General features: G+C 39.1%; 4 protein-coding genes and 1 long non-coding RNA gene across 9 annotated transcripts in view; 2 read left to right on the plus strand and 3 right to left on the minus strand.

The window, feature by feature from the left end:
- Positions 1–1,060: 1,060 nt before the first annotated feature.
- On the minus strand, positions 1,061–20,445 carry PRMT7 (protein arginine methyltransferase 7). 4 transcript variants are annotated; one of them, XM_041400974.1, is made up of 18 exons: positions 20,029–20,445; positions 19,004–19,169; positions 18,212–18,248; positions 16,769–16,918; positions 16,103–16,211; positions 15,263–15,375; positions 13,856–14,097; positions 13,520–13,697; positions 12,329–12,456; positions 11,380–11,539; positions 10,813–10,896; positions 9,724–9,771; positions 8,746–8,835; positions 7,988–8,149; positions 5,602–5,676; positions 5,033–5,193; positions 3,730–3,826; positions 1,061–3,174 (listed from the first exon to the last, which is right to left on the minus strand). In XM_041400974.1, exons 2-18 carry the CDS (start codon positions 19,096–19,098, stop codon positions 3,019–3,021), a joined length of 2,085 nt encoding a protein of 694 aa, XP_041256908.1. In that variant the 5' UTR covers positions 19,099–19,169; positions 20,029–20,445; the 3' UTR covers positions 1,061–3,018. The 4 variants fall into 4 exon arrangements, with proteins under 4 accessions (XP_041256908.1, XP_041256905.1, XP_041256906.1 ...); XM_041400971.1 differs by lacking the exon at positions 20,029–20,445 and adding an exon at positions 19,755–19,887; XM_041400972.1 differs by lacking the exon at positions 20,029–20,445 and adding an exon at positions 19,709–19,838.
- On the plus strand, positions 19,835–23,783 carry SLC7A6OS (solute carrier family 7 member 6 opposite strand). The gene is made up of 5 exons (XM_041400978.1): positions 19,835–20,061; positions 20,758–21,135; positions 21,478–21,675; positions 22,517–22,640; positions 23,107–23,783. The coding sequence occupies exons 1-5, from the start codon at positions 19,918–19,920 to the stop codon at positions 23,226–23,228; spliced, it is 966 nt and encodes a 321-aa protein (XP_041256912.1). The 5' UTR covers positions 19,835–19,917; the 3' UTR covers positions 23,229–23,783.
- Positions 23,784–23,924: 141 nt separating this feature from the next.
- SLC7A6 (solute carrier family 7 member 6) lies at positions 23,925–51,273 on the minus strand. Of its 2 annotated transcripts, XM_041400976.1 has the most exons (10): positions 51,205–51,273; positions 46,148–46,711; positions 42,026–42,151; positions 40,116–40,260; positions 37,423–37,546; positions 29,445–29,548; positions 28,314–28,410; positions 27,502–27,651; positions 26,639–26,822; positions 23,925–25,493 (listed from the first exon to the last, which is right to left on the minus strand). In XM_041400976.1, the coding sequence occupies exons 2-10, from the start codon at positions 46,668–46,670 to the stop codon at positions 25,399–25,401; spliced, it is 1,548 nt and encodes a 515-aa protein (XP_041256910.1). In that variant the 5' UTR covers positions 46,671–46,711; positions 51,205–51,273; the 3' UTR covers positions 23,925–25,398. The 2 variants fall into 2 exon arrangements, with proteins under 2 accessions (XP_041256910.1, XP_041256911.1); XM_041400977.1 differs by lacking the exons at positions 28,314–28,410; positions 29,445–29,548.
- A 101-nt stretch (positions 51,274–51,374) lies between these two features.
- Positions 51,375–56,734, plus strand: LOC121334079. The gene is made up of 3 exons (XR_005952396.1): positions 51,375–51,668; positions 53,765–53,813; positions 56,181–56,734. It is a non-coding gene; the product is annotated as an uncharacterized LOC121334079 (long non-coding RNA).
- Positions 56,735–65,640: 8,906 nt separating this feature from the next.
- Positions 65,641–71,252, minus strand: part of LOC121333980 (receptor-interacting serine/threonine-protein kinase 2-like) — a 12,314-nt gene continuing 6,702 nt past the window's right edge. The window contains exons 7-12 of the mRNA XM_041400827.1: positions 70,786–70,947; positions 70,354–70,439; positions 68,790–68,858; positions 68,335–68,500; positions 67,283–67,435; positions 65,641–65,991 (exon numbers count right to left, since the gene is read on the minus strand). Coding sequence (XP_041256761.1) covers positions 65,687–65,991; positions 67,283–67,435; positions 68,335–68,500; positions 68,790–68,858; positions 70,354–70,439; positions 70,786–70,947 — 941 coding nt within the window. The 3' untranslated portion in view covers positions 65,641–65,686. The remainder of the gene's footprint in view (positions 65,992–67,282; positions 67,436–68,334; positions 68,501–68,789; positions 68,859–70,353; positions 70,440–70,785; positions 70,948–71,252) is intronic.

A 71,252-nucleotide genomic window follows, 5' to 3' on the forward strand; every position in this document is an offset into this window, starting at 1 on the left:
CCAACTCAGAACATCACTGCAATGCTTCTGTCAGGTCTGGGAACAAATGGGAGGCTGACTGCTGCTCCTGGGCAATGTGTTTGTTTGATAAAGTGGCTTTCCTCCCCCAGGTGTGTGCCTGCAGTAAAATGCCCCGTGGAAGAGGACAGAGATAGAAACAGTCTCTTATTTTGTTCTTGCACACATAAGTAAGAAATGGCCAGTGTCCCTCTGTAAGCAGCTGTTTTCCACACTATTGACAGATCACATCAGGTTTTTAAGCCTAACCTGAAGAATTCACACAAGTCAAGAATGACTGTTACATACAATAAATAGTCCTAATTAAACAAACTTGTGCTAAGGGTTTGCCTCAACTTAACAGCTCCCAGCAATTTTAACAATTTTAATTTTAAATCCTTAAAGCACTTGCCACACATTTGTGCTAAGGGTTTGCCTCAACAGCTCCCAGCAATTTTAACAATTTTAATTTTAAATCCTTAAAGCACTTGCAGTGCCTGTCTAAATGCACAAGCCAGAACAGCAAGCATTAGTGGTGTTGGTAACACTCACAGTGAAGTAGAACATGCACAAGGTTTCTCGAGCATATCCATCAGATTCTGCTCTTCTAAGGAACTCACAGACGCTGAAATATGCTCAGCATTCCATCTTTCCAGTGCTAGGGGGTTTTTTTTGGATAGCAGCAATGTAATTTCTGCTCCAGGTGTACTGAAATTCAGCATTCCATCCTTCCAGTGCTAGGGGTTTTTTTTTTGGATAGCAGCAATGTAATTTCTGCTCCAGGTGTACTGAAATTTAAGATGTTCTTCCTCATATGCACACAGCACACAGCTCAGCCCTGGGAACACAGTTCTGCAGGTGGCTGCTCCTGCATCCAGCCTCTGCCCTTCCCTTTCACTGCACCCCTGAGAACCTCTACAATCCCAGGTCTCCTAACACAAAAAGGGTTTAGCAAGGATGCCCCTCAGTCACCACCCCTAATACCCACTGCAGGGATCAGGTGATAACCAGGTAATAACACTGATAACAAAACACAAATTCCCATCAGTGTGGATTTCTTCCCTTTGGCTTTTGAACAAATTTATGTTTTATTTTTATTTAGGAAGTACAACTCAAGCACATCGACACACAGTTATCTTTCAGAAAGTTAATACTGCACAATAAAATACTGTGAATTTGGTTGTGGGTTTTTCTGTCTTATTTTTTCAAACATATAAATTCTAACACATTGCTATTAGTTTTGTGTTACTGATGGAACACTGTACTCTTTTGCTAGATCCAGAATGACTTGTGCAGTTAAATGCCCTTTCAGAAGTTATTCCTACTGCAGAGCAAGAACAGCAGCTCATGCTTTCTGTGTCAGGCCAGACACAGGAGTTACAGGGCACAGTCAGAAGAGCAGCTGTAAAATGCCAGCAGCCTTTTTCAGCCATGCACAACTGTGCCTGTGCCTTTAAAAAAAAACATAAAGGGCCAAGCCTCTATTTTAAAGGCATGGCCATATTACTGTTCCCTTTAAAACTCTATTGTGTGCAACACATAACAGATTTGCTACCATACTTTCTGTGGGCTAGGCACAGTGTATCAAAACTAAAACAATTGTTTCATGAACAGCACCCTACACATTCCAGAAAAGTATGAAAGCGATGAAAAGTCTGAAAAGACTAATGTTAAGCATCTTAAAAGTGCAGTTTTGAAAAGTGAAATTCACAGACCTCATCAGCAGCTGCAGGGTTTCTGTTCATTAGGAAAATGGATCTAAAAATTTGGGAATATTTCAGATGGCTTGTGGGTCATAAATATGATCACAGCATTAGGGGAAAAAAAAGGAAGAATTTTTACTCACAAGAATGATGTATCATGGTGACTAGCAAAGCAGAGTAGGGGAGGCTCCTGCTGCCACGAGGATCTTATGATATTCCTTTCACTTTGCTAAAGCTGCTGCTCAGAGAAATAGGAGTAGCTTTGGTAACTGTCATCCCTGTGGATGGCTGACATAATTTGGGACTGGCAGGACATTGATTTTCTATCAAAACTTCAATAGATCGCACATACAAAACAGATACACCAATTGATTCTTCATAAAGCAGAACTCATTTCACACAATGCCACTGCAGCCAATGTGATCTGGAGAGCAACTAAGAAAACCTCAGTAGTGGACATGTGCTACTGCAGAGCACCTCACAACTTAGCCAAACTGGCAGGTTTTATTTACACCTCTGATGGAATGAGTCATCTTCAATCATATATTGAATATTACATATCTCAGAAAGATTTGCTTTTTGCCCACAACCCTTTTTTTTTGTTTCTGGTCAGACTACCATCAGTTTGTCACTTCCAATAATTTGAATATATACTTCCTAAGTTCCAGTCACAGCTTTCCAGATGTTGGTCACATTTTGGCAAAGGACTCTTCAGAAATGCAGCATCTCAGATCATCAGCTGCAGCAGAACATCAGTCACCACCATTTAATTCCCTGGCCATTTCAGCTTAGAACCAGCCACAACTCAGACAAGTCTGAGAGCAGCTAAGCTGTTTCTTTCTCCCTATTAAATGTACTAATATACATATATGGCTTGAGCTGGGATTTCTTTTTGTGCAGTCTGGAGATTATCTCATTTTACAGTGACAAGAGCACAGCCTAGAAATAGATGTGTTTAACTCACTTTTCTCTAATGTCAGTGTATGGTGTCCTCATCCAATGATATGCCATGCAATAACCAGCTGCTACTGTCAAATCAACTGTTTTGTACCTCCTTAACACTATGTAAAACCCTGAAAAAGATGATAAAAAGCATATGTGTATATATGTATATAAACCCTGACAAGAATACCTGCCCCTAAGAAATGGGTCCTCTCTACCTCACTAATTGTATTTTGAAAACAAACCCAAAAAGGTTAGAAGTATGTTAAAGAAAAGTTTGCTCTCTGAACACAATGAAAGAAACCCTCTGCTGTACAAAAAAGGGGAAATACTGTATGTTTATTATAATTTAGGAATATGAGCAGGAGGAAGTATTTTATAATAGCTGAAAATCCATGGCAACCTCTCCTGTCTTTGTGTCAAAATTTATAGCATATGTGACAGCAGTAGGGTCTGACAAAATTTCTGATTCAATAACAGGGCTGAAGAAATAAACAGCTTGCTTGCAGTGGGGATTCCATTCACAGTTTCCCTATAGGAGAGAGTTAGAAGTGAAAGAAGTCAAAATCTACAATATTATTATTATACAGTAACAGCGCAGTAAGAGTTCTTGTTCTCAGCTGAGATCAGTGAACAACAGTTATAATTTATACTGCCATCCACTCCACTATGGAACACATAACTTGAAATACCATCTGCTACACCACACACTGAAGTCACTGACTTAAAAATGGATTTGGTCAAAGAATACTGAGATAGACTACTAAAAATATTTACTCCTTCCCCTCCAAATTTTTGCTTTTGTTAAACTGAGGTTATTTGTATGAAAAATTCTGCTTTGACCTAGCATCCCATTTAAATTCTGAATTTGATTCCAAACTAGGGAGCATTTGGATGCAAATCAGACTCTCCCATTTTAAGGTACATCCGCTGCTCCCCACAAAAACATGAACACATGTTTTTAGTAATTCTGATGACACAGTGCTCAAACAGCGTGAGAAGGGGCACTACACAACCCAAGCATGGCAAGCATAGACCCTCTGCAATCCTACAGACTTTGACATAATGAATTAAAATGAAGATATACCTTTTCATTGGACAGTTGCATCAGTCCTGTACTAACAGAGATATCAGCAGTAAGATGATATTCCATCCACAGAACTGCTCCGTGGCTCTTGCCTTTCCTGGGGAGAGATGCAGGATAAAACCTGTCACAAAAGCTTAGACACTGCACTAGTGTTTAAGTGAGAGCTGCAAAAGCAACTTCCTTCCTTGAAAGAAAGCTGAACAGCTGACTGAGTTGGTAATTGGGGGCAGAAACTTTAAAGTATTTGCAGATATGAAATCCAAAAAAAGGCAAGGAAGAGCACATATACATGTCATATATACATGTCATAACTACATCTGCTCAGCAGCACAGCCCCTTAACCAGCACTGAACAACATGGCATGAATTACACAGCATACGCTGAGAACTTCCTTTAGAGACCCCAGTTTCTACTGACTCTGAATGCAGAGGAAATATTTACCACTCACACTGTGTCACTTCAAGTGCCTGCTCCACAAGAAGCAGAGGTCATGCCACTGTGCTGCCTGTAAACACAACTGCTGCAAAGGCACAGAGACCCCACACAGATGGCTCTGCAGTCTATGAAAGCTTGGATTTTGTTTAATGAGAAACACAGCAGTGTTTGAGCTATGTAAGCTCTAGATAGCTAAAAATTAAAACTTTCTTGTTTTTAAATACTTAACAGCATTTCAAGTTTGAACAGAATTAAGTACAACCCACAGTTATAGTGGAAAGTATCTCAGATGTGGCAAAATATAAAGACTGCCAGGATTACAGTTAGAAGGAAGAATAGCATATACATTAAAAGCTATTAACATATATACAACAATTATATGCTACTAGCATATAATTTTAAAGCTATTAAACTTAATAAGTTATTCATTATGAAACACAATAAATTTGACAAGCTAAGTAGAAGCTTTTTCTGCAAGAACTCAGCAGTAAGCAACAAACAGAAACACTAAAAAACATCCAGGTAATATTTTGTTTTGTCTGAAGTATAAATTAATCTATTTAAATTTTAAATAATGGTAAAAGCAATTAAAATGTTATTTTTTAAACAGAGGCATATTATCTAATCTAATAATATCAAACATTATTGTAATATTGTTATAGCCTACTGTGAATACCCACAGGAAGCTTGTGTCAGAGCAACTTCCACAATAATCTTAGGTCACATTATTAAAAACTGCCAAGTATATTTGCACCAGTTAAGTGTAACACACTTAAAGGAGATCTAAACTCAACTCCTCTAAAGAGCTTGACTGGGAGGTAAAGAAATGGATGATGACAAGAATATTTATTGCAGTGAGAAAACTGACCTTATGAGCTTCACAGAGCCCTCTGTGCTGAGACAGTGCTGTGGCACAGTCTTTGTGAAGTCAAATGTCAAAACTTCCTGGGGCTCTGAGAGTGACTTGCAGGGATATTCCCACAGCGGGTGAGGTTCTGCTTCCTTGGATTCCCTAAAATTCAGAGAATCCTGAAAAAAGGAAGGAATAAAATTAACTGAAAATAACAGAAATGCAAGCCCAGAGTATTCAAGCAATAAAGCTGCAAGAGGGCAGGACTGCACTTAGTCACAAGGGAGAAAATGTCCTTCATGCATTAAACCAAATACTGTGACTGGGGCCCTCAGCCCTGAAACAGAAATGGCACTTTCAAAATGCAATGCATTGAAATTTTCTTTTCCCTCAACAAGAATTCCACTCTACAACTGCCTGTACTCCTCCAAATTAATCTAGAGCAAAGCTCTAGAAACTGATACAAATGAATCTCAAACAATGCTGTTCTGCCTAATACACAAGTTTTTCAACAGTCACTAAATGCTTTATTAAGCCAAACTGAATTTCTATTTTGCTAAGACTTGTGGTGAAACTAATTTTCTTACTTTAATCATATCATCCATAGTCTGGACATCAAAACCTTCACAGATGCCACATGGACTCCGGATTCTCCATAAGTCCTGTAAGAAACAACAGCATTTTGTTTGGCTTTATCAAAGGAAATGGGAATTCTTGCAATAATTTTAGCTGTAGCTTAGACATTCAATAGCAAGCCACATACTATGTATATGTTGCTAAACCATTACAACTACTGCAAGAATCAGAAGATAATTCTAGGAAAAGGTTTTTTAAAGTCAGTTAATTATTTAACCCCTATTTTCAACTCCTCTAAAGAACATTTCTTACAATTTCTGAGCTTAGTTTACTTTAGAGCAGCTATGGATTTGCCAAGATCTAACCCTTACAGCCCCTCCACTTTCACTATCCAGCACAGCTAAGTGCTCCCAGTAGTATCAAACATCTCACAGCCTACCAGAGAAACACACTTCCCTTTACCACAAAGTGGAGTAAGATCATTTTAGCCACTTCATACCATGCCTCTCACTGACTTTAGCAACCCACTGGACAGACTGACTCAGTTCAACATTTGCCTTTTCTTAGACCTCATTAATGGTCTCTTACTAGAACACTAATATTAATTAGCTGTGGATACATTCTATTACCTGTCCATTGTCACACTTAATCTCAAATGTTTCTGCTCAAATGGCAGCAGGACCACTCCACATTTAAACAAATACTGCTACAATTGGACTACAACTAGTTCATGACTACAGCATGAAGTAGAGTGAGTCTCTGGACCAAAACAGACAGGCAGCATCCTGCTCCCTAAATGCAATTATGGATGGAACAAGTTTCCTAACTTCATAACAAGTAATTCCATCAATTTTTTTCTCCTGGATCCAGGTTCTGCTAATTGCTTAACCATGATGACATATCCATTCTGAGAGGACAGAACAGCCTACAGAACAGGTTCTGCAGGAGACCTTGCAACACTGTGTCTGCTCCCTCAGTCAAAACAAGAACTGGTAAATGCAGAGGTTATTTTTAAAATCCCACAGATTCCAATCTTTGACTCTAGATTCACCACTGAAAGAAGATAATGTAAATTAAAGCAATAGCTTCAGGGTAGCCTACTGGAACAAAAGAAAAGTTAAATGTTCTACCAAAAATTTTATGTGGAATGATCTCTGAACAAACCCTGTACATGAAAATGTATAACTGAGGCTTAGGTGACATGAATGTTACTCCACATTCTGCTGACTGCTGAATAATCTTCAGGCATCATTCTGCATGCTTTGGTTTCCTCACCCAGAACATGAAGAGAATAATGCTTACTTACTTAGAAAATGTTGTGAGCTCTAGGGAAGTAAATCCTCTAGATAAGAGAGCCGGAATGAAAATTCACTACTTATTTCAATCTGATTATTGCTGATTACTCTAAATACCTGCTCCCTATTACAAGATTCAGATTTACATTATTTATTCAGTATATAGTTAAACTCTGTACACTTTTGCAGAGAACTAAAAAAAGGTCCACCACAGTTGATTAGCCCCAGAGGGGAGAAAGAACAAACCCATTATCACATGCACAAATCAAAGGCAGAAGTAAGAGAATAAGTTTAAAGAGAATTCAAATAAAGAAACTGTTAAGGGAGAGAAGGCTCAGGCACAAAAACTACAGAGCTGGTGAGCCAGAGGGGAGAAAAAACTACAAAAAAGACCTGGCATTTTTAACAGATAAACTGAAGGCTGTGTTTATTCCTGTGAAAATTCCTTCGATTATAGGTGTTTTTATTTAGAGTATGTACATTTATTTACACAATGCCAGATTACAGAGTTCCCTGACTTAAACTACTGGACTTTGCATATTAATGATGAATGTACTTAATTTCCATCTTCATGGCAGGTAAACAGTTTGTTGCAAAGTTCTCAATAAATGAAAAAAACTACGTTTATAACTTTGTACAATATCTGAAAGATTACTTTTCAAAGTATTTTTAAGATGGGCTCATATTCAGAACTGTGCACAGGCTCAGGCAGTTAAAAAAATGCACATTTTCCCAATTGGGAATCCTGCCTACAGTCTTATAAAGCCTCATTTCAAAACCGGATATGTTGCAGAATATCTACTTTATACATATATTTATATATAATATACATAATAAAATAACTAACTTTATAAATAACCACAACTGTCACATACTTCACTAATCCCTAATCTAAACATGCAGCCCTTTTATTTTAAATGGCAAAATTACTTGAGTTAATTTGCTGACAAGGGATGGCTGAAGTAGCAAAATTCACCCTTCAAGATATCAAATATTCTTTTCTCAGGTGGTAAGTACAGAACATACTGGACAGTATTAAGATGCAGTAAGTTGTAGAGTACTCAGTTTTAATGGATTTGTGTAAATATCTGAACAGTCTCACCTGGAACTCCACAATCATCATGTGCAAAGAAGCAGACTGAGGGAGGACAGTGACACTGCTGGCAAGGTGAGTGCTCACAGCTGTCCTGGCATACCAGAAATACAGGTTATGCCATGGCAACAAACTCGTTGTGAAAAACGGCTCTCCCACAAGGACAGAAATCTTGGCAAAGGAGGGAAGAGATAAAAAGCATTATAATAAAGAACAACTCACAACACAGGCTGTTTAGATCTTCCAATAGCTGCCAGTGCAATATACTAAGTGAAATCATCTGGATTGCTCCACAGGGATTTAATTACTGTACACTGCACATACAGCACACTGGACATTGCTCTGTGGCTTTAGCTACATTTTAAATTGAATTTTCCTGCAACAAAGTTTGTGAGAAAATACTGAGTTTGAGTTTGGAAGGCTTTGTAATGAGTCACAGAATTTTGAAGTTTTGAAGTATGTTATTACTTCCAAATAGACTGCAATCTTTTTGAGTGGCCTGTGAAAGAGTTACAGCCTTGTAGAACCAGTTAAACTGCCTTAACTACTGGGGCAATTATACAGCAGGGAAAGTCAGACCCTTCAAAAACAAAGCAACAACCCTCCCATATTCTTCAGTCTCCTTTAGTTTTAGTGACACATGGTGTGAACCATTTTAATTTTAGATCAATTGGGATATAACAGAATTCATTGTGGTTACAACTCATTTTTACCTTCTGCTCCCTATCAACCCCTGAAATTCAGTATAATGGACAACTGTAACATACCTTTTTATCCTCCAAATGAGAAGGCTCCAGCAACTCAGGACGAGCTTCTATTATTTTAATTTTATCTTCAAGATGATTTGCTTTAAAAAACTAAAATCAAAAAGTAACACACTGTCTTTATGAAAAGCGACAGTTGAGACCAAAATAGCAATTTTATTGAAAATAAATTAGAAAAAGTCCCAGTTTAATGAAACTGCCTGCCATAACTCATAAGGATGATACGAGTCTATTCTTGAAGGCTGCATGCACCTAGAGCCAACATGTCACCTCCAGGGAACTAAAGCACATGCCCTCAGCTACCTAAAAAGGCAGATAACACAAAAGTTGCCTCACCTTCATTCATTTGTACTTTGAAACATATGAGAAGGATAGTAAAAAAGGCAAGAACCACTTCACCTATGAATATACTGCAAATTTGGCTTTTCTTTGAGACCAGGTTCCAGTCCTCCCTTGCTTACTTTGAAGCATATGAGAAGGATAGTGAAAAAAAGCAAGAATCTCTTCACCTATGAATATAGTGCAAATTTGGCTTTTCTTTGAGACCAGGTTCCAGTCCTCCCTTGCCCACCATTCCTGGTTTTGCACTTCTGAGCCACAGGCTGAGCCAGATCTCTTTCAAATACCCAGTGCCAACTAAAGGAGCCACAGCCCAGTGATGACTCCAGGGAGCTGCTTCCAGTCACCCCTCAGGCACCAGCTGCCTGTCCTGCACTGGCAGAGCCTTTGTGCCCTTCCCCAAGGCAGAGCAAACAGCAGAAGCAGGCATTCCCACCTGTCCCACTGGGAAACAGAACTGATGGATTCTGCTTGCCAGGTGAGACTGGTGAAGCTTTGGGATGCTCTCACTAATCCTCAGAAACAAATGGCCTGGCTTTCACCACCAAGGCAATGGCAGCAGCAGAGCAGCAGCTCAAGCACACAAGCCAAGAGGCCTCTGCAAAGGAGAGATCCAGCTTTAACAGAACATGGATTACTCACTTTTTCCATGACAGAACAGGACACACCAGAGTTTTCTAAAGTAAACACCTAATGAAAATACACAGTTAGTCAAACTAGCTTTTTAGTTTTTAATTAAAATCATATGTAACTGAAGAAGGAAGCAATATTTTCATGCCCTAGTGAGCACAGTTCATAAGAACCATGCATATATTCCCACTATAATGAAGCTTTTTAACAACAAAACACCCCCCAAAAGTACAGGTTAAATACTTCTGTTTTCACAGCTATACAAGAAAAAAACCCAAAAAAATCCCCAACAGAATGCCAATACTTATTTTTCATTTTTATGTTGCACACAGCATATTAACATTTGTCCTAAGCACATATTTACTCATGAACAAATAAAAGCATATCACCAGTGTGCCAAACTGTAAATACTGCTTAATATGACCTGACTGTATCAGCTGGAAAGTGCTTAGAAACCTTTTGCAGTAAGAAAAAAATTAGTTTTTATCCAAAATTGATGAATTGTTAGGCAATATGCTACATTCCTCAGGATTATATTACATTACACATTCCCAGATATTCAGTTCAACTCTAAGAGATTTTAGTTTAAAGAGCCCCCCATCAAGTAGGGCATTTATGTGTGTGAGACAGCCAGGCAGCTCTCAGTTACACACAGACCCAGCTCTCTTATGGCCTCCTACTCGGCTCTTACAGATCTTCTGCTCCAGACTAGGTAATAAATGGAATTATGAAATTCCAAACATAAAAGAAAAATACCTTCCCACATATTTAGGTCCATAGAGTGTTAAAAAAAAAAAAAAAAAACCCAAAAAAACCCACAAGATAAAAGATGGCAAACAGGAAGCAATGGGGAATGAGGAACTGCACTTTCTCTCAAAACTACACATTGGTAAATGTCCAATCTGGTAATTATTATCTTCCTAGACTTCAGCTTGACCAGAGATGAATTTCAGCTCCCCTTCAACACAATGTGAGCCTGCTCCTCACTTGTCCCTGAAGAGGCACTGCAAATAGTTAAATAATGAGCTGGAAATGAACTACATGAGAGAAAAATACCAAGCTAAAATGCAAAGATCTGAAAAACAGGACAAAGTACTGTACCTGCTTTGCTCCAAGATAATGAGCCAGCACAGGCAGCAGACTGCCATCACTGATACAAAGGCAAACACTATCTGTTTTCAGAACCTACAGAAAACAAATAGTCATTGTTATTCTTTTTCCAGATGGAAAAGTTTTCATATCGAATAACTGTAAAAAAATTCTCATGTAATGCCCTTGGCTTAGGTCTGAAAAAGTTTGCTCAAAAATGTAATGCTTCATATCGAATAATTTTAAAAACTTCTCATGTAATGCCCTTGGCTTAGGTCTGAAAAAGTTTGCTCAAAAATGTAATGGATGTCTTTATTCAGCTACCAATATTATGTCTAACAAACACACAGAGCTACTACAAATTATATGCAAAATGGCTGCTTACCACTTAAAAATTTAATACTAAAGTTTTCGAGACAAAACTATAACTTCCATCTGCTGACGGAAGAAAAATACACTTTGTGAGCAAAGTCCTTTGCAGGGGACAAACAAATTCCGTGAATAATTACAATTCCATAAATAAACCAGGATGTGCATCCCTCAGAGAAGGCAATAAAACCTGCAGGCAGCAGCACTCACTTTCCTCAAGGCCTTGATGTACTGGCATGTCCGGTTCTGATCATTCAGCTCCCCAAAGCGGGGCCTGTTCCAAAGCAGATGGGCACGACACCTACAGACAGGACTCTCCACACAGGCATCTGCTGTATGCTCCTCTTCATCTGCTCTATTCTGCCCTTCTCTGGAAGAAATTTCAATGTAGTATCAACCACAGCATCAGTAAGATGTCTTTGCAAGCAGGCACATTGATGCATTTTGGCTGATATGCACAGTAATAATGAATACGAACTCTGCTGTCACCTTTTCAAATTTACTGGTTCTCCAGAGACATTTTTGCAACTCTGCATTTCCAAATGAAGAGAGGTCAAAAAGAGTTTTCACCTTCCTTAAAAGATAAAACCAAGAACCATCCCCCACTTTACCACTAACTGTGATGGTTAGGTACTTTAGGCTTTGCCCTTTCAGCAAACAGTCACTTGTTTGGATTTTGGATTCCTAAGTAAAAAAGGCACAGCAGATTCAGACATTTTAAAGCTAGCACTGGCTTTAAAAATGTTTGCTGCTATTGTCATTACAACCAACATGATTAAGCTCTTTTTAATCTGAGTAAAAGGCAGTAATCTCAAAAAGACAGTGCCAACCAGGAAAATAGAAAATGGAATGGCAATTATTTCACTTTATCTGATGTCACTTCACCTGTGCTGTATTTTAGGATTTCCAGGAATCAACCATGACTTTTATGCTTCTTTGTCAGAGAATGCAACCAGGTACAAGGCAGAAGCTTGCAGTCCAACTGAGTTTTTATGCATAATGTGTATTTTCCACCTGTGCATTGTCCATAAAGCAGCCTTTAACATTTTTCTACTCTTTATGTTTTAATCTTGCTCTTATACAGAGGAAGATGCTCTAAGAGCAGCAAATACTCCAGACTGGAGTAAGGGAGCAGCCTTTTCCACACACAGATTGTTACCTGGCTCTCTGCAGGTTGTACCACACAGAGTACTCGTCACGACAAGCAGTCAGGTACAACTTCTCACCCTGCAGAACTGGCTCCTCACGTGGAAGAAAATAAACACACTGCATCCAGTGATCCCTCCACTGAAAAGGGTTAATACACAAAACCTCAGGAACTCGTTCATAAATAGCAAATGGAAAGTAAACAAATAGTAGGAGATCAATTAGGAAGAATGGGCATAATTTTGAAAAAGCATTATTAATCTAAAGAACCTTGTTCAATTTAGCAAGGCTGAATAAACACCAATATCACATATTGAATAGTATTGATTTCTGGAAACAGAATAAGCCTCAGACCATTGGCTTGCTCACTGGCCAAGCTTCTATTGCAACCAAATGAAAAACAACCCCAAATTGCTCTGCATTTATTAATGCTGTTTACCCTCCACAATTAACTTGTGTTAGAAACCTGTATCAAACTTCTGACAGCCTCATGTACCCAGAATTATGCCACTTAGTGTCACTCTGATCACAGCACAACGACTTTGTGTTTCAAAAAGCTGGGTTTTGCACTGTGAATTACCTATTCTGATCAGTCACTCTAAACTGACTCCAATTCGGTAATTTCAAATTTTATTCTCAAACATGCTACAATCATTTTGTAACTTCCTTTTGACTAAGTTCATCCTACTGGTAAATTCATTCACAAAAAAACACAGGAATCTGACTTAATAGTGATAGTATTTCTGTAATTATCTATGTCAATCCAGCACTTTCCTACTCCAGCCTCTTTTTTTATGAGTAAAAGTATACTACCATGAACACAACACCTACTTGGAAATTTAACAGAAGAACTACAAGGAAGCAAACCACAGACTAACATTTAAGCAGGGATAGGGACTATTTAAGGAAACAGATATGGAAATGTTTATTTCTTGAATGTAAAAGAAATAACAATATCTGGAAGGACAGCTTCAGTCTTTAAGCTTTACATAGAAGATGACCCTTAATGTTTAACATTGAAGAAAACCTAAAATGGGCATATACCATGGCTAAAATTTCTACAATTTGCTTATTTAGCATATTCTAATACACTAAATATTAACAAAGTTCCTCAGCAATTTAAGGCAGAGCTGCTTAAACCCCCCAGTACAACAAAGAGTTGCTCAGTCATCTGACAATGGTATCTGAAGGCTCAGTATTTTACCTGCAAAGCAGAAGTGGGTTTCACCCAGTAGGGAGCCATTGTGCAATTTATCATCCCAGAGGGGTCCATGTCAATATCCCACCAGGAAAGTACAATTTGTGCCTTGCCAGATTTCACAGGCTCCAGCTGCACTTTATAGTAAGTAGAAGCACTCTGTACTGGCTTACTGAAATCCACACTGCAGGGAAGCATGAAAATTGTAAAAAGAAATATTACAAAGGAAATTGTAAAAAGAATTCTTCACAAATTCTCACCACTTTCTTAAACTCAGTACACAGCTTATATGAAAGGCATAACAGGATAACTTTGTTTTGAACAAAGCAATGTCTTCCTTACCTGAACATTTTCACCACATCACTAAGGGTACTGAAGTCATTTGAAGGCATCTGGTTCAGCTGGATATCACAAACAGAAGGAAGACCTGGACAGTTCTCCATTTCTGAAGGTGGAACAAGTATTTTTTCACCATCCTCTGCTTCAACATGAACAGGAAACAGTTTCTTCCAGGACCACATTCTTCTAGATTCCACTAACTGGACATACACTGTTGCCCTGTGAGGCACTGCCTCACATCCCTCCTGAGTGTTCAAAACAAAGAGTAAACATATTCAACAAGTTTCACTTATAAGTGAGAATTAAATAAATTGAAATGCAAACCCATTTAAAGAAAAGTTGGACCGAGAGCTTTGAAATCTAAGACACAAATTATTTTAGAGACTTTTGTAACATCAGAGCAATTTGTCTCTCTGTGAAATAGAATACACGTAGCTATCCTGTTCAGTGTAGTTCAGCAAGGCCAGATTACTTCATTAACCATGCAACATTATCAGTTTACTAGCCTCAATTAAACTTGAATTTCCATTCTTGTTCTGAAATATGAGATCTAGTCTGACCTTCTCAGGGCAGAAAACAACTAAGCTATCAAAAATACAAGAGAGTCGTAAGGAGAAAATAAGAAAAATAATGGCTCAAATAGTGGAAAACATAAAAGTTGTCCTAAAAATCCCACTATGAACTAAGAGCCATGAAGTCTAAAAACACTGCTTTTACAGAAAAAAAGACTAATTGCAATTTAGAGTTCTACATGGAGAGCAGTACAAAGTTATGGAGTGCTATTGTCTTTATATGGTGTCTTTTAAACTGGTGAATGGAAACATGGAAACCTAAATAAAGTTTTGCCATCCACATTTTAATGAAGGGAAAATATTAGAAAATGTAAAAGAGAAAGCCCCAAAATTATATCCATAGATTATAAGTCCAAAAAAAATAGGATATTATTTAAATACAGTGTTTAAAATATTTTCACATGCAAAATGCATAGGGAGTAGTAAGACCACAATAGAAAAAAAAAAACCAACAAAAATGAACCAATGCCTGGGAGATAAAGCTCATTAAATTTAGGAGAATTTTTTAAAATATCTTGAGACAAAGCTGTTATTAAGGAGAACTTCAAATCAGAACTGGATGCCTTTCTGAAAGATGTTTGTTAACCAGCAAGTTACTGGTGTCAACACAAAGCAACTAGGTGTAATTTCAGAGCCTGTGATTTACAATATGAACTCAATAGCTATATTCTAGGAATGAATCTAGTAAACTATTGACTGAATAAGAAACTAGCAGAGCTGATGGTGTATTTACCAAGGGATACAGAAGCCTAAGTTCTGTATAATGTCTATCCTACCTAAAAAAAAAGGCAGAAGAATTTTTCTAGTGATAGATGTGACACACTCCCTATTTTCTTACCTGTACAAGATATTTGTGTGCATGCTCATAGGTTGGTAAAGCTCCTTCTCCAATCAGCTCCGTATCAAATAATTCTGTTACCAGGATGTTTGCCCGACACTGCATATCTCCATCTAAAAGACACAAGTTAACACTGTAATGTTAAATCTTTACATAAGTCTTTCAAGAAGATGCTATACTGAATACACAAGTAATTAAAAAACTTACTCGTGTTTGAGAGTCTGCTGAAGACTGGAAATTATTTTCCATTCGAAATACAAATGGCTACTGAGACATTACCAGAACACTTTCTTCTGAAGTAGATTTCCAGTGTTACTTTCTAGAAAGTAAAGCATCACTGAATCCTTAAGGTTGGAGAAGATCTTTAAGATCAAGTCCAACCACTAACACAGCACCACCACCATGTTCACCACTAACCCATGTCCCCATGTGCCACATCCACACGTTTTTGAACACTTCCAGGGATACTGACTCTACCCTTTCCCTAAGCAGTCTTTTCAATGCTTTGCAACCCTTCCTGTGAAAAGAAATTTTCCTAATCTCCAGTCTAAACATCTCCTGGCACAACATGAGGCCATTTCCTGTCATCCTGTCACTTGTCACCTAGGAGAAGAGGCCAACCCTCACCTGGTTACAACCTCCTTTCAGCCAGATGTAGAGATGAACCCACCCCAGTTCCCTCAGTGTTCTTGATGCACTTGTTTTAATTAAAAAATACATAGTGTATGTAAGTAAGTGAATCTTAGAGTAAGTAAGCAAAAAATGTTAAAGAGTAAGACCTAGTCCTTCATGGTTTTCAGGTACTTGCCAATTTTTTTAAGTCCAGCCTATTTTTCTCACCTGGGCCAACTGTGATTTCAGTAGAATGCTTGTTGATTACTTTGATCTTGTCAGAAAAACCATTTTTCTCCACTATCTTCACAGCAGCATTAGCCATGGGCTTGAACACCTGTGAACACCAAGAGTGTAACAAAATGGTTCCCCACAAGTCAGCTTTCAAAAATGGAAGGGCATCAACACAAATGCAATATATTTAGTTCTGAAAAAAGATTAACATCTTATCTTTTCCTACGTTTGAAATTCACTACCGTGAAACAAGGCAATGAGCCTCACTTGAAAAATTCAGAGCTTCACAGTTAGTTATCAGCTGCCTCCAAAAGCTACTCCAATTTAACTTTTGAAACACAAGAATATACATTAATACTGTAGCATTTATGTTTAACAAATTAATTTCTTTGTAAAAATAAAGATATCTATACATGCATCAACATCAACAGAAGCCCCTAAAGACTCACATGTGCTCAAGACACTATGCCAATGAAACCAAAACACCCAGCACTGAAATACTCACTGAAGTATGCCAGAAACCTGCTTGTATTAACAGTGTAATTGTTAACAGACTTTCTGTTTCATTCAGAACAAAAATAACAGAGATAGTACATAGCCTGAAAATAACAACATCACAAAGAACATGTTGAATATGTGCAACCCCTAACCAATGCTCACCTCAATGGCATAGCAGAAATCTGCCCCAGCTGAAGCTGCCATCATGGACAGGAGTCCTGTGCCAGTCCCTATGTCCAGCACAATTGCTTTCTCACCTCTCTCTTTTACTCTGCTCACTGCAGCACGAATACCTTGGTAGTATTTCACATTCTGTGAAAAGAAAAAAATCAGCAACATTTTATCCATTTATGTTTTTAATTTGCGTGCAGAAATCTTGCATTCTTTGACTGTGAGTTTATAATCAGAAGAAGGCCTACAGACACTTCTCATGCCAAACAGTCACACCAAAGCCATCTTCAGCAATAACAACTGTACCTGGCACAATGAGCCCATTTAAAGTACATCAATATTTATCACAACATTTGTATTACCATTGGTCAATCAGCTATGTATGATTTCCAAATGTGATATATTTTCCTGAGCAAATAATAATCAGATGCATGGGAGATATTACAGGTTTTCTGATTAATTTTCCCCTGCAGAACTACTCAAATAGTCATATTTTCCCTAAGGCAGTACAAGAGCTGAAGTATCTTCGTTCAGATTCCTCTCTTCATCTACTCAAAAAGGTTCATACATGAGAATTAACCAGTGTAAACACTGGTTTTTGGTTACAGGGCAATAAATGGAGCTATAAGCACACCAGCACCAATAACAGGAAAAAAATTAATGCTGTCAGCCACAACATACAGATTGATACATATGCTTTTATTTTCTTTATAACAACCTACTGTAAGACATTCCTTTGCAAATGATTTATCAAGCCTTTCCAAGGAACACACAACCTTTGAATATTATACATTTGGAAGGCCTGCTGGACCCCCTTCTCAACAATTCTAGTCAACAACATTGATATATATAATTCCAGTAGCTGTTTTAATCACTCAGAAACAACCTGCTGCCTCTACACAGTTTATTAAATGCCTGATCCCACTGACATGTTTTAACTCAATATGAATTCCAGATTCATTGTGGAGGCACCACAAAAATCTTTCAAAACATTATTGATGGAAGGCTGACTTAATGGCTAGAGGAAAGTGAACATTTGAACTATTCACTCCAGATTTCATCATGCCTGTACATATGGTAGAAATACCACAGAAGAACACTTTACTTACACTTCTACAAAAACTAAGAAATCCAGCTTCATTTTCACTGCCTTTGAAATTTCAACTAAGGAGCTCTCTGTCAAAAATGTCAAACACAGAACAGCGAAACTGGCTACTGAAGATAAAAATGTTCTGCAGTAAACAATAGGACACTAAAGTCAGGTGTAAGAAGGTATCTGTTGATCTAAGAGCAGGTCTGGTACCTTAAGAGAGTACAAAAATGTGATCATTTAATCTTTCAGAGAAACCCATATAATCACACAGTGACAGCTATTCAGGAGAAATGCAATGGCTGTTTTCCCATCATTCAAAAGGGTTTTGCTTCTGTACTTACTCTGTCCTTATCATGAAGCATATCTGCATAGCGTGACCTGCAAGAAAAGATATTCCAGTTAAAATACTCCATTCTACAAAGCAACTGCTCCCTGTGCCCCACAAATGCAAAAAAACTGATGCACTCTTTGAGGACCTAAAGTGTTTCTCTAATATAATGGAAAATGTAGTTTCAGTGATCTGGCCATCAGCATATAAATCAACCACTGGCATCATCAACCTCATGAACCACTGGCACAAATCCTCTCCACAGCAATGGACCCAAGGCACAGACAGACCTATGGACAAGCAGCTGTGAAGTAGCACCTGAGACACACATAGAGTCATACAGAGCAATGAAAGACAGACCTTTTTTTTACTAAGACTTAAACTTCTTTGGTTCCCATTTCTTCATGGGTTGCACTACTCAAAAATACCCCAAAATATATCTTCTCACCTTCTCTGGCTATTACACTAAGCTCTTAAAAAGCAAGGACAGACAACTGGCAGTTACATGTTGCACTGGCATTTAAAAGCAATTTAGTCAATGCATTTTGTCCCAACTCAGTCAGTATCAGGATCAGCCCCACAGAAAACATTTTTAAAAAGTTAGAAGGAAACTACTTGGAGAATGACTTACAATATTCTACATTGACAGCTCTGCCCTGTACACCACTGGGCACATCTACAGTCTGTTCACCTCATGCCCTTAGAAGTTCTACAAAGACAGACCCCCAAACTGCCCTTAAAAAAATGCTGGATTTGCTCATTTTTCACTGTCCTTTAAAGCAACAAGCTACTTTTCCAAGCATACCTTGCAATCTCCTGGTGGTAGTCATAGTCCTCACTCTCTTCCAGCCACTCCATCGAGCCCGTGGTTGGATTGGCTCTTCCACAAAAGGTCTTCATGATCAATCTCAAGCTGTATTGTAATATTTATGTATTGTGTGCAGCTTTGCTTCAATATAATACACCAAATACTGTGAAAAAAAAAAAAACCAAAAAAAAAAACAACAAACCAACCACAAATTTTTAGTAAACACAAAAAGTACCACTTTAGCTTGTGTACATTTCCCCGACTACACCCGTCTTGACCATAAGTACTGGTGATAATTTTATGCTTTTTTCATAAGGACGTTTTAAGCTAAAATCTGTCACCTAACCCTACAGTGAAAGGGGACCCTGAAGATCATCTAGGTGTAACCCCTGAGAACACAACCCAGGAAAGAAACTAAGCACTAAATCCTGGTGAAGAGCATCCCGTAAGGGAGCACGTCGGGCCGGCGGCTCTCCTCTCCCGGAGTCCCCACAGCGTGCCCGAGGAGGGACGGGCACAGGCCCGGACCTTCCCCGCCTCACGAACGAGCTGCGATGGGGCACGGCCAGAGCGTTCTCCGCCATGCCCTGCCCGGAGCCAGCGCAGCGGGCCCGAGAAGCTGCGGGCTCGTCCCTCCTCAGAGCCCCAGGCCGGCAGCTCCGCAAGCCGTGTGTACCTCCCGCAGACACCGCGTGTGCCCACCTTGAGCACGGCGTGTGCGCCCGCCCCGGATGCCGCGTGTGCCTACCCCGGACACCGCGTGTGCCCGCCCCGAGCGCCGCTCGTGCCCGCCCCGGCACCGCGTGTCCCTGTCCCGGACACGGGGTCACTCCGCCTCCGCTGCCGCCGCCGCAGAGCCCGAGCCGCGGGCCCGGCGCCGTGCGGGCGCTCCGCCCCTTCCCGCGGGCGCCATGGCGGGCGCGGCCGTGCTGCGCGTGCGGCGGAAGCGCGGCGGCCCCGAGCCGGCCGAGGCGCTGCTCCTGGCCTGCAAGCGGCGCCGCGCCGAGCCCGTGGAGACCAACCTCTTCAAGCTGGTGGCGACCGTGTCCTCCAAGGTACTGGGCCGGGCCGGGCGGAGCGAGCCGGTGCTTCTGGAGGGGTTTGGAAAGCAGCGGCTCTGTCTGGCTGCTCTTCGCGGTCTTTCAGGGCTCCCCTGTGGGTGCGGTGGTCTGGAGAATAGCCCGGCCGCGGGCAGCGCCGGGCAGTGCCGGTAACCGAGGGCACGGCGGCTCCTCCCGCCCTGTGACGGCCGCGGGCAGGGCCGGAGCAGAGCCACGGCCCACAGCACGCAGTGACCCCCGTGACAAGCTGTGGCCAGCACTCGCTTTTCTACACTTAAGAGACACTTCCTCGCTTGGAAACTACAGAACAGTCAATAAGTGAAGCTTGAATTTCTGCTGTGTGAGATGCTGAAGTTCAGCCCTACAAGGATAACAACTGCCATCCAGCTTTAGGTCCGTTGCAGTCTTCCAAAGGCATGTGGTTTTGTTTGGAGAGCTATTCTGTACCACGAAGTTGTTTAAAAATCAAATTGAAACAGTCTTAGGACTTCTGTTCTATATCTTGTGCTTTTCTCCCCTCATAATAAGAGATTATTATGATTGTTATGTTGCTTAAAGTAATAGCAGAAGTTACTTGAATGTTGTGAGGATTATTGGTACTGCGGTTCTTCATCCCTTCTAAGAAGGAGTACGAATTGCTATGTTGATGTTATCGTTATGTTCCTCCTCCTTTTTGTTCTTTTCTCCCAGAACGAACCAGTTCAGAAGTATGTTAAAGATGCCATCACGCGGGACAAGGCAGCTCAAAGCCTGCGCCCCTCTTCGGGAAGCAGCCAGCGAATCCTTCAGGAGCTCCGTTGTACCAAGCAGGCGAGAAGGAAGGAGAACCGGTACCGGGTGATTTCCAGCCACCGGCCCGACTGCACCCACACAGCTGCCCCTGCCACCCATGGCCAGGCTGCGCCCCACGGGGACAGGTCTGAGTCTGAAGCACTGCAGGATGCTTCACCAGAAGAGAGTGGTGCTGTGGATAAGAGTTCAGACTGCTGTGGGAAATTCCAGCTGTTTGATATTGTACAAGAAGAGGAGACGGTGGGAGATTCCAGTGTAACCGCTGCAAACCCACAGGTCAGCTATGAACTTGGTGTGCTTGAAGTACTTTGGTATGGCTGTTGAGTGGTACGTGTGGGCAGGCTGCTGTGGGAGTTTGCCTGCCATGTCAATATTACACTATTTAATAGGAGCTTTAACTAGATTGCAAGTTGGAATGTTTCATGAGGATCCTAAGTGCACTAATGTTGAAACAGACAGTGTGCGGAGCTGCTGCTTAAGGAAGGGCTTGTACCGCCCTATTTTTTCTTTGCCCTGGTCTGATATAGAGATTCTCTTTTCATCTGAAAACTATTGGTTGTAAATAAGACTTTGCATGACTTTAGTGGAAATACTAATTTTCTTATTTTTTCTCAGCAGAAGGCTGATCCGGATGCAATTCTTTGCAATGCAGTAGAGATGATCCGTGAACGTTTAAATGTTTCTGAGGATGGTAAAAAAGAGCATGGTCACAGAGAAGAGGAGTATGTTTATGACATCTACTATAAGGAAACATCAGCCCCTGATTGGATTGAAAATATCCTTTCTGTACAGCCCTATAGAGAAGAATATGAATGGGTAAGGCTGTGGAAAAAATTATCTTTCTCAACTAGAAAAATCACAAACTGTGTTTAAAGTCCTGCTCTTAAAAGCTGTCATGCCAAGAAAAGTCCTTTAAGACAGACACTACATGTAAGCTCAGTGACTTCTGTGTTAGGCCTTTTGTAACTGCCAGTCCCATGCTCCTGCAGGTTACTGTTGATCCTGGGACATCATATGACAAATGAGAAGAATCTGTCTGGTTACAAACTGCCAGTTAAATTTTGGCACACAAAACTAGAGTAATTTATGTCTTGCTTGCGATTAGGAGGCAGCCATTAAAATGTCATTGTAAATAAGACTGAATAAAAAGAAGGGGGGGACACACAACTTTTACAGTATTGGAGGACTTGACTTTAGTCTTCATAGGAGATATTTTTTCATAATAAATTGTTCTTCAGTGACTGTGGAGTTAGGAAGTTTAATATAAGGTTTAGTCTTGTGTTGTATTGTTTCGGTGATCAACAGACTTGTATATTGGGAGCCTGAAATTACTTTCTCTCTTCCTTGATCTATTACAATTACTGCTGGAGTGAGCAGGATTAAGCTAGACATTAACATTGAAGTGCTGGAGTGGAACACACATGTATGACTTCACTGGTTGTTCACCTAAAGCAGATTTGAAGTGCTATGGTGAATACAGTGACAACTCAAATTCTTCTGCAGTGTGCCCTGTGTCACTGCAGAATTCCTTCTGCCTGCCACCAGTAAGTATTTCCTGGCTTTTTCTGAACTGTACAGCATTGCACAGGTGGATGAAAACTCACTTAACATTCATTATAAACAGACACTCAGCATTATGTTTTGTGTTGATGTGCAGGTAAATGATGATCCTGGTCCAGAGGAAGTGTATGAAGATGAAGATGATGAAAATGATGAAAATAACTGGCGTAATGATTATCCTGAAGAAGATGAATTCTTACCTGAAGAAGATGGAGAAAAAGGTACACCTGTCATAAATGCTGTTTGCTTTCCTGCTGTGCATGTATACATCTCCTCTTTTATACATGCTATCCCTAAAAAAGCAACTTAACTGAGAACTGCTGGGGTAGCATTCTGCTCTTACAATAGTGAAATGTGCGTAGAGGAGGATTATCTTTCTTGGAACTAGAAGAGAAATTAGTGTTTGTGAAAAGACAAAATTGAGAAGTCAAATTGAGGCTACTGGAATTGCAAAGGTTTGCTTGCTTAGAGAAGGAATCCATGACTTGGGTCCACATGCTTGTGAAACACTGTCTCTGCCTTCTGAAGTCCCCAGCCCAGAGTACTTCAAGCACAATTCAAGCCTCAGCTCATACAGAAGTTGTTCAGACTTTGTTAGTTTCTCAAGAAGCTTGAACTAGTCTGATTCACTTAATGTTTTAAGTAAAAATAAGGGGTAATCCAGAAGCGTTGATGCTTTCATTGCAGACTCTGAAGAGAGCTTCAGTGATGAGGACCAATGTTACAGGAGAAGAACATGGGACAAATATCGACAGGAGGTTTTGCAGGAATTTGGATACGATGAGATTGAAGATTTGGGTTCTGACTAACAGCCTGGTGTTGGAGATGAAATGCATACAGGTGAACATTTGCTGCTGTAGGAGAATGTACTGTCTGAGCAGTCAGCTTCAGCTGGTGGATATTAAACAGATGGGTGTGACTATGGCCACTTGACAACAAAAATGTTTTTCCAACCATAAGATGCTCTATGCTTTAAAATAGACTTTTCCACCCATTGCATGTGTTGAGGTTTTGAAGGGACCTTTTATTTATTTTTGTTTTCCCAAAGCTGCATGCCCAAGAGTTTGTACCTGTAGGAAATGTACAGATATGGAGGTACTGTTGGCAGCAGCCCTTCTGGTCATGTCTAATACATCAGGTTTCACAAGAAGACCCATGTGTCTGCCCTGATGGCAAATGGGAGTCCTGGAAGGCACCCTATCCTACTGCTTTCTACTTCATTTGTTCCTAAATGTCAAGTGACTTTCTTCACAAGTGTTTGAGCATATGAAATGCCTTGACCTGTCCATTACTCTCCCCAGTAGTTTTACTGCTGGAGTAGAACAATGTGCATTTAATTTGTAAATAAATTTTTTTTTGACCAAGTTTTCTTCACTCATTGAAAGATCACAGAAGTTGGTACAGCTGAACCCAGGTCACCATTTTAATTTGCATTTGTACATCTTTAAAACAATTCCATTGTACTTGTTTGGACACATGAAGTATTTCAGCACTCTCCTACTTGAGTCTGTAAAAAACAGCTGATAGGATTAGCTCTTAGCTGGTCAGTGTCATTCATGAACTGGAGGCTGCAGCAGTACTTAGGCCAGTCAGTCTTGACTGGTAATAACAAAGGAGTGGAAGCAAGGTATTTTTGTTTGCTTCAGAGAAAGGTTAACATGGCAGTGCAAAAATTCCAGTATCCTCACTATTATTCAGGTCACTGATGCAACTGTGGTGCACCCTTTGAAGTATGTATTGCTTCACCATAGTCTTGTAATTACAAGATTTAATTCAACTTAAATGCACAAAACCATACATCTGGCCAAACTCAGGTCAACTGAGATAGACAGAAGGTAAAAATCTCAGGTATGTTTTTGAAGTACATCTCACTTTGCCAGACAAACAAGCTTCTTGTTGCCTTTTTCTGCACCAAAATTCAGTATCAAAACTCTCCTGATTTAAGGCTTACAGCTTTGGAATTCCACAGACTATGAATCAGCATGTATATGCTACAGTAGCACCTTTTACTTTTGTTTTTATTTCTAGTTTTTCTCCGTGCTACTTAGCTGTCAAGATCTAGTATCTGCCACAGAAATTCTGCAATAGAAGGAAAAAAAAAAGCTCTTTCTGGGAGGTTTTAGATGGTCACTTCCTAGTGAACAGCACTGAAATTTATAACGGGAATTTTCTGACTGCTGAGGTAACTCAGCTACTGTCTTCACTGAAACAGTTCACAAACAAATGTTTACAGGCTTCAAACTGAATGTTTTAATTTTGGAAGTTTCATAAAACCTAGCAGTAATTTACAAAGTACTAACAAGTAAACAAGAAAAAAATCAACCATTAATCAAATCTTCAGTGGCAAGGTGCTTAGCTGATTAAATCCTTCCCACAGTCACATACATTTCCATGTAGCATAGAGAATAAAATCTTTAAGGGAGAAAGGTTGGTTCAGTCTATAAATAATGGAGTAGAACTTAATTTATCATTAGGGGCAGAAAAACAAATGAAGTAGTTTGTTGTGACCAGTTTTCTTCTGGGAAAAGAACTGACATAGTATAGCAAATCATTTCATGCAAGCGTCCGTCAGAATTAAGCTGGAAATGACTTCGTCTTTGGAGTCAAAGTGGGTTTCAGTCTGACGCAATAATGCATTACTTCACCACCTGGTTCTGTAGAAATCTAATTTGATCCATTAGCTCTTACCATTTTCATACCAATTCTGAAGAAGAAACAGTATTGACACACAGCTTGTGTGAGTAGGTAATGAGTAGGTAATCATTATCCAATGAAAACCTGCCCTGAAAACATGCCACAGTTTAGGAGGATGACACAAGGGCATGATCCACGTTGGAATCCATCTGCAACGAGTAAGATTTTCAGCATTTCTGAAAGACCACTGAAAACAGTTTTTCTGTGTCTTCCAGTTCCAGCTCTTCCCTTTGATTTGTGTAATTACTTTATCCTCCCTCCTGCTTCCTGTAAAGGCTTTAAACTTTACTTGGATTTGATTTCTGGTTTCTTTTCTTCATTTGGGTCCATCTCTGTTAAAACACAGTAACAGAGCAGCTGAATGTTTCGTGTGACAGCACCTGCAGAGAAATTGGAGACAAATTAGAACAACAGCCACCTATCTCAACTCTAATTACAAAACACATCTGACTAATGAAAGCTGACAGGAATGCTGTCCACTTCTCTTTAGGAAACAAAGAATAAAAGCTAGTACAATAACTGTGTCCCACTCATTTTTAACAGAATCTTAAATTGTTCCTGTTGATATCCTAGGGTGTTCTGCTTCTTAGGCAGAATCCTGCCAAGTAACTAAAGTAAAATGTTTTTTCTCTGTAATTAAGAGCGTAAAATTGGTGGAATAAAGAAAGTAAAACTAATAGCATACAGGGAAAGCTACAAGATTACTGAGTATTTCCATACATTCTACTACTGCAGCACCACATCCTGCTTTCAGGGTAAGGTTATGCTATAAACCTTCCTCACCACATCCCACATCAAGGCTGTCTCACATAGTAGCAATAACAAAAGAGCACCAATGGAGAAAAGTTTTGTGTAATTCAACTGCTGTAATACAACAGAAGGCAAAATTCCATTCTTTAGTAACATAAAATCTTTATATTTTTAAATACCTGATTCACTAAAGCTGGACAGTTTGTGCTACCAAGAATGTTCACACTTCTTACAGTCATCAATCTTGGTTCAAATAAAGACTTTTTCTTGATGTTTTGGCTATTGCTGAACAGTGTTTGCACAGTATCAAGGCTTCTTTTCTTTCCTCTTACTCCTCTCTTCCTGCAGCTGGCAGGATGGGAGAGGGCAGGAAGTCTGGCTACAGCAGCTCACCCAAACTATGCAAAGGCTATTTTGTGCTATCTGGTGTCATGCTCAGCAATAGAAACGGATTGAGCAAGAAGTGTTTGCCTGTGGGAGTGTTTTCCCATACAGCTGTTGCTTGGAGACTGGCTGCACACTGGGCTGCCTGTGAAATTGCAGCAGCAGGGCTTTTTCCCCTCTTCACTTACTAAACTATTTGACTTGACCAGCAGGTATTCCCACCTTTGTTCTTCCTGTTCTGTCCCTCGTGCTGCTGGGGGTGCTGATGAGCCAGCCCTGGGTACTCAGCTGGGTCAGCCCACCACAGCCCTTTCCATCAACAGAATAAGAGTCACCCACTTACTTTTCCTCTTTCCTAACAACATTTCCATTTCCTAACAAAGAAACTTACCCATAATCTTATTAATAAATTGAGGTCTCCTTGATGCAGGTAAATAGACTCCCAAGAAAAAGAATGGAATTCCAGATAAAGCAATAGCAATTCCAATCACTGAATTTATAAAGTCACTATAGAGTGGCACTACCACCAGAAATATTGTGCATATACAGAATATTATTGGGAAAGCCAGACTCAGCTGCAGACAGAAAAAAGAGAACACAATGTTAATGAAATAGTCACTGTCTATAGTTACAAACATTATGATACAGACTTTTCTCTCTGAAACCCTCTTTGTGGAATTTGTGCTTCCTCTCATATATCTAGCTATTTAGGACCATAAGCAAATTGCAGAATTATTCTTAATGGAATTGTTGCTAAATACTGCAAAAGAAATCAACTATGGTAACTGCTGTGCTGAAAGAAAGTGCATAGTGGTATGAAGTGTTTTTAGACAAAACCAGTAAAACTTGGGAAACAAGAATTACTGACTTTTTTGAGTAGAGTATCAAAGTATGAGGTTAGAGGATCAGATACCATTGGAGCTAAAGGTGATCCACAGAGTTACTTAACTTGAGCATTTCCAATCAGAGATTTCTGCTGCTAGATAAAAGCAGAAATGTTGGGCATTGAGACATTCTCCACTGGGCAGACAGAAGGGGTACTTATTGAACTAGCATATAATAATAGAGCATACTGACACCACAGTCTCTTGTTCTTACCTAGCAGACAAGCTAACTTTCATGGAAGAACATAAAGGGAAATCACACTTTATATCCTGATCAATCTGTAACTTTTACACTTAACATGTATGGTCCAGATTTTAGACAGTACTTTTATATTATATGGAATTTAAACAATTGTGTAATAAGTATTACCTTAAGAGGTCTTGGCCGATCTGGTTCTTTCCAGCGTAGATATAACTGCCCAGCAATAGACAGACCAACAAAAAACCAGTAACTGAAGCTGAAGTAATTAATCAGCTTGAAGACATCTTCCACAGCCAGGTAAATAAGGGTCATAAAACACTGTCAGAAAAGAACAAGAGTAAGAATTTAAACCCAAAGATTTGGAACTTACTGTTTATCCTGGTTTTTGCCTTTAAGTAACATCTTATACTCCTTGGTGTCTGGCATAATTTTATGCCTCAAAAAATTACTCTCTCAGCGAGCAGTTTGATGATAGTATATTTTATCTCTTGTGGTTTTTTTAAAGTTTTCCTTTCAATAATTCATATTCTTGTTCTGAAAAAGTTGGCCTAATTCATTGACTGGATCACAATAAAGTACATTCTGCTTCAGGAGACTGGGTTTCTCAGCTGCATTTAGATGCAATAAGGATCTGTGAGAAGCACTCTGGGCTCTAGGAATTATTTAGTCTTGAGCAGCAGAAATCTTTTATATACAATATGTCAATAATTAGTTGCAGTTTCAACTGGGTGAAAATGCAATGCATTGTAATCCATGGCATACAGAACACATTTCTAATGGCATGGCCAGCTAAACTGATGTTCTGATTTCAGCACGAAATAGAATACGTACATGGACTAGTTCTTTTATACTTTTCTCGTGTTATTTTTTATACATGTATATTTGTGTACATTTTTCTAGCCCTGTGTTGAAGCTCCATTTTGAGGGAAGCTGTGCTGTGTGTCCCATCTAATTAGTTGAAAAGAAAAGCAATAACTTGCATTGAAGAGCAGAGCTGGCACGGGTGTGAACCTCTTTATGTGGATCATAGACAACAGATCAGGAAGGTGACCTTCCCGAGATCCTACAAAAAATAGCCTGAAAAAAAGCAGTAAAACACATGTTGAGACCATAGGCAAGAGAGAATATATTACAGAAAATCAAAGAATAACACCAGTCAAAATAAATATTTACAACACTGAATTTCTGTCCTTTAAACTGGAACCTTCTTATAAAGATGTACTGTACAACAACCATTGAAAGGTAGGTAAGCTTTTAGAAACAAGCTGGTAAGAACCATTTTTTAAAAAAATCATCCTACAGGTAAAATAGACAATATCTACAGTAACTGAAACAAATTTCTATTGTTTCACAAAATTCTAAAAGCTAGCACTGAAAACATTCCAGCTTAGGGAAGAATAGTTTTCAATGCCAACCAGAAGAGTTTGCCAGGTCCCTAAAATTATGTCACTCAATCACATGCTCAAAAAACAAACAAACACAATTTTATTACCAGCTGTTCTATATTGATTGCTTCACCAAATGATCATATTTCTTGTCAACAGAGGCATTGCAAATTCATTCAATGCATAGGAAGAATATTAAAATGCCTGGATAAATCTATTTAAAACTTTTGCTAGTTACATCCACAATCAGTGCTCAAAGAAAAGGTTCTACACAGTATCCTAAGCTTTTTGATTGCAGTTTCATAGCAGTAGCAAGTTTGTTAGAGTTTTTCCAAGTACAAAGTTTTAAAATACTGATTTTAAAAGGTCAGTAAGTTTTAGATAAATACATTTGAAACCAAAAACTTGCTAGAATTATTCTATCAAGTAAAATGGAAGGTAATGCAAATGATCAGAAGACCTGAGGACTCACCACACAGACAAAATTAATTTGATCTTATAATTATGCTCTGCATACACTCAGGAATGCTTTGGGGAAACAAGGCAGTGTTGAGGGTGTATGTACAGACACACACAGAGGTTTATTTAGATCTGTGTTTTTATTGTGGCTATTCATGATAGGTTCAGTTAAAAAATTATTTTTGCCTCTCTCACAACAGTTCAGCATAACAGTAACACGTAAAAAGACTTATGAACATTTGTCAAACTGAAAGAGGTAAGCACTACCTTGATGATGCTAGAATTGAAGCATTAAGTCCACCAAAGCAAGAAAAGGCTACAGCAATGGGAATTGTCCAGCTGAACATGCCAAATATCTTGTCAGCAAATGTCTGATGAAAGGGAAAAGAAAAGGAAACATGAAAATATCTGCAAAAAAGAATATGTAAAACAGTGACATCAGAGCTTTTCTAATACACTTGTATGCAAAAATAGTAACATAGTAAGGACAGTACATAATGCAGCACAAAGAATCACACAGCTGTCTTATTTATTTATGGATTCTAAATAAGCACAAACTTTTTAGCCAAGCATCTGAAGTTCATATTTTCTGCTCATTAAGGAAAAGAAAATCTTTTGAGAATTTTCTTCCCAATCCTAATATATTTTATTATCTAACTGACCTACAGAACACAAGTGAACATTCTCTGGATTACTAAAAATATTACCTAGCCAAACAGGCAAGTGCCATATTGCAGGGAATAACCACTGCCAACATCACAGCTACTGTTCATAGATTCTATTCTAGGAATCTACTTTAATTTCCTTTTTTTGCAGTTTCCTAAGCAACATCTTTTCCTTTAGCTCCACTGGCAGGGCCTCTGGACTCTACTCTCACAACTTGGCAAATAACAGAGCAAGTGATCTTATCACTTGCTCCATCCTTGATGTTGCTAGACAATACTGCAAGAAACTGTGCTGTCCATGGTAGAGCTCTGAAACCAAGAAGTCAGGAGAATCAAAGTTTCATAGCAAGTGGTAAGTGCCACTGATTGCCAGCAATCCTGGATCTAAAACAAAAATGGGTAATAATTTGCAATATACTGTCCTGGTCTATTCTGCTCAACCTCCTGGATGGAGAAAAAAGGCAGAGAGACTTAAAGTATCAGATAACACATCTGAAACATGAAGAAATACAATTCATGCAGACTGACAGGTATTCCACCTCCTGTCTTGGTCTGAGCATTGTACATATCTGGACACCAGCATGAAGTTAGGCAGAAATGCCCTCATGCTGTGTTCAGAGGATGAGGGTGGAAGCCTTCCTATTCCTACCCATCCCACGTCTACCTACACATAACTAAATCACTTCCATCATTTCTTTTACAGAAGCAAACTAACAGTCATATAGCAAAAGAATCATGTCCACATTGGACAGCATGAAGTCACTATTTAAGAAAACAGAAAGGTACATACCCATGTATAAGGAGTATTTGTTCAAACAAAGATTTGAACATTTCACATCTTAGCAAGCAGCAGTAATCTAAATCTTTTATGAACCTTTCTCTAAATCACCTTCTTATCTCTCTGGCTTTATAAATTTCAAGATCTTCAGACATAAAAAGCATAGATAGTAATTCAGCTTTCTGCAGGTCCATCTATTATAAAAATTTTCTTCAGTTTTTAATATTTTAATATTTTTAAACACCTTGCCCTTGACCTCCCCCTCAATGCACTGGTCTTCATCATAACATTTATGAGCTAAGGAGCTCAATCAAAGGTGATAAACACTCAGAACTGGCCTTTATCTGTACCATATGAAGTAATCTCTATTTAACAGTGGTCAAATTTTGATGTAGTTACTCCAGGAACCAGATCATCAATAGCAGTCTACTACAATCTGTTTTCTTAATGTTTTTGTAGGTCAAAAAAAGCCTAAAAGACTTAATATAGTTGGTTTGGGTTTGTTTGTTTTTTTTTTTTTGTTACATCAGTACTTCATTTTCATGAGACAAAACCCTATAAATAATGTCAATGTTTAGGCCACAAGAAGCTGAGAAATTCACTGCCATAAACCAAGGCTTGGCCAGCTATAATTTCCTGTTCTTTGTCAGCATTGAAAAAATGCTTTGTCCAGCACATTATCCAGATTATGGGTCAGAATCCAACTCTGCTGTGTTCCCTCATTAACACTAAAAAGCAGAATATATTCCATCCTTTTGTGTCATTTAGTTGAGCCTTAAAAGCAGACAGGATTTCCTGCTCCTAAAGGACAATGCAAAGCCACATAATCACAAGGGAACTTTGCCTAAAGGCTCAGAGTCAATGCATCAGCTGTGTCACCCTCATTCTCAGAAAGGCACCTCTCTTCCTGAGCTATTTTAGTTTATCCATCTTAGCACAGCTTCGCTCAAAATGGAGCTTCAACACGGATGGAAAAATGCATACAGATTCCTAGAGATATTATAAAAAATAATAGGAGAAAAATATAAAAGAACTAGTCCGTGTACATACCCACTTCATGCTGAAATCAGAACATCAATTTAGCAAAAGGCCATGCCATTAGAAATGTGTTCTGTATACCATGGATTACATTTCCAGCCAACTGAAACTGCAACTAATAACTTACATTATTGTATATAAAAGATTTCTGCTGCTTAAGACTAAATAATTCCTAAAACCTGAAGTGCTTCTCCCAGATCCTTACTGCATCTAAATGCAGCTCAGAGAAACACAGTTCCCTGAAGCAGAATGTAATTTATTATGATCCAGTCAATGAATTAAGACAACTCCTCCAGAACAAGAATGATGACAAGATGAAAATTCTAATAAGCAACTGTTGTAATATTTTAAAGGAATATTTAAACCTGAACTTCTGATTTCTGAAGCCAAACAATAAGTGAAATTACCTGACACAAACCTCCTGGAGGATATTTTGTTTTAATACATGAAGTTAAGATACAGAACAAGATGTTAGAGAATTAAGATGTTTAGTAAAATTGCCTAAAGGATAAGCATTTAGATAAGTAATATTAACTGCTGAAGCTAAAGAAGAAAGAAAAAACCTATTAATGTAGTCTTATGCTGAAGGATGCAAATTAGCTAATATACCATTTGGAGAAATATTTTCCCCCCAAAGATGTTCTTTGCAAACATTTCCTATTTCCTTTTGAAACATCTGGTAATGGGCCAGTGTGAATGACAGGTGCAGGACTAACTCAAAGGCTATTTCCATCCTGTAATGTGCATCCAATTGTTCTAGGAGATGCTAATACTGTTCCACACGTATTGGAAAACAACAACCATTCATATGAACAGTAAGACCCACAAGATATATACAGACCAAAATGCTACAGATTCAATGTATTCTGGATGCAGGCTGTGTTCTACACCAACTGTTGATCCAGCTCAAAGCCTAAATAAGTGATTTCCCTAGAGCTGTACAAGTCAGACTGTTCAAAAAAGAGAGTAATGTAGTGACAACCTCTACCAAACACTGTCATTTCCAATGTACTTTCTAACGCTGTAGTTGGGATTCCTGACAGAGCAAAGGGTGGAGAAACTTCAAGAGCTAAACTTGAGGTGAGGCAATACAAATGACTGTTTTAATTGAGAATCATCTAAAAAAGTTCAGCTTGGTTTGCCAAGTAGATCTGCCTGCAAAATGATCTTTCAGCAAAACAAAGTTGAAGGTACCTGAAGTTTGCCTAATCTGTCTATTGATATTAACCAACTTAACATGAACATAAAGACCCACCTGCTTTTAGGCAGGCATTTTGTGACAGTTTCACCTTCATTTATAACAAAAATCAGCCAAGTTCATTACTACTACTCAGACACTTGAGTACAAATTTATAAATCCTTCAATACCCTCCTTTCAACGGATGCCAAGAAGTGTCTTCTTTAAAGCTCAGCTATAGTCTCTTGTGAACAAAGGTAAACCCAAAGATCTCCACAGCGTTTCTTGCTAAAAGATTTACTGAAGTCTAAGTAAATGCAGCCACAAGAAACATTCACTGCATGCATATCAGAGGATTACTTTGCATAAGAAGGCAGGGTAGAGAAAAGTACAACAGGAAATCAAGTTATCAAGTACACAAACTGAGTGCACTGCACCAAGAAGGGAAGGGGAAAAGTAGAAGAGTTAGTGGTTGCTTTCTGCTAGAACCACAACTGTACAATCATGGATCCTCCACAAATGAGCCAGACCTGGGCTCTGAGCTGAGCTCCTCGCCAATTCTGCTTTAACTGCCACTACTTCTGGGAGATGTGAAGTGCATTTATAAAAACAAACGAGCTGGCAATGGAGGAAAGAATAGAGCATTGACAAAGGTATGTGGAGGATGACAGAGGAGCCTACCTGGAGGCAGCTATAAGCAGAAACATTTAGTCCACCATAACAGGAGAAAGCCACCACTATGGGGATGGATATCATCTCAGGATTCTTCTGAGAAAGTCTAAAGAGCAAGAAGGATTAAGAGATTAAATTGTCATCTCTGCTACAGTCTGACAAATCTTGTAGTCCAGACTTGAATTATAACTGCTTCTAACAGCTTGGAAACAGAGAATTCAGAGAAGTGCTGGTGTAACACTTGCAATTACAGATACAGTTCTTTTATGCCCTCCCATCCATTGAATATGTAAGGTATACATAGATACACACACACTGTAGGACATGCACTAAGAATTGTTCCCTTTAGTTTTGATTTTTTTTTTTTCAAACCAACATCAGGTATTAATGAAGGAAAAGGCTTTCCAGCCATGCACTTCTCAGCTGAACTGCCCTTATTTAATAATGACTAAAATGTTACATTACTCCCAGAAGAATGGTCAAAAACTGAATTACAGCTTTGTTTCAAGGCATGAATGACTGAATAAACTACATCTTACTTTTGTCTTGAGTTAGTTTGATCTCATGATCATCAGCTGGTAAGTTGTGAATGGTTTGCAAGAACATTTTTTTGTCCTTTTAAAGGTCCAAACAACAGTTCTGTACAAACAGGTTGAACTAAAAGCAGCAGAAATTCCAGCATCAAGATTTGCCACAGCAAAATACACAGGATACTGCCTCACACTCAGTAATTCAGGCACACAGATGAGTAGCAGACCCACATTCATATTACAAATCACAAGATGAGAACTGTTTCATCACACTTAGCTGCACATTAGAAGTGTACTTAGAGGCACACAAGAAATGTCAGACTACACTGAGAGCATATGGAGCCACAAGCACATGTGAGGCTGGCAAAGCACCACACAGTATTGATTGGAGGGACAAATGGAGGAATGCAAAGAGAGTGTAGCCTAACATGAATAAGAAACTTATACAAAAAAATATCCAAGGATTATGAGGTGTTTCTATTAGGAAAGTTTAAAAGGCATCTACAGAGCCTCTTCATGTAACTCATTACAAGATCCTATTGCCCAGGAGCTTTTCCAGACCAAGTTCTATTAACATTCTTACATGAAAATCATACAGAGAAGTAAGGGAACATATATGAATACACACATATGTATATATATATATATATATATATATCTGACATCCATCTGACTGGTATTTTGGAAACACAATTAATTCTGCTTTGACGTTTCTCTTGAGGTGAAGTATAAATACATTCACACATTACAGGAAAATCTAGCAGTCAGAACTACAGTATGTTTTCTTAATTTTGATCTTTTGAGGACACTAAGATGCTACTGCCTACCAGAAACAAACTCTTGATTTATGGCAATCTGGAAGCTGCACATGCAAAAAAAAGCACCCAAGCAGAAGAAGTGTTCTGCCACTGCCATAGATTACATTGTCAAGATACTGTATGACATCTCTCTCCACTCCCCATCTCTCCCCAAATTAGATTTAATATCACATATATTAAAAGAAATGAATGAGTGCCCATTGACCAAACCCAGAAAATTGTAAAGGTGCAAAAGAAAACAAATTAAATGTGTCTCTTGTAATTCTTGTTTCAATTACCATGCTGTTGATCAACTCTACTCAGACATAATTCTCTTGTTGCATTATTGGCAACACTTTTACTGGGAGAAAAAGGTAGCAGAGTGCAGTAAGAAGTCCAGCATAAAATTCCCACTTCATTTTTAGGTCACTGAATACAATCTTATGGCAAGAGAACCAGCACTACTCTGCTGCATTAATACACTGCATTCCTACTTGCATGTAAGATGTCTCTTCTGTACAGTCCACATTAAAATTTCCAATGTCAGCTCCAACAGTAAAATAGCTTCATTTACATTTTCATGGAGGTGCTGAAGATATTTGATCTAAACCTTCTCAGGTGTTTATCCTCTTCTTAGCATCTCTCATAGCTAGCTGTAGAACAAGGGTTCAGTGTTTCCAAAGTCTCTTACTTATCTCATACTGAAAATATAAGATAGCATTCTCCAGTTCAGCTCAGCTTTTCAGCTTGGGCTCCAAAGCCAGAGAACTTCCATGTAGCTGCCATCAGGAGTGTTGCATTGGCAGTGAATTACAGCTAGCTCCAAGAAAGAAGGCAAATAATTTACTGAACAACTCTCCCTCAAAAAGCAACTGCCTGCCCCTAATGAAGAGTTCTTCAGTTTTAAGGTATGGAATGTGCTCTTCATCCAAGGAAACCATACTGGGAAGTGCCCGTTCAAGCAAAGAAGAGGAACATGACACTGATGGCTAAGGACAAGCAGATTTTTCTTTTCAGAAAAGAAGACAGTGAAGCCAATGAAGGAAGAGAAGTAATACCCATAAGGTCTAAGAAGAACTTTAAAATTTCTGTCTGAAATCAGTTAGAAAAAAGATACCCAACATTTATTAAACTACTCCAAAGAATAATAAAACAGCTAAAACACACAGCCTCCCACATTCCAGTTCATTGAGGGAGCATGGCAAAGCAAAGCAAGCCTGCTCTAGAATATGAGAGCACCAGGGTGAACCCATGCACCTGCACTGGTCTCACAGGATGATACTCAAAGATGCAACTGAAGTCATCCTCTTTATCCCCAGTTTGCTGACAAAGCTGTACAGCTCCAAGAAAGATGACAGCTGGCTATGCAGGACAACCAATTGTTTGCTTCAACCAGTTTTAGCTCTTCCAAGTAAAAGAAGTAAGCTGCCAAATACCACCTATTGTAGGAGCTCAATCAAGACCCACAGACGTGACCAAACACAGGAAGCAGGTACCAAGCTGTGCACTGGCAGCCAGCATGCTTCCTGTCAGGAGACAAAACAGCCCAGAAAGTGCTTGTGGAGCCAGCTGCCACTTTCAGACAAAAAACCACAACAGTAGTCTCAAACAACATAAAAAAGGTTGTTCAGTAACAGTAAAAGATGAGGTAAAATGTCAGCTCTTCTTTATTTGTGTTTGTGCAACAGAGTATTTTTCATCTGCATAAAACTTAATAGCAAAGGTTGTGATGGTTTCCATAAGGAGGTAAAACAGAAATCAACTGTAAACTCCGACAGGAATCATTGAAAAAGTGAGTGATTTGACACGATCAGCAACCATCTGAAGAGCATTTGCAGAACTTTTAAGCTGGCTGTTGCTGTATCACTTAAATTTCTTCAACAAAAAAGCTTTAAAAATCAGTTTCTTAGCCCCAACACTGGGACTATACCACATGAAGCCAATAGTGTTGTAAAAGGAGGACATTTTATCATTTCTTTTCCCATATAATCCCTTGGTGTGATTTCTTTTGCCTCACAGCCACCAAGAAAAACAGCACACAATGTGTTCTGGAAAGACCCATTCATACTTCTTTTACTCAGAACTTTCAGTCCATTCAGAAACCGGAGATAGCTTCACTCCATCCCTTTCCAGCTCAAAGCCTCTTCACTGAAAAGGAGAAAGCCACTTCACTTATTCCCAAAATAGCAACAAGGAGGCTGAAATGTAACTGCTGCTTGATTACACCAGAGACTCTAAAATGAAGCAATATTACTACCACGTTTCTTTAAAAATTCATCGATGTAATTTTCAACCTATACCAACTTCCACCAACTACATAAAGGGCAATAAGCAATCTGTATCTTGTATCACATGTAGGATATCCAAGCAGATGAAAGTGCCTCATTTTCATCAGATTTTTTTGAATACCTTAATTCTCACCTCCTTTCTTCATTCATCCACCGAATACAATGCTCTAAGTCTTCTTAAAGATTCCACTGAGGATAAAACTCTCTTCCACCACCCAGAGAATCTGGTTTTTACTCATACCCTTACAATGATTTTTTTAAGCAGGTCAAACACTCACTTGTAACACTTGGTCAACTTACCACTGCCACAGCATCACTAGAGAGGACAGAGTGAGCATCCAGCACGGTATAGTAAGCTATATTGGTCATAATATAGATAATAGTCACAATTGGCATAGACACTGCAATAGCCAGAGGCAAATTCCTGGAAGACAAAAAAAATACCAAAACTCCAAAACCCACAACTGCAGAGAAAGAAAAATTACATTAGTAACAGATTAAAGTGACTTATTTGTATCATTTACAATACAGAGAAAAGTAATGAAGCCCGCATAAAGATTTCAAAAAAGGTATCTCTGGAATCAGAGTTTGCTTTCTTTTATAACTAGAAATTCTAACATAGAAGACTGGAAAAAAACCCAGATATTTATAGTAACTTAGAACCTAAATTATGTGTAAAAAGGGATTCTCTCCAACTGCTCTTCAAACAGTCTAACTTCAAGGTTTCCACATCTGTAGTAACAAGCTTCAAACTTGCATGCTTTAAATGATTTCCTAATGTCCATGTTAATTACCACATTTAGAACCCAAAGAGGCAGAGCTCTGAGGTACTGCACTCCTTCTCCCTGGGGAATGGGGCTGTCCTTTCAGCACTTACTTCTGGAACTGATGCAGGGAGATTTATTAAAGCAAACCCCTATTCTTCATATCTGCACTCATCACCGCAGAGAACAAACTAACTGTGCTGCACAGCAGAGATGCAAATCTAAAATTGCTGAACAGCTATGAGCCCCAGCATGTGGTGTATCCTACTAGCAAGCACAGGTCTAGAAAGCTATACAAAAACAAGTCAAGAGTAACAGGAATCTGCTAACCTTTAGATGTGAGCAGGTAAGAGTTAGCTGTGAGATTAACTCACAGCCCTGAATGTGCAGCTCCACAGAAAAACATTTTTAATGTTAGCCTTTGGCTTTTCTCAGTCTCATTCTTCCCTCAAACCTCACAGGAATATTCAAACATTTCAAAAGGGGAAGCAGAATTGAGAGTGTTACTCTCACATTTGCCCAGTTTGAAATCAAACACAGCAGGGTGACATTGATGTGCATTTGCCATGAACATTGTTTTCAATAACAACAAGAAAAAAAACCTCCAAAAACAAAAGCCCAAAGCATAAAAATTATCAGTCTGACTGAAACTTTGAAAGTTTCCTCAAAAACTTCCTGAGGCCCAGAAGTCCAGCTGTTTCTGTCTGCTGCCACGGAAGCAGAAAAACAAACATGCCCCACATCCTCCATATAAATCAGTAAATTAGTAACTGGGAGTTCTGACTCTTCTTTCAGGGTGGACACTCATAGTAAGAGACCCGTGAATCCCAGCACAGAGAAGAAAAATAATCAGAAAACTGTGAATTTAATTCAGAAATATTACACAATGTAACAAAAATCTGAAATAGCATTTTAAGGACTTTGCATCATCCAAGATTAACGCCAAGGGACAATGTCAAACGTAAACTGTGGATCGCAACTTTTGGGTGGACAAGCATGAAGGCACTACCAATCAAGTGAACAGGAAAAATATGTAATTCTTGTAGCAATTTTGTAGAAGTCTGGAAATTATTCCCAAGAACTGTCAATACAAAAAGCTGAAATTTGAAGTTCACTTTACCAGCTACCATTCTACCAAAATGAAGCTTGTATGAGGCACTGATGCCTATCTAGAGCAAATGATTATGAAGAAATTTGCATCAGCTAAATATCCTGTGAGAAAAATTGTTTTTCAAAACAATGCATCTAATAGAAGAGCTATCAAAGAATACCAACTTTAAAAAGGAAAGGCAATTGCAACAATACTCAAAAAAAAGCTTTTCAGCAGAAAAAAAAACATTATTTGAAGGACCAAATGACTTATGAGAATACAATGTGTCTTCTGAATATATGTATCAAATCTTTGCAAGAGGATTTAAAGAAACAAAGTGTCAATCTGGAATTCAATCTAACTAAAAATAGCTAGGTTTTCTTTAAAGCACTTATCCACTATTTTAATAGATAGCTTTCCTGGTTAGATAAATTCCCAGCATAAAACTCAACATCCAACATAGAAGGGAATAAACTGCAAAAGTCATACTTATCCGGTATTTTAATAGATAGCTTTAATAGATAGATAGGTTAGATAAATGCCCAGCATAAAACTCAACATCCAACATAGAAGGGAATAAACTGCAAAAGTCAAAATCAGTCAGGAGAACTAAAAAAACATCTCATTCTTCTTAATCATTCAGCTATAGCAATCTGAGCTGTTGCTTATAACAGGATGCAAAAATTATCAAAGGAGATTCTATTCTAACATAAAAGTGTCTGCTTACAAACTCACAACTGGGTAAGATTAGCCAGTCATACTTTTAGAGCATAAATTAATGGAAAATATTCATATTCTTAAATATTAAATTAGAATGATTGCACAGGTAAACACAGACAACATTTAGGTACCACTGCAACAATGACACATTATAATAAATTGTAACAACATCTTGAACTGAAAGCTTATATAGCACTGAATACAGCATCCTACAACCATCTACACTTAATTGTTCTTGTGTTTTAATTTCTTTTTCACTTTTAATGGAATTTAGTAAATCTTTGCTGGTGGCCATCCACAGCCCTACCAGTAGAGCAGTTCTACTCATTTCTGCATAAAGTCAGAATTTATTAGTGAATAACAGCCATGAACCCAGCAACCTGGGAACCATCCACGTTTAGAAAGCTCAAATCATTTACCTTTCTGGGTTTTTGATTTCTTCTGTTACATAATTGAGTGTATCCCAACCAGAGTAAGAAAACAAGGCAGAATATAATGCAAGGGAGATTTCTCCAATATCAGTAGAGGATCCCTCAAAAGAGTTCTTAAAGTGCCATGTGTGTCCTGTGTGGAAAAGATGCAATGAAGGACAGGATAATAAAATACAGTAAGCAGTATTTTTCCATGTGCCACACAATTACAAAAACACCTCAGAAACCCTAATTGCTTCAAATCTGCTTATTAAGAACTCCTTTCCAATTCTACTCCATGTTTTAGCCACGAGAATAAGCATGGCATTTAAAACTACTATGAATTATTCTGTGTGTATGATACTATTCTACAATTAAACACCTGGTTTGTTCACAGCAGCACAAGAAGTTCAGAAGCATTAAGTTCAGACTAAGCTATAAACAATTGGCAATGACAGTATTCAGGTTAAGTGTGGGGGTTTATAACATATATATTTAGAAAATAACCTACTCTATTCTTTTATATCTTTTGAAATTTTCAAACATTTAGCCTATGCAGAAAAGAAAGATTACAAGTGACTTAGATAACTATGACAAGAGAACCCCACACAAATTCCCAAAGAGATGTTTAAGGTTTTGCTACTAATAATAGAAAACTGAGAAAAATTAACAGAGTATAAAGTATTCCTGTTAAGATAAAATTTTCCCAAGCTAAAAGTGTATGTGTGTTTTTTGGACCAGTATTTGTGAAAACTTGTGCCATCTATTGACTGTAAGCAAGTCAAGTTCATCAATCACAGTTTAATATTCAGACTCTATACATACATAAACACACACAAAACCATCAAAAACAGAAAGGCAAGTTATTGTGCAACTCCAAAACGTGCCCTATACTATGCATCCTGAAGTGTTTAGACTCCATTAAAACTGTAATATTTGAAGCCTCTAAAATATCTTTACTTATGTCTCTTTTCTACTTTTTATCACAATCAGACATTGCTACTCTCTTGGCACAAACACAGGTGGAGTAACTGCTGAGTTAGGAACAGCAAATGGAGACCGTGTCAAGGAAATTAGATGTGAACAAGCTTGGTATCTGTGAAACAAGGGATGGGCACATGTGCTAAGGACTAAACCTGGTGCTCACATATGCATGTTCTTCATTGGTTCACAGTAATTATCTTGCTTATGAACTTTCAACAATAACCATTTAGAGCAAAGGACATAAATTGTCAGATTGCCAGGGAAAGACAACCCTTTATGGCAGCTTTGAAAGCAGGATAATTTTCTTAAGCTAACACACCAACAAATTCTTCCCAAAGGAAGGGCTAAGAATAAAGCTAAGTTCAGAATTTCTCTTAACTTGAAGGCACAATGCCCAACCCATACACTTTCTAATTCTCTTTAACAGAACTCAGGCTTTGAGCAAAAACAGAGCTGTAGCTTCACAAATCTACCTACATATTCTTAGCACATTTGTGCCTCAAGTTCAGGCACACTTTCAGGCTGCAGATTCATTTTGTAAAAAAAATATTCAACTGATCTCACTGTAAAGTAGAGACATTCTTTAGAGAAATTTGTAACTTTCACCACTCCCACTGTATTTTGCTGTCTCTGTGTATTGCTGTTTTCACTCCCTTTTTAATTCCGTACTGCAGGCTGTAAATAACACAACATTGCTGAGCAATCAATTATCTTCTTTTGCCAAGTTCAAAGTCAACTGAGATATGATGGATATCTCATGAAGCAGTATCATGATAATGCCTAACATTGGTATTACTGGTATTTTCATGGTGGCTGTATTATACTTTTTTTACTGAGGCACTTCATAAAACACACAGAGGTAGTTTACAGTCCTTAGACCAGTCACTCAGTTTAATTGATAAGCACAAACCTTTGCTACAATTTTACAAGCTTACCCTGGCAGATTTGAACAAGTCCAGCGATGATGATGGCAATAAGAGCAGCGACTTTAGCGTAAGTAAATACATCCTGCACACGTGTGCCCCACTTAACATAGGCACAATTTACAAATGTTAAAAGACCTAGGGAAGGAAGAAAAAAGAAAAATTAAAACATTATTTGAACAATGCTCAGTTTAACTCACTTTTCAAAGCTTTTAATTGTCATCTAAATATGCACTTACTTGTTATACTAATACTTAGGTTAAACTATGCCAAACACACAGGTACTGAAAACACACTGGTTCCAACAAAACAGCAGGAAACAGATGTTTTAAACACTGTTTCAACAGACAGCAGGAAATACCTTCCTGTTCTCTGATTACATGCTCATTTTCCTGATGTTACCCCTCATCAGCTGTACTCTGCAACTACCCTGAAACTAAAGAAACTGCTACATGAAATAATTCATTTCAATGTACCAATATTCTTCTAATAAATTAAATATTATCTAGAAATTCCCTTGCGCAAACATATTAAGAGTGTTTGAAAAGGTTTCTTTATGCTTCATTGTTAGGTTGAGGATGAGATCAACATCCATGGAGTAGCTGCAGTGCCAAGTATGGTTATAGGTGATTCAACACTCTTTCCAGTACTACTGAACTGTATTATGAAGAGAGAACATATCAATTTTACAAGGGCATGTACTGAGAGGACAAGGGGTAATGGCTTTAACCAGAAAGAAGGTAGATTAGACTGGATTAGACTAGGTGTAATCAAGAAATTCTTCCATGTGAGGTCATGAAGCACTGGCACAGGTTGCTCAGAGAGGCTGGGGGTGCCCCATTCCTGGAAGTGTCCAAGGCCAGGTTAGGTGGGGCTTGGAGCAACCTGTGAGAGTGGGAGGTGTCCCTGCCCATGGCAGGGAGGTGGCACAAGATGAACCTCAAGTTCCCTTCCAACCTTAACCATTCTGTGGTTCTAAAGAGCATGTCCCTTACAGCTAATACTTCAGTAGTCTGGATTTTTACAAACTGGTAGGAAGTAATGAGTATTCTGAATGCCTTTAGTCCTCTATCCAAAAACAAATTAGTCAAACCTATTTCACAAGATGGCAATGAAACTTGAAATGAGACTTTCAGATCTCACAAATATTTTGTAGTTGCTGACGAAACTTACTCACATGATCAACTTCCCCAAGACAGTTCTCATGACTCTCAACATTTTGCTTATGCATTCATTACCTTTCTCTGAAGTGGAGAGCCAGACAACCTTTGCCTGAATTCAAGGCAAGAGCTGTACACTGAATAGGATTCAGTATCTTCAGTATTCTTTATTTAACAAAATTCTAATTTGGTACATATTTTTCTTAGCTAAATTATCACTACATAATTGAAACTTCTGAATTGGAAACAGTATTTCTCCCAAATCTCAGTTTTCTCTCTACCTAGTGAAAAAGTGTTTATATACTACTGTACTTTCTATCTCCATAGAATTTTCTAGTACTGCATATTTTAAATACGCAAATAAATAAAAACTAAACTTGATTGTTTCAGGAGTAAGGTAGCAGTAAATAAAAATTATATAAAAAGATGTGATATATTATTTCCTTTCCCATAATCCAAGAATACCATGATAGTATTGAAATAAAAATGACCTTAGCACAGCTACCAAATTGAAAACAGTAACTTTTAGAAGCTAACAAAAGAAAGGTAATTATCGGGTAAGTATGACACTCTTATGTTACACAGTCTGGACAAGCTGCATGAGGCTCAACTGAGCATGGCAAGAAGAGGGGAAAAAAAACTCAGTCATATCAAATTTCAAAAGTCAGGACTGCTGCAGCTTCCAAAGAGCCTTCAGGAAAAAAAAACAACTCTGCTCAGACTCTGCGCTTCAGTATTAGTGACTGGAATATTTGCTATATATATTTCTGCTATATATATATTTCTGCTATATTTTTTAAAGCAACTTTCATTGGGATTAATTATTATTAGTGAGTTAGGGCTTGGTCTCTACTTCAGATGAAATGATACTCTGATACCTTATAAGGGCAAAAAAAAAGAAAAATTATCAATATTCTGAATAAGCCAAATCTCTTTGTTTTACTAAAAATACTGTTTTCTTCAACTTAATTATTGTTTAGTCACTTAAAGTTTCTGAGAACTTTCAAGTTTAGTACTGTAGCACCAGGTGACACCCCACTGCCAAAATGATTGTCAAAGTAATGCTGCATAACACGAAGACTGTTCTCACACTAGCTCTAGTATTGCTATTACTAAAATTAAAAAATCCCAACAAACGAAACTAAACCTCACAACAAACCCACCCAGTCTCACATGCAATCTGTACCCGACCAATGTGCAGACTTCCACTCCCAGCAGCTTCATTATTAAAGGATTAATCATATCCAGAGCTAGGGATGTCACAAACAACATCAGCCGTGCCAAGACAGGGAGAAGTCTAAGCTTTAACAGCCAAATGAAGCTGTACAGCAGGGATGAGTCTTAGCACTGACACTCAGAGCAGGGCATAACAAGCATTTAACAACCATAAAACAGACTGTTAGCCTAAATTGTTCCACCTGCCTGAGAGCGATCCTGCTGTCATGTGTCTCCACTAAAAAAAGAGGTGCTAAATCCTCTTTACTAGCAGCATATGTAGAGGACATCACACTTTTTCTATACTTACTATATAATAATTTTAATTTAATCACTTTGTCTTAATTTATTGTTTTCTAACAAATTCCTTTTTATAAGGGCTAACTGTCCTCAGAGTGAGGGGATATCTTAAATGGAAGAGCAGATTCTCCTACAGTCTTGAATTTGTGCCAAGATACCTTGGGACAATACCTGTTTAAGGAATGTGAACATGACACTACAGGCCCTTCACTCATTTGGATGAAGGAGGGAACAGAACTGATTAAACTGACAGATTTCCTGGAAGAAGTTTGTGATTATTTTTCCCCTTACTTGGTCCTCAACCAGCATGTTAATGCTTCCACAACAGTAGAAAATAACAAAAATGAAAGGGAAAACTGCAATCACAACCAGTTACAGAGGTCAAATATCCAAAGTACGTGCTCTGTCATTTCCCTTTCCTTATCCTTTATAGACAACTTAATAAGGAACATTAGAGCTCTTCCAAAAGATGCCTCAAAAAGGAAACAACTAGAAGGAGCATGTGTCCTTGCAGCATATTGCTGGCAATAAAAGAGTCCAAAAGTTCTGTGTTAGTTTTTTGATATAAAATCATCAATACAGGTGACAGGCTCCAGAGCACATGGCTATGGATCAGTACATCAAAAAGCATTGTCCTACAGACTTGCTGAAATACAGTTTTCACTGTTTACTGGAAATGTAAAATATGTATATAAACACTTTTAATAGGAAACACCTAAAATTAATTAAGACACACACAATTCAATCATACAGTTTCATTCTTTTGATACAGCAGAACTGTCCTAGTTTGAAGTGTGTGGGCAGCTGTTCCTGTATACTAACAGAGCTGGCTATATGAATACAAATATTCCAATTTTATGTGCATACAAAATTTCCACTTTTCAAAACAGCTTTACCACACATACTGCTGTACGGATCTTACAGTTAATTCCAAGCATAAAGAATCATCTTGAATGAATGATTTTTTGAAACCACAGTAGTAATGGAAACATGTAACCATTGAGAAATTATTGCAAACCAAATGACACCAGAATTTATGGCATAAGAGCCATCCTGCAATAGCTCTTCAGACCACACCAAGAGTATCACAAGGTTTGATTTGAAATACCTCTCAGAATTTATGGCATAAGAGCCATCCTAGCTCTTCAGACCACACCAAGAGTATCACAAGGTTTGATTTGAAATACCTCTCTCAAGGGAAAACAATTTTTACCCCCATTTTTGCCAGGTTAGTAAGCCTGGATGAGTTCAACACCTTGTTCTGCTTCCAAATGAGAAAATGGTCATTCACTGACTGAACGAACACCTGCAAGTTTCTCATGCTGCAATTGTTCTTTTCCCCATTATAGCTCAAACCATTGCAGATCCAGTATGAACCAACTCTGAGTGTGGGTAAGATGTTTCAATAAAACATACCCTGGACAAAAACTTACCATAGTAAATGTCAATAAATACTTACATTCACAAGCAGCTGCTATGAGACGACAAGCCACATACGGAGGGTCACAAGAAGGGAAGAAAGGCTGAACTATGTAGTTAGCAAAGGTGATGGCAATGATTGCCTGACTGGTTGGTTCAACAATCAGGAGTGAGGTCCACAAACGAATAAAAGCAATGAAGCTCCCAAAAGACTCCAAGATATATGCATAGCTGGCTCCTGACTTTGTAATAGTGGTTCCAAGTTCAGCATAGCAGAGAGCTCCAAAGACTGAAAATATCCCTCCAACTGCCCAAATTATTAAAGACAATCCGTAAGATTTGCTGTAGATGAGAACTCCTTTGGGCGAGACAAAGATACCTGAACCAATCATGTTGCCTACTATAAGGCTTATCCCATTTATTAAAGATATTTCTTTCTTCAGTTGCAATGTATTTTGGTCTCCATCCTGTGTTCCACTTTGATCTGTCCTTTCTGATTTATTGACGGGGCTGTATTCAGCCAGTGAAATTTGTGATTTTGTATAATCTGTCCTTTCCGCCATTGTGGAAAGACTGTGAATTCTCCACGACTCCAAATCACAATCTAAAACAAAATATAGACAGCTGAAATCATTATTTTATTTTTTTATCCCAGGACTTTCTTGCAAAATCTTCTTTCCATGTTTTTACCCTATGATTTACAAATATAAATTAGGATATTTCCTTTTGTTGCTTCATGTTTGGTTCTTTTTACACAAAGTCAAATTCATGCACAGTTAAACAGCAGAACCAACCCAGACAAACCAAGAGACAAATTCCTATATAACTTGGAATGAAAGAGGAACTGCTACCATCAGGAAAACAAGCAAAACTGGAGGAAGGACAGAATTAAAGGACTCCTATCTTGAGAAGACCAGAAGAAAGACCAGAAAGAAGGACAGTGAGATGTTATAGGTAAGGAAGTACCATGAGACCAAGATGGAAGTTCTAGGCATGAACACAGATGTACTGCAATACCAAAACTACCAATCCAAGCATTGTGCCTACACAGGTAATTCATGAGTGATCTAGTAACACGTTATCAACTGCTGAGGGCCACAGGGGCAGAGGTGCTCACTCCACTGTGCCCTTGACCCAAGCCTTGACCTCTAGCTGACACCGCAGCTCTTCACTCCCTCTGCAGAAGTCTTTATCCAGACCCCACTGCCTCATCACTCAGTTATCTAGAAGTACAGACTGTACATAAAAACCCACAGTAGTTTCAATCCAAATTCCTCCATTAGCAGTTGTATTTAACAGTATCTAAGGACACAGAAATCAACTTTTTTCCTCTGCTTCAGAACTGACTGACTGGAAAAGAGCCCCCTTCTTCTGAAGTCTCCCGAAAATGCTCCCATGCCTTCCAAAAGCAAATTACTGCTAATAAAATCTCTCAGCTAAAAAAGACATTGCTCATTCTGAATAAGACCCATTAGACCCATTTTACACAAGTTTAAGATCACTAGCTTATTAGTTGCATTAAAAAAAAACAGGCCCTACATATATACCAGAATTATTTTCATAACTATTCATTTGCCCTGCCCCGATTAAAACTTTAGTGTGTACTTCAGCTAATTACTATAGAATAGAAAAAAAAGTGAAAATCTGGGTCAATTAGAATAAAGCAGATAATCTAGTGTGGGCTGGATTTTGTGCTTTTTTGGAGATAACACTAATTTTACAAATTAGTGGTTTTTTCTAACTGCAACAATAACCTTGTCAGCTGAGACAACAAAAAACCTGAATATGGGAATTTTGAAAGGTCAACAAGCAGTCACCCAAACTACCTGTGCATCTAGTAACACATGAACATTCGTTTGAAAACATGCCATGTTCATTTTCAGCCCTTCTGGCAAAAGGACAAAACTGCATAAATACGTTAAGAACTGATCACTAATGTAAAACACCGTTTTGGTGGTAACTACACAGCTTTAGGATTTCTTGCTCACATATCCTAATCATCATTTCCATTTCCTCCTGAACACTTCCAAAGTACAAATTCATCAGAAGCATACACATTACTTGGAATACTCAGGCATTTTGATGATTTAAGTCAATTGAATAATTCAAATCCCATCAAACCTGGTGTGTTAATGCAGAGCCAGTTTTCCACGAAGAGTAACCATCATTGATTTACCTCATGGGAAACCAGAGGTGCATTTAATTACCTGCAGCTACAGACTCAGTCACTGTTCAAATGCATCCGCCTCAATTAGCAGCACGTGACTGCAGTTTTATACAGTTTTGTTACCCATGACCTTGACTGTTTCTTGCCTTACTCTCTCCACCCAGGAAAGAACAATCACAGTATCTCTCAACCTAGACTATTTTGTCCCCCAATTCTCCTTCCCCTCCTGCTTTTGTTATTCCCAGTTTTGGGAATCTGCCAACAACTAGGATTTGCCTGAAGGTGTGTACAACAGCTCAATGAAGATTTGATACTTCATTCTCTTCCCTAGTCTTGTTTGTTTTATATGCCTTTTAAAGCCTTCAGGGCAGGAATTGCTTGTTTGCCTGACTCAGGTGATACATTATACCACCTCTGACAAAATCAAAACTGTTGGCAGGTTTTTTCTCTCAAGCACTTCACTTAATCTTAAGTGGAATCAGAATCTGCAGCTTTGACCAACTGGAAAAAACTTACCAAGAAAGAGGGAAAGTAGAGACTATAGAAAACTGAAGATATGTCAGAGAAAAAACACATATATCAAAATCCATTATTCTGTCCCAAGATCATTATTCCAGTGGGAACAGAAAAGAAGCTTGGAGGAGGAGAAACAGAGACAAATAGTATGCATATTCTAACACACAATAACCCTAATATACTGCAGCTAAAAATACTTTCAGAACAGTCTCTAACGCTGCCAAAGCCTGACCACAGGAGTGCTGTGGCTAACGCAGGGCTCTGCCTCCACACAAGCTAACCAACACGTGGATTTCCTCATCGCTCACCCTTGTGCAACAGTGTCTTCAACTCTTTTTTTTTGCTGATCACTGCAGCTGTGAGGAATCTTTTTGCTGATATGTGTAGATTTTTTTTTTTTTTTTTTTACTGAAATGACTCCGTTGTTGCTATAGAAAGCTGTGATATGAAACCAGCACAGAGTGACCTGAAACTAGGGCCACTTCACTGTTTCACCAAGGATGTCCCTTCTGGTGAGGCCCACCACACTGCAGCCAGGTCCAGGTACCAGCGGAGCTGATGAAGCTTAACATGTAATTAGCAGTGTACTAACACTGCATTAGAGCATGGCCCTCCTTTAAGGGGAGGGAAAGAGGAACCATCTGGCAAGATCCCCTTTCTCCCACTGAGCAGAACACTTGTCACTTGTTCGACCTGGGATGAACCTGCAAGTGATTTAATGACCAAGGTGAAGTAGAAAACTGCTAAAAGCTTACTGTGTTTGCTGTGTTTTTATACAATACCTGCTCATTAGCAAAGATTTCTGGTGCTCTTGCTTCTGTCTTCCTTAGCTCTTGATTGCATAAAACAACTCTCATTGTAACACAGCTTTACATTGGCTGTTCACATATATCAGATGTCAGACTCCTATTTCTGAAAACAATGACTGGCCCTATGAGCAATATTCAAGATTGTTCTATACAGGCAAACAGCATCAAAGTCTTCAGGGAGTTAAGCACCAACAGAGCAAATTTCTGGCTGTAAGTCCAGAAATGCTTATTCATTGCAATGTATATATTTAGGCACCTCATAGTCTGAATATTTACATGGGAAAGGCTTAGAGTTTGCCTAGGATATCCTTTTCTGGTGAGAGAAGAATCACTGCCCTACCATACATATGCTTAACAGACAGGAAGCCCGTGCAACAAAAACAATTCCCACTGTAAAGATCTGTTCAACCAAGTATTTTGTGCTTGCATATACAAACACACCATCTTTAGCACAATAAAAAAGAAATCCTACCAACAAACTTTTATCAAATAGAATTGGTTGCAACATCCATTTAAAAAAACAAGATATGTTTTATCATGTGAAAAAGTATGAAAGAGAAGTTACTATGACAATTTTTTCACTTGATAGAATAGTTTATCAGTAGTGAGTCATATTTTTGTATTTTTCATTATTTTCTTATTTCTAAGGAATAAAACATAAGTAAGCTCATAACAGGGACTTTGATCAGTCTTGATTTAGGCTGGGAGTGCACGAAGCTGCTGCAGTGAGTGGAACATCTGGTGAAATTTATACAATAAGCCCCAGGTAAAGACAGAAGGAACAACCGTAGAGTTTGTTAATGTAATTCACCTTATTTTTCATGCTGGGGCAGAAAAGTGGAAACCTCTACAAACGATGGGGGAATAACGCCTAAAGGCACGCACTACACCCATGTGTGCTCTTTAGGTGGCACTTACAACAGCACCTGATCAGACTGTAGTTAATACCCTCCACTTAAAAACATATAAAACAACCAAAATCACTGCTAAACGTCAGCAAGAAAAGGTGTGCTGGCCTGAGGGTCTCGCTCAGCCCACTCCAGCGCCCTGCCACAGCCCGCTAAGGGAGCAGTTCTGGTTATCAGCACCCACCACCAAAAGGCACGGAAGGAACACGTGGCTTCACAAAGCCACCCTCGAGTCGCCATAAGCGTGACCCCAGGGGCTGCGGCCGCCGGCCTGAGGGCTCCCGCCGCAGGAGGGGGGTCATGTCCAGAGGTGTCACTGCTACCCTCGGAGGCCGCTCCGCTCCCCACAAGCGGTGCTGACCCTCTTTATCCTCATAAAACAAGTGAGGTTCACACAGCCCCGGGAAGGAAGTAGCTGCAGGCAGCCGCCTCAGACAGGGGCTGTCAGAGTCGGGGCGCCCTTTAAAGACAATACAGAAACACACACGGCATTTATCCGGCTACCACCGCACGCTTGCGGCAGCCCCGGTCGCCAAAGCCGCCGCCGCCCCAGATGCTCCGCAGACAGGCGTTGCCGCCGCAGCCCCTGCACTGAGGCCGCTCCCTGCCCGCCTTCCCTCAAGGTGAAGGGAGCTGAAGGAAAGCGGGGAAGGAAGCCGAAACCCCACCCGGGCCGCGCCGGCCGGAACCGCGTTACCTCCGCTCCCGCGGAGCTGTCTCGGGAGCTGTCTCGGGATGCTCCCCGCCCGTTGCCACCCGACACGCGATGGCGGCCCCTCAACCCCGCCCCCCCACGCCGGCATCGCCGTCGCCGCCTTCCCGCCGCGCCGCCCCGGCACCGCCGCCTCCGTCACCGCCTCCGTCGCCTCCTCGCCCTTCCCCGGCAGAAATCCGCTACCTCCCGCGTGGTCGCCCCGAGGGAGAGGCCGGAAGGAGCCCACCAGCTCCGCGGGGGTTGCGCGGGACCCCCCGGCACCCGCTGGTGCGCCGGGAAGTGTTTGCCGGGCCGGAGCTCCCGCCTGCCCCGCGGAGTTCGCGTCGGCCCCTCCGCTACCGGTGGGTGAGGAGAGCCGGGATCGCCTCCCCCGCCGCAGCCGGAGCGGGGGACCAGCCTCCCGCTTCCCCGCAGGGGCAGGATGCAGGAGAGCCCTAGCGCTGACGGTACGGCACGGCGCCTTTGGCAGCCCGGGCCGGGGGCCCTGCCCTCACCCCGCGCTCCCTGAGGGCCTCGGGCACACGGAGCTCTCGAGGAGCCCCGGCGGACGCTGCACAAGGTTACATCCACATGAGTTACACCCGCATGGGTTACACCTCCTGAAAGACCCTCACGCTTGAGACTGAGGGGCCTGAGAGGGTGGAAACTCTACAATCTGGTGGTATTTTGGGTTTCTACTGCATAGGTCCTACGTGCCATTCATAGTGGACATGCAAATGAAAATAGAACGGTACCATTGGTGTGTTCCAGCCTCCAAGAGGGGCATAGCTACACCCAAAATTTGGTTTTGTTAAAATAGTAATGGATTTCCTAGAATCATGATTAAAAGTGACCCATGGTGCCTGATTATAATAGCAGGAATTGACCGTTCAGCAGATTTACCTGGGGTGTAATGAAAGCTTTCTTGTCTTCCACTAGCAGATTAATAGTTTTACCCAGTCTAAGCCAGTGAACCCCAGGCCACAGCCCCCTCTTAATGTTCTTTTGTTGCCTTTTTGCTGCTCCCTGTGAGGCAAAGGGATGGTTCAGTGCCTGGAAGGACAACAGCATTCAGGAGACAGGGTAGTCTCACTCTAAATAATTTAATTACTCCTCCCTGCCCTGGTCCAGGTTATTATCTACCATCTGACAGATAAGTAAGATGTGAAGTTTTTCAAGAGGGTAAAAGTCTTAGGGGCAAATAAAAATTATAAGGCTGTAAAAGAAGAGCGAAAGGGAAACTATGCACTGTAGTACCCATAAATGCACTAGTAAATGCAATAGTGGAGTCCAATTTTATTGCTACAAGGCTTACATTTCTGATTTCCACTCTGCTTCCTCCCTCAAAGTTTGTGTGTTTTATCAAGGAGTTGTTTTCCTTTGTTGTCACAGAGACAATCAGGCTACCAAGCAACTGCTGCGCTCATCTATATCTCCAGATATTCATTACACTGTCTGGATAAAAATTAATTAAGAAGTTGGGGGGTTTTTTGTTAAAAGTTGGCTTTTTAAGTGCACACAACAATAATAACATTAGACTTTATTTCTAAACTATAAAGCACAACAGCAAAACAAACTCTCATTTGCAGGAACCTGATCATCTCAGCTCTTTAATTATGTTTGTCTCAACTCTTTGGCTTTTGTCAAATACAAACTATTCTAAATCTATTACCTGCTGAAGCTACTGACAGTGTTGCAAAGCAGCAAACAAAACCAGTCTGCTGCCTTCTGGGAGCTTAACAGCCCTGATAGGCAACTTTGTTTTTAAGCCACTTATACAGCACTGACAGAAGATAAAAACATTGATGACATCCCCAGAATAGAATCACATCCTTACAGTATGAAACTGATTGTTGTTACAAAGATAATATGAACCAGAAAGCAGACATTAGATGGTAATAGCACTTAGTGATTCTACAAATGTGCTGGTGCCCTTTGTTCTGCAGTGCAGGATTTTCAGGTAGATGGGTGTTTGCAACAGTTGTCTCACACCTTAATCAAAAGGTGGATTGAGTGTGAATGTAAAAGATGCAGCTGATTTCAGTTGTTGCTAGACTGCATTTTAAGCTCTCCCATGATTGAATCTACTGTAGACAGCATTCACTCCTCAAAAAAAAAAAAAAAAAATGGACTCATAAAATGTGAGCTAATTATAAAATTGCCTTTAGAAACAAGAAATAGATGGGAACTGACAAGGCATAGAAAACAAATTATTAGGCATAGTATGGAAGTATAGAGAATGACATTTTACCTTAGAACTTTGAAAAATATTTTTTAGAAAAAGTGCCCATTTGAGGGTTTCAAAATAGAAGTTCACCACCTGGATTATGAGAACTTAAAACACTGTAGAGGTTGGCATCAGAGATCCAAGTTAGGACAGCATCATAAGGCTAGACAATGCTTTTGAAATGTTTGCATGTGAGCAGAAGCAAACCTCAGAACAAACATCCATGTAGATATTTTTGTTCTTTTGGTAAGACTCATATTTTATAAATTACTTTTTCCATTTTACTATGGAAGCAAAGTGTAAGTCTGGACTCCTTTATTTCTTCTCTTGTTACAGATTACATAAATTGTGTGGCTCTTCCCTGATGCTCCATAAATGGCCACTGGTAAGTTATGTTTATACAGGAGTGTGTATTCTCTAAGTGCCAGCAGACAAAAAACAGCTAAAAAAGATTTGTATCCACTAGGGTTTTATCTGATACTAATTTAATCAAGATCTTATCTCCTTCAGCTAATGAGAACGAAGTCAGACTGAGTTTTGGTTAAGTCTGTGGGTTTTGCCCTATCTGCTTTTTTGTATCTGACTAATATTGCCACTAGATACATCTTAAAAAATGTAATTCAACTCAAAAAGCTTGAAGAAAAACCCGATTAAATACACCTGAACCAACCAAATAGAAATAGCACCAGATGATGGGAAACCAAATCCACACTATATTCATTAAGTGGTTTTAGAACATGAAACAAAGCCAAGGTAAAAATTGCTATTAAATCTAAGTGAGTTTGGAACCTTATACATCAGCTTTGTGCTTGTTCACGAGTTCATTCTGGTGAGTTTAAGCATATCCTCACAGCATAAGTCCCCCAAGAATGTGTTGCTCATGCACTTAATTAATGGAAGAATGAGTGTGCACTGAGCTCCTTAAGGGTCAGCACTGAAGGGGTGCTGTGTAAATGTAAGCAGTACTCACTGGTGCTTGGAGCTTATGATGGAAATATTGCTTCCAGCCATGTGTTTGGTGGTTTATACTGGTTCCTTTTGAAATTCTACCATACAGAGTGAGTCCTGGGACCACTTTGATGTTCATTTTGAAATGTACATTCTGTGGACACAGGAGTTATTCACAGGGGTCATGAAATTATTCAGGACAGTAAATCTAGGAGTTTAGCCAGATGCCAGCAAATGACAATTTTTTTATAAGTACTTAAAAGCAGACATTATTTTTTGTTAGTTTTTCAACCTTAATAATTTCAAACAACAAACACAGTATCTACCATGTATTTCAGAATCAATTCAAATTTATTGAAATTTGAACAGAAATCAGAAACAGAATCAGTTCAAAAATAAATGCAAGTGAACCTGTTTCTTCTCTTTGGCTAAAGCTGAGTGACTTTGTTTATAAAAACAAATCCACTGATCCTTTTCTTTTTACCTTCATCTTTCTATCACAAAAATTTCTGCAGTAGGTGGTTTAAACAGGGTGTGACTTACAGATGAGAGTGGTTATAAGCACCAAAGTGCTATGCAATTGGAGGAAAAGGTCTAAATTTAGGCTTCTATATTTACCTTCCCCTGCTCCTAGCTGCATGTCTCCTCCTACTCCAGTGGCCTTCAGCATTTGACTGGTGCTGGCACTTGCCCAGCCCCCTCTGTAAGGCAATTCTGCTCACTAACCTGGCAGAAAACAATACTTTTATGAAGGTTGGATTTTTACTATCAAAATCACAGAAGTAAAAACATGGAGTAAGCTAGGAGCAGAGGAGGAGGTAGTAGAAAATATCCCATTAAGGAACAGAAACTGTGGGATATCTCTGTCTTGTCCAACTGCAGTTATCTAATATTCTGGAGATAAACATTAGTACTTCTTTTATGGAAAACTTAGCTTCTCTATATTGATGGGTTTTTTTTAAAAACTGATTATAAAATAAGCTTTGATATCTCATCCTTTAATTTTATTTGTCCTGTCTCATTCTGTTGCCTTTCAGGTGCCTTTTTCTTTTCACTGCCTTATCTACTATCACCAAAATTTATTATTTGCTTACACATATCTTTGTTGCACATTATTGCAAGCTGGTTTTGTTCAGTGCTGTCCATGCTGCAATGCAGAATTGGGAATAGATATCTTCTAAAACATGTACCAGTTTTCAAATATTAACTTTGCTAGGAGGGAAAAAAAAAAACACCAGCAAAAATATCTCCATCTTCAGGTAAACTTTAAAGGTCTCTAGGACTTTTTTCTCACTATATTGATTAATGTCACAAACTTTGTATTTTAATTTTACATTTATCTTGCTCATGTAATCTTCTCTATTAAAAGAGGAATGTGCAGTACATAAAGTTTTTCCCAGTCAGTTTTGGGAGTTTATTTGGAAAAAATAGTCCTTTGTACATATACTTGTTTTAAAACAGATGGTTTGACTTAATGTTTTAGACAACTAAATAATTCAGCTTTGAGACCCTACCCTTTATTATACAAATTGTCTTATCTGTGTTGAATTACTTCGTGAGCATCTGGCTATTTATTAATGAGAGTGAATGAATCACAGTCTTTGTTTTCCTGGAAAACAACATGGGAGTTAGAATCATTGTTTCACAAGTCCTATAACACTGCAGGGATTTTTAAAGATAATGCTCTTTGTCCGTGTCTAATTTGAAGGCTATTAAAAGTGATTATGTATAAAAACAAACTGAGGAGGATTTGTAGCTGTAAAAAATATCATCTTAAGGATAAGTATTTTTTTTCTTGTTTCAGGTCCCAAATTAGCATGTGGGTACTATGACTGAAGAATATGAAGTCCTTAGTTATAATGTTTGTAACCGAGTTCAACAGCATTTAAATAAATTTCTTCTGGATGAGACAGTTTAAAGACATCTGTTGGGTTGGGTTGTTCTTTTATCTTAACTCTGGCCTTCTAATACAACTGCTCAGACTTTCTTCAAAACAGTAAAGTTCCTCTCTGTTATAGATTCCTGTATTATTGTCAGTCCTTTGTTGATATACTTGTGGTACCTGTCTCTCTCTCTGATTAAAAGCAGGAGTATTCTGAGATTCTGATTCTACTCACACTAGTTGCATTGACACTGTTTGCAAGCAGCTGGTTACTAGAGGCTGAAGCCAATGTCATCATTCTGTTTGTATTATCAAGCTGAGTCCAAACTTTGCCATTTAAATACAACCAGATGTTCCTTAGCAGAGCCACTTTGAATGCAGCATATTACAGTACAACTCCATCAGTGCTGATCCCATCTTCCATCTTTGCTTTTAGTGCACTCCTGTTACTTTTTGTCTTAATTACTGAATTACCCTGAAACATTTGTACAATACAAATAAACTTGGACCTTTAATAAAAGTTCTCTGCTATTTTATTTAGGGAAGTTATAATAACACAATACAGCATTGGAACAGTTGTTGGATGAACAGAAGTAAGGGCAGCCTTTATTCTCTAAACTTTCAGACTTCTGGGGGTTCTGTAGTTGTATTTGATCCAAATTTAGGTTGCCTTTAAAAGTAAATTTTGCAAAAAACAATCTCAAAGACCTTTCTGTATGGATTCTACACAGTGTGTGCTAATCAAATATGCCAATGCATGTTGATCTCATACATTTTGCCTCTAAGGGGAACAGACTAGTGTACATGTGGTAATAGTGACAAATAAGATTTAATTAGCAAGCCTTGTAAAAGAAAGAAAACCAAGTTGTTTGTTGTTTATAAGATCAGAACACCTTTGAAGTTTTCACTCAAGTTGTTGCCCAAGACTCCATGTTCCATGAGCTACGTTTTCAGAATGTCTCACTATTTAAAAGTACTCCTTAAGAACTGAGATGTAAAATATCTTAATGCTAAAAGAACCTTTAAGAGTAGGGATTTATTGCCAGTTCATTTGCAATTTGCCATTTCATTTATCCTTTGCAGTAAATAGGATAGCCCTGTTAAAGGATTTATTAGTCTTTTGTCTGCCAGTATAGTTGTTCCAATTTCAAATCCATTCTTTGCTATTATTAGAAGGCATCCAGCCCTAAAATTAAAATTATGGTTGACTTTGCTAACTTTTCAGAAATGATTTCTCAGCAGGCTATTTGTGAGTGGTTTGCACTTTGCTCCTTTGTTCCCCATTTGGCTCTTGATCACTTGGTGTGTACAGTGTCCCACAGAGCAAATCGTAGTGGACTAATTAAGAACTACCAAGAGTTTCTCAAGTTATGCAAGATCCCCAGAACTATGAAAAGCCTTTTCAGATTCCCAGTCACATACTGTGAAGTGCCATAAATCAAACTTTTGAACACACTGAAAGCTGTGCCTCAGAGACTTACAGGTATACTTCAGTTCCAGAAGAAAGCACTTACTTTTGTTAAAGTTTACTGCTAGGTTTTTTAGTACTGTTTTTTCCTCAGTTGAAATCCCACAGGCTATGAACATTCTGAATACCAGTAACATAAATTTAATGACATGTAATCACATATTGGTGACATTAGTGACATTGTTGTCTTTTACACGAGTCTGGAAGACTAAGTGAAGTGAGAGTAAACACTTGGGCTTTAGTGTTAGAGCTTAGGCAGGAGGATAAAGGAAACTAAACCTCGTGTGTCACGTTACACTCTGGAGCTCAGGGAGTTATTTTTACCTCAGTGTCACTAGTATGGGAAAATGTGAAAGACCTCAGCTTATGTGGAAACCATAGGAGATGGCCAAGTTATTTGTTAAGTTGTGTCATCAGTGTCATCTTGTGCAACAAACCTTACGGCTGGAGTCCTGCAAGTGTCCTCACCCCACACATCGGTCACTTGGTCCCACAGGGTTGCTCAGTGTCACACTACATGAACAAGTCTGTATTTATCCTTACTACAAAGCATAAATTTTATTATTGAATTGTTGTATCTTTGGGGAAATTGTTATTTCGCTAGATATTCTATGCTAGAATGAGATACATTGTAGATAACCATGAGGCTGTGTCATTAAAACAAAACCCAAAGATTTAGGTTAGGTGGTTGTATTGAAACAATTGTGAGGCAGCTACATTGCATGCTGTTGGAGTTAAATCCATTGTATAGCATACAGTAAAGTTACATCTGTGAAATCCTGATAATTGCCTTTTATTTTCTTCCTTAAAAAGGCTTCCTTTGTCCAAGAAAAACACCTGTGATTCAATAGCCAGCTGTAAAAACAAACAAGAAAAATCCTGTCTACATGCCCAAGCATATCTCGAAGTCTCAAATGCGGAGAGCACCTTTCCCTCGGCAGCTGTGTCTGTGCACAGTGACTGGGACAGTTCCTTGGCACTGTTACAAGCAGGAGAGGCCTGGCCACAGGCCAGGTGCTCCTTCTCTTGCTTCTGAAGATGGACATAAAGAACACTGAACAAGAAATGACAGCTTTCACTGATGGGGTCTAATTTGGGTGAAGAAGTTGACAGTTACCATAAGACTTAAACCAAAATAAATAGTCTCTGACCACCTAAGAATGCAGAGGATTTGGCAGTGTTAGGTTTACAGTTAGACTCATTAATCTTAAAGGTCTTTTTAATCTAAATACTTCTCTGATTTTAAGAATTAATTAAATTGCTATATTGATATGCTAGTAAATGGAATACAGGAAAACATTCTTACTAAACACATCAAAATGCTGTGGAGCTAAACACATCAAAATCAGCTGAGGAGCTAAAATGCTATTATATATCTTACAGAAAATTAAATGTAACTTGAATTTTGAAAGACATAATACAAACCAGCATCCAAATCTCTCCTCTCTTGTTCATTTCATTAATTCTCTGTGTAAGGGAGAGTTTTCTGTAAACAAATAAATCTGCAGGTTTGAATACCAGTACATGATCGATTGCAGTGGAGAGAAAAGGTTGTAGCCAGAGTTGCCAGACTGCATTTGAACCAGCCCTGCAGGAGTCAGAGCAGAAGGGAGGAGAGCAGAGCACTGCCTTGTTTTGCAGAAAGCCTCCCTGAGTTGAAATATTTCTTTGGCTGTAAATCTTTTAGTCTCATACCGTGTTTAATAAAACCTGTCCGAGACATGCAGTCTATCAGAAAAACAATTGAATTTCTCTGTGAGGTCATACTCGTTCAGCACAGTAACAACTTATTATTTTTTCTGTTACTTTGTTTGCATTTTAACATTGTATGTCATAAGGGGTTCTTTTTTAATATTGCTGTGGTTTCATGTGAAAAGAGGGAAGAAAATACATGAATGTGAAGTAGCTCTCTCAGCAAACATTTAATGGACTGGACAGAAATCTTGCTGGATAAAGATTGTATTTTAATAAAAATGGAAACATTTTCATTGTATTTGAGAAAAGATGACCAACCATGATCTGCTGCAAAGCAAAAAATGTAGGAGACCCTTCTTTTCTTTTAAGAATTCATAACAACACTGTAAAGGGTGGAAATAATCTCCAGAGCTCTTTAATTCAAGTTATCTCTATTCCATTGTCCCAACAGCTGACTTGATAACAGACCCACTCCTTCACAGGTGGGTGTTAGTGGAATGAATAGTGATTGAGTTACAGGCAGTTATAAATATCCATGTTATTTAGCCCCAAGCAAAAACACATCAATTTTTCCCTTAACTCATTTCAAATATTTATAACTTGCATAAATAAACTGAACAGGCTGAAGGAAAATGTTTAGTGAATCACTACTGTTTGCATGAATTTCGTCAACTAAACAACACTTGATCAGGTAAAAGAAAGTTCCATGAATATTGCTAATTTCTCTGGGTAGGGGGAAGGAGCTTGTCTTCATGAAGGCCTTTAAATCTTTTTAAAGCCCCTGCTTGAAAGCCAGTCCAGAAGGACAAAGCACAAGAACAGACCAGGTACTCTATTTCCTCACTGCATGTTCAGTGCCTCTGCTCCAGACTCTTTTGTGTGCCCTTCACCTCCTGTTTGCTAGACCAATCACACACAATTTTATCAGCGTGTCCCTAACACGAGGTTTCCTCACTGCTTATCAAGCTTTCCTCTCTTCTGGGTTCTGCTCAGTCCATGCTCAGAGCTGAGCACTGTTCTCTTAGAGCCACAGCTCTCCTGCAGGGGCTGGATGGCAAGGCAGGGCTCCTGTGGCACCTGGCACACTCAGGAGAGCACACAGGCACTCGCCTTGCTGGGCTCCCCTTCCTCATCCCTGCTCTTCTGTGACACGAGCCTACCACAGCACGTGGAAGTGGCATAAAAACAACTTTCTTGGGAACATATTTTGCAGCTCTTATAAGGTCAAAATTCTCAAATAGTTAGGGTTTTTAAAAATATTTTCCAGGTGTATTCCTTAGTCACTTTTCTCATTTTTTCCCCCATAAACTGAAAAAAAAACCACCCAACCCTTTGAGCCTTTTTTGGCAAAAGGACAACAAATTTAATGTTAGTAGTCATTCTGTTAACTAACATGGCACTTTTTTCTTGGTATCTAAAGAAAGAACTAAGTGTACAGAACTTTCTAAAGTACAGCCAGGTTACTTCTGAAAGGGTAAAATTCAGGCATGATTTCTGCTTGTATGAATATTGTTTTTGCTTTGTGGAAAGTTCAGATACAGCAGATGGAAATAGGTGTTGAGATACTTTGGCATGTTATTACATTTTAAGGGGTAAGTTCTTATTCTAAATTACTGCCATTTAATTCATCCTGCTTGAAGGAGTCCAGAAGTTCTTTAACTGATGCATGTCTTCTCTGAAAGAAGAAAGGTCATTCTTAAAGCCCAGAGAAAATGGCAGTTTGAGGCTACAGATTTCTATAATGTTACTTAACATGTATTCTTGGCAAAGAGAAATAAAGGCAGGAAATAAATTACTGATCACAAATCACATCAGCACAAGAGCTGGAAATACTATGTCTAAGCTTCAGATCTACCATTTTTGCTGGGGTTAAGCAAAATGCTTGCAATTAATATGTTCTTGCAGCTGTGCTGAATTTAATGTAACCCAATTAAATCATTAAATATGTTCTCTTCAGACCTTGTCAGGTAGTTTAATTTATGGTGGACTTACCTTCAAAATTCAGGAGTTTTGTTTAACACAGCTGACATGCCATCTGTCAAGTCAACCATGTGCTTAGTTAAGGGAATGTAGTTCCAGGCAGGCAATGAAGGAATTGCTTCTCTAGAAAAGGAACAAAATCAAACTGTGCTAGGGCCTTTTGAGCACCAGTGAAGTATTTTGCAAAGGGGGAGGGCCAGGCATAGCTGTGTGGAGGAAAAGAATGAGAGGGAATATAGTGCAAGGCAAGATTTTCTGAGGCATAAAAGACCCCAGCATAATATGTATTACTGGAGGAGAGCATAGTTAATAGCTGTATAGCTCTGAAATCAATAAACAGCAATAAAGAACTCTAAATTTTCTGTGCTTGTCTTGATGATGTTTGGGTCCTTCCCTAACATACCAGGCCCACAAGTATTTATTTATGCACTTAACCTTCCTTAAAGATCTTCACATGTGATGCTCAAGTGACTAAGCCTGGGCAAGCGTGAGAATTTTACAAGGTTATGTAGGACTCAGACCTGAAAAAATAAAATAAGAACCCTTAGATTAGCATGTTTTCATTAGTGCTTTAGGTTTTGTGCATTTTAGACTACTTATGTGGTGTAAAATTCTTCTGTATATGTTAGCAGTCCATTAACACATTTTTTGAAATTTTGTAGATTAGTATTTTATGAATATGCACTTGTTATCTTCCTCTGATATTCTCTGGAACTGTTTTTAACAGGCACTGGTAACAACATTTGAGTGGTATTTATAGCTTTGTTTGCCTTGCTCTCTACTGGAAAGACTAATCTCTTGAACATTTCATTCCAGTACCTCAGATTAATTTTCCACAAATCAACTTCAAACAAATTCTAGTGCAGACATTCTTACACTGCAGAAACTATCCCGTCTGAGATAAAAGCATGGTATGGTTAGGACAAAGGACAAGGCACAGTCATCTTTTTGCAAATCAGCAAAAGATCGCTGCAACCAATTGCAATCAAGAATAAAATTACATTTCAATACATCAGAAGAATAAACATCTGCCTACTCTGCTCACCATTCCTTTAATAAATTTAAATAGTTTCACAAAATTTGTACAGCTTGTCATTTTAAATGACTATTAATTCTTTTCTGAGTAACTGCAACAGAGTTTTACTAATCAGTTTATATGATCAGTCCTGAAGTGACTTGGTTTTATTATTGTCCTTGCTGTTTTCTAGAGACACCCAGGTTTCATATTTCCTTCCTGCAACTCCAGTTGCTCTTCACATTCAAGTCTTGTTTCTTGCCATAGATACTAAAGAACAGTTTGATTCTTCTATCTTTACTTCTACTCAATGTCATTTATTCTACATTGTTTCATAATATCAAGGTAACTGCAGAAAACAGAGGTGAGGACCATAGAAATCTTAGCTAATGGACAAGCTTGGGCAGGAGCAAAATACCATAAACTTTCAGCAGTTTGATATTTCCTACCAATGATCAACATGAGACATTTTTAACAGCCCACACTACAGGCTTTATACTGCTAGTTTCACATCCCTGTATTTTAGTTTGGTAGCAAAACTTTTTGTATCAACAACAGTTTCATTTCAACAAGTGTGTACCATCCCTTGAAAAATACCACACTGGAAAAGCAGACAGCTTGTGCTCCCACTGTTTTGATGCCAGGTCTTCTACTAACAGATAAGATTGGGCTTAGGTTTGGCATCAGATTTTATTCTCAAGTAGGCAGCTGCTTCTAGAAAAGAGCCAAAACTGTTTGTGTGTCAAAACCACAATGACAAAAATTCAGCATAGCCTGCCAGCCAGCATATCTTTAACAGGAGTATAAAGTGTCCAGCAGAACAACTAAATGGAATTATTTTGAAAGCTGCTATTAAGTTTCAACAGTATTGCTAGTTTCTCTTTTAAAGTCTGTAACCATTTCTCACAGGTGAAGGTTTATGTGTTTTACTGAGTATCTTCTGCCTTCTAAAGAGGCAAAACACCATGACAGCAGTTCCTTTCCTCACAAGCAAGACATTCTTTCTTAGCAGACTGTTGAAATTTCCCATATAAAATGTAGATTTTAAAGTGAAAAAAAATTCAACTGTGAAATAGATATTTAGCTCCTTTAATAAGCAAAACTATTGTCAATATATTCTGATAGACATTGCTTTTAATTGTAACAATATTTTAATTCAAGGCAGTCTCAAAGTTTAATGAAGTAATGTAAAAAAAAAAAAAAAATTATGGTTCCAGCAGCATCATAGGTGGAAATTTTGATGTAATACATTTCTTATTTTTTAACTGTGCCCAGACAACACATCATTACTGCATTTCCAATCAGCCAAATGACTGATTTCAATGAGAACTGTGAAACTGCAGAGAGAACAAAAGCAGCACAGGGAAACAAATAACAAGGTTTTGCATTTGAAATACCTGTAGATGGTATAACAAGTGCTCATGTTATTCTGGTGCTATGAAGCTTGAAGAAACCCCACTGGGCCTTTAAAAATCCAATACCTTTTATCATTATTTTCGTCATACAGAAAGTAGTCTTATTATTTCTCTTTCAAATTATGCTGGGTTTTGCTGGGATAGAGTTAATTTTCCCCATAGGAGCTAGTATGGGGCTGTATTTTGAATTTGTACTGCAAACAGCGTTGACAATTCAGGGATGTTTTGTTATTGCTGGGCAGAGCTCGCACAGAGCCAAGGCCTTTCTGCCCCTCACCCCACCAGGAAGGAGGCTGGGGGTGCACAAGGAGCTGGGGGAGGATGAGCTGGGACAGCTGCCCACAGCTGGCCAAAGGGATACTCCAGACCATGTGGCACCAAGCTCAGCTAGGGAAGGAGGAAGAAGAGGATGTTTGGAGAGATGGCATTTGTCTTCTTAAGCAAGCATTACATGGCAAGGGGCCCTCCTTTCCTGGAGATGGCTGGACACCTGCCTGTCCTTGGCAAGTGGTGAATTAATTCCATGTTTTCCTTTGCTTGTGTGCAGCTTTTGTTTTACCTGTTAAATTGTCTGGCTCTCAGCCAACAGGCTTTCTCATTTACTGTTGTGGAGCATGGTTGTCTGCTGGGACAAATGTTCTTTTCAGCATCCAGTGTGAGGCTTGAAGGGTTCAAGGTAACAACAGATTTTACTGGAATGTGCTGGATCTCATTTGTAGCTGCAGTTGCTGTTGATCTGTTAACAGACTCCCGTGCTTGCCATGGGTCTTGTTTGCCTTCTGTACACGAGTGTCTGGTGCTTGTTAGTGGCTGGGCTGTTGTTTTCACTGCCTGTTGTACCACTTATCTTCCTCCACTGTGCCTGGGAACATTCTGATAACAGCAATGTTTCTGTGCTGCTGGACCGGACAGACTGGAACTCCATGTGAACTCAAGTCAGAGGGTCCATGACCTGAGGGCGAGTTCAAGCAGCAGCAGGACACTCCAAAGCATCTGTGGCTGTGGGGGAGTCCAGGCCAGAGCAAGAAAACCTCCCAGTATTCCCAGGCTGTCTCCCATTAGAGTACAACCATGACAACAGTTCAGCAGAACCACCATTTCAAAATTATCAGCTTGGCACCTCTTCTGCCTGGTTTAATTTTACATTTGAGCTGCAGACATGTTTAGAGAGATACAGGGATGTAAAGTGTTATCGTTTCTCCATTTAATGAGTACTCCAAGTCCCACATCTCCGAAGTACTGATGTAAGTACTGCTACATTTTCATATGACCATTTGTGAGGAAAATGAAGTAATTTATATGCATAATATAAAACTTCCAAGTCTTACTTAAGGCCCTACTGAAGAAATATTTATTGATTCTCTGAAGCCTTTCACTGTAACAGCTGCCTCAGATATGAGTGTAGTGAAAGGCAGTAAATTTTTTCTCCTCATCCGGTATTCTGTTGTTCATTATCCTTATTTGGAAGTGTTTCTAAATAGCCATTCTTCCACACTGTGACCTCCAAAAAGGTCATGATTAATTTTCCTCCATTCTAATGGAAAAAACTCAAGGAAATAAGGTGTCATCTCACTTGAACTCTGTTTGCTCTGGCACATATTGCACTTTTCCCATCTCTGAGGCCCAAATCAGCATTTATTATACCAGTCTTGGCAATTTCTGTTGGCAGCATTTGACTTGACCTTTTAATCCAGTTAGCTTTTTCCACTGCAGTACTCAAATAATGGGCTGTAGGAAGAATTGCCTTTGGTCAATGGGTTGTGAAACACCAACATGAATCTTTGCCATCACAAATTACTGGAGCTTAGATGTATACAACAGACTGTGAAAAAAATCAGTCACAACAACAGCCTGTTTACCTTGGAAGGACAGTCTGGGCATGAATGAATTGTCCCAGAGGACTACATTTGTTCACTGAAAGTGCAGCCACTACAGCTTGTGCTGCCCTCTCCCCGAGGCAAAGGCACGTGTCCAGCAGTGCCCGGGCGCGGGCGGTCACCGTGGGGCAGGAGGTGATGCTCTCGTAGTCCACTCGGGACAGCGTCTGCTGCGAGCGCAGCACGTCCAGGAGGTGGTTGAGGAGTCCTTCTGTCATGCAGCTCAGTATGCTCTGTCTCTGGCAGGCAAGGATTTGGCAGCAGTTTCCTTTGCTGCAAGGACCTTGAGTGAAAAGGAAAACAAAATGAGACGAACCAAGTGGTTTTTTAATCCAGAAATTGTTAGCAAGTGATAGCATCGACACCAGAAATATAAACTCAGCAGAGGAAGGAAGGAGGAGGAGTTAGTTTGTTTGCAGTCTTTGTTTGAAACTAGTCCAAAAGTATATTCATCTCCTGTTTGAAATTCACAAAGACCAGATTACAGCAAAGAGGTGTTTCTAAACCTCTGGGTGTTCAGCCTGTGTGAGGGGAGAAGATTTTCAGGACTCACATCTGTATTTAACTTTATGCAAAGCACCTTGGCTGGACACAGAAGAGAAAACTTTCTCCTATAAAGGTGGAAGGACAGATAACAGGTACTTCAGGGTAGCAGGAGAGCTTGAAACATGTAGCATTAAACTAAGAAAATGAAGATAGGTCAAAGCCAAATAATACCAAAGGTAATACTCTTGATAAAATGGTTGAGAGCTTTGGGTTCTGCCTCTTTTCATGGGGCGATTAGTATACCTAGTGCTGATGTTAGGGTTTTTAGTGTACATAAAATACCATACACCAAGAGACAACTAATAACCAAAAGTCGCGTTCTTTGGAGAGCATGCTTCTGTCATTCTGAGTGTTGCCAGGAGAGTTCTGTGATGAACTTTTCCTGCATGGTCTAGTCTGTTGATTTGTCCAAAAATTATGTCATCACTCAAGTAAATTGCCATGGAGAAGGACAGCCAGCTAGGCTGAGAATTGTTATAGGTCAGTTTGCAAAAAGTTACCACAAAAACCCACAAAGCTTCACCCACAGTCAGAGTCTTCACAAATCAAAAGCTGACCCTTTCTGCCTCTGTTCTGCAGGAAGACCTGAGATGATGTGAGGGGATGAAGGGTCTCCTGTCACCTGTTTCTGTAGTCAATAGCTACTTTTGCAGAGGTAGGCAATACACAGCTTATGACTGCAAAAGAATATTCCAGACCTAAACAACTAATGTATTTTACATTAATGTATGCTATGTCTTTTGTGTTTTTATGATGGTCTTTTCAGAACCATTCTCAGGCTCACTGTGGCCCTGAAAGAAAAGAACAAGCCAATGTTCTCAGTGGTCAGTGCCTGAACTTCTGAGAACAGAGGAGCAGCTATACACAAATAGAGAGACATTTGTATCAAGTTAGAATCAATTACTCTGAATACCTGAAAATGTGCACAAAATTTAGAAATATCTGTTTCCTTCATGTTTTAAACAATTTAATCACTAAGATCTGGCCCAGGTGAGTACTGCCAGCTCAAAGTGGCAATGGTGCCTTACCTGTCACTGCTTGTCCAAGGTGCATTGGTTGTGGTCTGTGCTGAAGAGCCAGTGCTGGGGAGTTATGCTGACTGCTCTCTTTGCCTGCAGTTGAACCAGATGAAGGATTTGTGCAAAAGGAGCTTGATTTTCTTCTCTCAGAGCCTGGGTGATCTAGAAAAAGTTTAAGATGAGCAAGATTAGATCCTTGAATTGAACAACAAGAAAACATTACATGTCAGCCACTACTGGACACAGGAACTGAAGACTGACTTTAGATTACTTTGGCTCTTGTTAATACTTCATTATTCCTAGGAAAACTTTGGTATCTATCACTACACACATCTGGCTTTTCTGTCTGTAGGAACTTGTTATTGAAGTTGTGGAACATTTTATTCTGACCATAAGTCTGATGGCTATTGATCATAACTAAAGTGCTTGGAAATGCAGATGTGCTACACGTGAATTGACTTCTGATGTGTCCATTTTTGTACCTGAAGGCGTGAGAAATACATGCAGTCTCTTCTTGACACAAATTTAAACACTTAGGACAAAGCTACGTTGGAAAGGTAAAGAAAGTTATCCATATAGGAACAGGGATTATCAGGAATTACTCACATGTTCCTGGCAACATTGCTTTTTTAAAAATATCTCCAGATAAGATAAAGATTTTAAAGATGTCTATATTTCTTAGCAGATTACAAAAAAAAGCAGTTATTCCTGGTGGCACAAAGCAGCCTGATTCCCAGAAGGGACTTGTTCTCTCAAGAACAACAGGCAATATCTGATGTGTGAGAGAAAGGCAGCTCTACGTTTACAGCTCAGTATTTTTTAAAAAAGTACTTTTTTTTTCTCTTTTTTTTTTCTTTTTTTTTGTATACATCTAAGTGGAAAGCTTTGTGTCTCTGGTTTCCTGCAGGGAACTCATGCTTCAGGTGATACCAGTAGAAAGCACAGCTTTACTCTGAGAAGCAGCAATTTTACATGAAAAATTACATTTCTGTATGGAACAACTAGTAATATTTGTCCTTTTCTTGTAACAGCTGGAGCTGAATATAATTCAAGATGGTGACCTTTGGTTGCTGTTGCATTCTGTGGGGTAGCACTTGACACACCCATCTCAATATTATCTCTTCCTGCTGTATTTGCACTGCTATCAAGTAGAACAGTTGACGAACTTGGCAATACAAGAGGAATTTTCTTGCTGATTAAGTGGTTGCCTTTTTGTGGACAGATGATCTGAAAGAGATCAAAATAAAGAAGAGTTATCTTCTTGGAAACTTTTGTTCCAAAAGCTTTTCTAAACAGGAGAGGTTCAAAACAAACCCTAAGAGGAGGAGGAGGTTGTTTTTGCAGGAGCAACATCAGAGTGAGCCCTTGGAACAAGGTAAAGCAGTGGGGTTTGTTGGGTGGAGTTACCCTGGCCAGGAACATTTTGCCCAAGTGTTTGCATTACACAGTGTCAGGGCTGTCAGGAGGAGTAAGCAGCTGATGCAGAACTCTGCAGGCTCCTGTGCCACGAGCTCACCTGGGAATTGCATGTGCCTCTCTGCAGGGTGTAGGTCTCTGAGCCTTTGCATGCGTTAAGTGCTCTCTCCTGGAAGAAGAAAGCCACAGTAACTGCAGTAAGCGCACACATGGTTTGTGCCATTCACAGCTGCCAAGAGCAACAGTTTATAGTCACAAAACTTCTACTGGCGACATGTATTGTACTGTAAGGCACACTGGATGAACAGCACAGAGTGAACAGGTATAGAACCTGACAAAATTCTACCCTGTTACTCTTCCCAGTGTTTCACATTTATTTTAAAAGCTAGTGTTGAATCATGCAGGGGAAGGTGAAAATAAGTTTGTATTGAGAGAGATTGGGCTACCTAGAACATGTTTGCCTTCAAGTAGCCAAACAGCATGGCCATCCTGTGTTCAACCTGTCCGCAGGAAGGATGTGTCAACACTTGTAACTTTTTTTCTCATTTGTACATCCACAGCAGATTTGTTAAACTATTTTTTTAGATTTTATACTTCAACTGTTTTGAATCAATTTCCCAGAAACTTCAGTATAATTTTCAGAGTAATTTTTGACTTATCAGTTCAGTTGTTTGAACAATAAATAATGCTCGCTAATAAAAGAAATCTTCACAATCTAAAAAATTAAAAATTAAAACCTTGCTCAATGGAGATTGAAGCATCAAATTATGGAGAATTTGGCAGCACAATCTTAAATAAACTTCAACGGTAGTAAAAATTACTTTGACTCTAACTATGCCACCTATTAAAATATTGATCAAGGACGTTCTATAAGCCCAGAATGTGATTGCAACATATAGAAATCGTCCTGCATGCATCAACATACACAACACACAGTAATGAAACCATCAACACAGCATGGGTTGTGTAACTCCAGCTAGAGTCAGAGTCCTTGTCCAAGGGCCAAAACACATGTCAGTGTTTTCCCCAGTGCCTGTGTTAAGCAGCTAGGATGCAGCTCTGCTTGTGGCAGTCACAGTTGTGCCAGAGCTCCCATGGCTGTGTGAGCAGATATGGAGTTAGCTCCATCCCCCCTCGGTCCTTGGCTTCCCCATCCCCTCCTGTGGAATTAGAGAGCCCTGAGACCCTGGGATGAGCAGTGCCTTGGCCTGCTATCCTGGCAATTTAGAAGCAGTGAAGGGTACAGAGCAGTGCTGTTACTGGTATTGCTACCACAGGTACCAGTGCTGTTCAGGTTTTGAACTAAATGCTTTCTAACCAGTAATAAAAAAAACGCCCTGTCCTTCGTTCTAGTTCTAATCTGCAGTACTTGAGCTGATTTTTGCTCTCACTCACATGGGTTTGCCAGTCTGACTCCAGGTGGTGACTGGAAAGAAGGTATATTTTTAAAATAACAAGGTAGCAATTGACAAATATTCTAGAGACCCTCACAATATATATTCTACAATTTCTGAATGAACCTAAGTGCCAAAGGCCACTCTCCAGCTCTCTGGCACATGACCAGTAAAACAATCAAGACAAAACCTTCACTGGTTTTGGGTCAAAAAGATTACAATTGAATGAATCAAGTAATGTTATAGGAGAACAACAAATTTTGCACTGACCTTTGCATCCATCAAATTGTAGATTGCTGCAGAAATTACATCCTTATTTATACTAGTCAAAACTCCATTTAGAAGGTGTACACATTCTGCAGGGGTAATAAAACATTTTAAATACCACATTGTGTATGAAAGCATATATACATTTAGGCATCATCATATTGCAACTAACTTTACTATTATATTGACAAAATGGATGAAATAGAGGAAATAAGTTTAATACAACTTCCACCTCATACTTTACTTTATAGTAGGCAAAATTTTGGAGACAAGTAAGTAAATTTCTGGGAGGAAGCTTCAGTTAGAGAAAACATCAAAGGTAGTCCAATTATCCAAAGACCATTTCAACTTCAGTTACTCAGAGTGCTAAAGCAATGTTCCTGTAAAGACTGTCTCCATTACAAATCTTGCACAGAAAGAAATCCTGATAGTTACCTGCAGTATGTGGTCTATAATCTGGTTCTTGATGCCAGCACAGAGCAATGAGGTGCAGCAGTCTATTCCTCTCAGGCAAATTGCTTGGTATGAACTTTTCTGAAATGCCTGGCCGCAAACTGCTGCAGATTCCTCTCAAAACATTGAGCAGGGTTCCTTGACCTGCAATTTCAAAGAAAACGTCACTGCAAAAAATATTAAAGACCTCTTAAAATGACATGCAATGTAAGTCATATTGTATATTTTAAAACAAAGACTGCTTTTTTAAAAGGGATAATATGTTAATGCTGTTGTAAGTAGATATGCTAGCCTTTAGCATTAGCTATACCTGCTTATTGCAACAGGACTTCATCTTTCAGGGTGAAGAACTCTGTCCAATATTGAGTCACAAATGGTTATGTAAACTTTGACTGTAGACCACATGCACAGATTCCTCAGGAATACGTGCTATTATTTTAAGCAGAGTT

Source organism: Onychostruthus taczanowskii, unplaced genomic scaffold (assembly GCF_017590055.1).
Source record: "Onychostruthus taczanowskii isolate IOZ18803 unplaced genomic scaffold, ASM1759005v1 scaffold18, whole genome shotgun sequence".
In the NCBI taxonomy this organism is placed as follows: Eukaryota; Metazoa; Chordata; class Aves; order Passeriformes; family Passeridae; genus Onychostruthus; species Onychostruthus taczanowskii.

Bases quoted from the DNA above. Each gene is read 5' to 3' on its own strand.
- SLC7A6 (XM_041400976.1), bottom strand. From the start codon at position 46,670: ATGGCGGAAAGGACAGATTATACAAAATCACAAATTTCACTGGCTGAA. The intron at 29,549-37,422 runs GTAAGTTGACCA...CCCTTTCATCAG, and splicing joins CTAGTGATGCTGTGGCAGTG to ACATTTGCTGACAAGATATT. The intron at 27,652-28,313 runs GCAAGTTATTGC...CTTTTCTGACAG, and splicing joins TGCCAGCTCTGCTCTTCAAT to TGTTTTATGACCCTTATTTA.
- SLC7A6OS (XM_041400978.1), top strand. From the start codon at position 19,918: ATGGCGGGCGCGGCCGTGCTGCGCGTGCGGCGGAAGCGCGGCGGCCCC. The intron at 21,676-22,516 runs GTAAGGCTGTGG...GTTGATGTGCAG, and splicing joins ATAGAGAAGAATATGAATGG to GTAAATGATGATCCTGGTCC. The intron at 22,641-23,106 runs GTACACCTGTCA...CTTTCATTGCAG, and splicing joins TGAAGAAGATGGAGAAAAAG to ACTCTGAAGAGAGCTTCAGT.
- PRMT7 (XM_041400974.1), bottom strand. From the start codon at position 19,098: ATGAAGACCTTTTGTGGAAGAGCCAATCCAACCACGGGCTCGATGGAG. The intron at 13,698-13,855 runs GTAAGGAAGACA...GCTTCCCTGCAG, and splicing joins GATGTGGTGAAAATGTTCAG to TGTGGATTTCAGTAAGCCAG. The intron at 3,175-3,729 runs GTATATCTTCAT...TCTCTCCTATAG, and splicing joins TGCAACTGTCCAATGAAAAG to GGAAACTGTGAATGGAATCC.